The 72,089-nt window shown below is 39.3% G+C and overlaps 2 protein-coding genes across 3 annotated transcripts; one reads left to right on the plus strand and one right to left on the minus strand.

Annotated features, from left to right (window-relative positions):
- Positions 1-25,929: 25,929 nt before the first annotated feature.
- On the plus strand, positions 25,930-29,133 carry LOC140866814 (serine/threonine-protein kinase SRK2A). 2 transcript variants are annotated; one of them, XM_073271867.1, is made up of 10 exons: positions 25,930-26,034; positions 26,285-26,608; positions 26,851-26,925; positions 27,021-27,122; positions 27,247-27,306; positions 27,398-27,490; positions 27,600-27,692; positions 27,925-28,029; positions 28,140-28,238; positions 28,531-29,133. In XM_073271867.1, exons 2-10 carry the CDS (start codon positions 26,489-26,491, stop codon positions 28,861-28,863), a joined length of 1,080 nt encoding a protein of 359 aa, XP_073127968.1. In that variant the 5' UTR covers positions 25,930-26,034; positions 26,285-26,488; the 3' UTR covers positions 28,864-29,133. The 2 variants fall into 2 exon arrangements, with proteins under 2 accessions (XP_073127968.1, XP_073127969.1); XM_073271868.1 differs by having other exon boundaries at positions 27,247-27,300.
- Positions 29,134-29,467: 334 nt separating this feature from the next.
- LOC140861781 (thiamine biosynthetic bifunctional enzyme TH1, chloroplastic) lies at positions 29,468-35,105 on the minus strand. Its single transcript, XM_073264790.1, has 9 exons — positions 34,690-35,105; positions 34,337-34,411; positions 34,166-34,241; positions 34,003-34,078; positions 33,049-33,183; positions 32,036-32,100; positions 31,809-31,936; positions 30,923-31,179; positions 29,468-30,134 (listed from the first exon to the last, which is right to left on the minus strand). Exons 1-9 carry the CDS (start codon positions 34,981-34,983, stop codon positions 29,603-29,605), a joined length of 1,638 nt encoding a protein of 545 aa, XP_073120891.1. The 5' UTR covers positions 34,984-35,105; the 3' UTR covers positions 29,468-29,602.
- Between the last annotated feature and the right edge of the window lie 36,984 nt (positions 35,106-72,089).

Below are 72,089 nucleotides of genomic sequence, written 5' to 3' on the forward strand. Positions count from 1 at the left end.
TTGGCATGAAATCGGCAATGTAAAAATATTTAGGACTGAACCGGAAACTTTTGGGAAACATTTAGGACCAAACCGGAAACGTATAAATATTTAGGACTGAACCGAGAACTTTTGAGAAACATTTAGGACCAAATCGGGAACGTCCAAATATTTAGGACTGAACCGGGAATGTATCCAAACATTTAGGACTGAACCGGGATTTTGCCCCCTATCGACCTCTTTTGCAAGTGGTCGGGTTGGCGGGTCAACTCCAGCATTCAGCCCGGCCTGATCAAATTATCTTTTGACCAGATCTGTCGATTCCAGTACATGGTCACTGTCCATGTGTTGCATCCAACGGCTCTTGTTTTTTTCATTTGAGATGTTCAGATGTGAAAAATGGACCGTTAAACCCCCAATGGGGCAGCATGGACAAAACCGCTTCGACCGGACTGGGGAATTCCGATTGTTTTCAATCCAATGTTGATAATTCGATTGACGACGACTATAATATTGCGTTTACCCACATCCAATTGTTAAATCAAAGTACATCGAGTTTTTTTTTTTCCAGTAATCATTTATAAGTTGGTCGAAAATGTACGTGTATGCATGTGTGACATAATAAATAAATATTTTTATAGATTTTTGAATTTCAAAGTGGTAAAACTCGGTTCAGTCCCAAATGTTTGGACTCTTTCCCGGTTCAGTCCCAAAAATTTTGACTTACCCAATTTAGTCCTAAATATTTCAAAATTTTAACCAATTTAATCATTTAAGTCAAAAAGTTTTCAAAAATTCCCTAAATACCCTTGATATATATATATATATATATATATATATATATTCAAATATTAAGAAATTTTCCATGAAAATGGTATAAGACCCAAGGTAATTTTATTCAGACATATGAAATTATTATTATTCTGTAACTGACTTGACAGAGGAGTATATTTCCTCTCAAATAATGGATCTGAACATATGTTCGAGATTTTGTATTTGCAGGAATTATTCCAATATTTTGGAATATTTTAAACAAGAAGATCTAACTAAGGTTAGATATCAAGAAAGATTGGAAGTCAATCTGGATAATAAGGTAAATTATGATTCAAAGTCATAAATTCTTAGAAATTATGACGGATTCAACAGTACAAAATCAGGTTCATATCAACTATATTATGTACCAAAACAAATTGAAGGTATAATTAAAAGCTAAGAAGAAATTCTGTAAACTTTAAAGTATATCCAAACAAGAATCCGAAACTTAGAACAACAACTTAGTTGTGAGACCTCGATTCTAAACATCTAATCAAGAATAATCCATCAATAACATACGAGAGCCAAGATAGAAAAAATAGTAAGTAAAAAAAAATTCCTTTTGAACATTGCCTCGCTCGAGCGGTGCAAAACACTCGCTCGAGCGAGCAAAACTCTGTCCGTCTTCCTGAAAAACTCTCGCTCGAGCGGTAAGAAACGTCCGCTCGAGCGAGCAAAATTTTTCCTCAAAAAAAAGAGGCCCCTCGCTCGAGCGAGAATAAACCTCCGCTCGAGCGAGACCTGCTCTGAACCAAAAACCTGGAATTAAACTCATTCAATACTCCAACTTTAAATCAAACATAAACATGCCGAGATACAAATACATGCGACATCAACATTCAAACTTCAATATTCTATCATTCGATACAATGAGTTCCAAACAAAGTCAATTTCTAACATGCTTTCAAAACAACAAAAGTTCGACATGCTAATAGATCCTAAACTGAAGTCACACATCTATTCCTCGATCTCGATGCTAACCAAGTCTCATCTGACTCGATCCTGCCCCATCTGTCGCCAAGTACACATACAAAACAAAGCAATATCCGGATAACTCTGGTGAGAATGATATTCCCAGTAAAAGCAACATAACATGCAATAACAAGTAATATATCAATAACATGAAATAAAGACAGCATATTCAATGTTAATACGAATGAAATGCATGTCTTTAAAACCGGGATATCAACTCTGATAATCAAAGAAATTTCTGCTATTCTTTTGGGATCCCGAGGATGAGATCACATAACAACTCACCGACTCTCCCAATCGAGGTGGTGCCACGTATCTCCATCCTCTAGACTTTGGTGCGACGATAAGGAGTATGGTGAAACTAGGTGAACTTCTACAACCCAGACCACTCGAATATAGCCCTCAAAAAGTCTAAACTAAAAGGGTCGTGCTGCCCGCTAAAATCAAAGATTTAGGCTCAAGATGAATGCATATAAAAATCTCAAAGCATTAAATCATAATTCAAGTAATAGCATAAATTCAAACACAATACAAGTTCCCACTCTAGAACAAGTAGTCATGCAAGTAAATGATTTAGGGAAACTCAAGAATCAATCTATCTTGAGTGTTCTATCCCTTATAACCGATGTCTGCTTATACCTTTTCGATTCAAAAGCTACAACTCTGGATAAGCTACAATAAGATATTTATATCAAAATCTATCAACCAATGGCAATAATTCAAACGATCAAGGTAAAACTCTTTACCGCTCTTCAACTAACTTTTCGACGATTCGAATTCTGCTAAATCTAGGCTCAACAATCTTCAAACCAATCTGTATGGAGGCAAAAGAGGATCAATAATGACAATCAAACCCAAACTAACACGGTTCAATCAATTCAAATCAAACGATACCACAAAACTCAAACCAGCGGCATAACGACTATATTTTGATCAACCAATATCACAAACAACAGTATAATATCGAAACCAACTCAATACAACCCCAAAATCAACACAAAGACTCAAAACCAACAAATCTCAAAACTCCATTTTTGAACAACACTTCAAAAATTCATAACAATTCCGAACAACACTCTTTTTCCAATCCGACTGAGAATAAACGATAAGAGCTAGCTCAAGAAAATCATATCCGAAACTCATTCAATTCTAATAACATCCGAAAAAATGAATATAATTGATCGGAGAAAAACTTACGATATAACGAAGCTCTCGTTTCCGGGATCGCCAAACTAACTTTGGCTTTAAATTCTACCAGACGGATCGAGCGGAAACCAAAAATCAAAAGCTTGAAGATCTCGTTTGGGCGGCTTCCATGGAGGGAATCGGTATAGAGGAGGAAGAAGAGGATGAAATGAAGACTTGGTCAACTCCTCAATCCAAGATAATATATAAAAACCCTATTTTGCACTTTAGTCCTTGTAAATATCAAAATTTTCAAAATAGTCCCTGATCAGTAACAAATTGGCCCTCGAATTCTATAATCTTCGATTAACTCAAATAAACTTAATTAAGATAAATTTGGGGCTTAACACTAGTTCTATTCATAGGGTCACGGGAGGGAGGTTACCACCGTCTTTTGGTACAGAACCTCTGTTACATCAGAGAAGGAAAGCTAAAGTGGTAAAAAAAACCTCTAACCAATGAAGAAAAGTTGATAAATCTTATCAAAACTGTCTCAAAGAAGAAAACATGATGACATCTATAGAAATGATTGGTCTTGAGGATTTACAAGACTTTGCAGAATCATTTGTGAATCTCAAAGTTGTAGTTCTTAAAATGAACACGACTGGAATGTTTGGATTCAACAACACTTAATAGACAACGGTGTTTCAAAAAACCATTGTATTTTTCCCTATAATAATGGATTTATTCATAATCGTTGCCATAAGTCCAAAAAACCGGCTCATAGACAAAATTTTTTAAAAAACCGTTGTCTTTTATAGGTCAAAGACAACGGTTTTTTATAACGTTGTCTATGAGCGGGTTTTTATGGTCTACGAAAACGGTTTTTTATGGTCTACGACACGGTTTTTAAAACCGTGTCTATGTGCATTCTTTTAAGATATAAGACAACAGTTTTTTATGGTATATGACAACGGTTTTTTTAGCCGTTGTTTTTTTTATTATTATTATTTTTCAATGGGTCTTTTTTGTTGTTTTATGGAGTATTGGACAACATTATCCTTTCTTTAATTTTTTTCTTTATTTTTTTAAGGAACTTACGCATTTCTTTCGTTCTCCACTCGCAGATTCCTCTCAAGATTCCCCCCCAAAAACCCAACCCTAGCTGCCCATTTTTTGTTGTCGATCCGCTCCCACCGACTGTGGGAAATCCGTTATTGGAGCTAGAATTCGTTTAGATATCATCGTAAGCTTTGTTTTCATGCCAATATAACATGGAATCGCGACATGAAGCTTTGAAGCCATCGCCCTGTTCGACCATAGTTGCGCAAGTAGTAGTTTTTCCCATTTTCTTTTCATTTATCCTTTTCGGTTCTAAGTAAATTGGCTACATACGTGTGTGAAATCTATTTTATTTATTTTTTTCGTTGTGTCCAGCCTGTGATTTTGTTGTGGTATCCATGTTTGTCTTTCGTAGATTTGTGGGGCATGGATTCGATCTACATAGCTGGAGCCTGGCTATCCTCTCATCATCGGTGGTATCGATATTCCTCAAGATCGAGGCTGCGAAGCTCACTCCGACGGTGTCAATAAATACGCGTTTGACATTTTTGTTTCTCTATATAGGCTATTTTAGATGGTTTGTTTCGTAAGAAAATTGGAATTTTTCCAAACTTAAAATAAAATTTATTTATTTCAGTTCATGATCATCCCCACTTCTGCTGCATCCTTCCTTGTGTATGTGTTGCTTGCTTACTGATTTTGTTATGTTTTGAAGGCATTCATTTTATTCAATCTCACAATTTCATGTTAAGTTTAGATAGCTGAATGGTAAAAGCCTGTATTTTTTGAAACTGATTTTGTTTGGTTAAATTACATAAACAATTGAGATTCTCTATTCGATTTTTAACTATTATGTTGCAAGTGTTAAGCCCAATATTAATTGTGATCAAATTCCGAGATTTTGTTTTTTCTGGCACGTGAAACCTTTGTATTTAATTATTTATACTTCTATGAATTAAAGGATTCATAAATTCATGGTACAACCACGCAGTAACCTTTTATTTCCAGTTTTACAGCTCTGGAGCCTTACCTTTGCAGCACTGCTGCGTATGGAAATATTTTACCATTTATGGGTTAGTGAAACAATTCAATTTAAAAATAAAGTGTTTGAACAGGAAAATTGATGCTTCCTCAATTTATGACATGTTTGGCATTGATTGGAAGGTATTCAATCCAGTAATGTAATTATATTTATCTCTGCCTAATTCTTCCTTTAGTGGAATGTTTTGCTAAAGTTAATGTCGAAATGACGAGATATGCAACCTTTAGATGTGAGGTAGATGATGTGATGATAAAAGCATGAGCCTAATTCTTATTCGCTCTTTTCTGGCACTTGTGCAGGGCTATGGAATTGAAGATGGAGCATTTCTTCCACCCAGACAAACACATGATGGTGACTCGAATCTCTACTCTGTTGACGTTTGGTATTTTGTTGTATTTAATTTTCTTCATTTTCTCGATATAAATTTCATTATTCTGTTTCTTATGATATGATTTTGTTCAAGGATTACAACATAGATGGATCACTGCTACTTCCTTATATGCTTCTGTTCGAGGAATTGGAATCACCATATGGTTTAAATGCGTTTTTTGCAAAGCTATTTGTTTTCTCTATGTGCTTCACATTTATGTTTTCTAACTGTTCTTTGAGATTCCTTTAATTTCCAGTAAATTGTGATTGTATTATGAACTGTCTAGACAACCTCGAGTACCATGTAAGGGAGGAACTCAAGACGACACCTTGATCCATGGTGGATAGATCAAAATATATGGTTTTCTTAATGAGAGAAGGTCTGCGTAGATCATCACTCCATTTGGATCTGAATGCATTTTGTTGAATGATCGAGTGTTTGAATTTGTTGAATGCTCTCTTCTTATCAAAGTTAAATAATCCTGTTAATTTGGATTTCACTTTCTCTGCTTCATGAGAAATCTACTGTAGATAAGAGCTTTTAGTTGTGTTTTATATTCTGCTCATGCTTTTACTTAGATTTTAGAATGACCATGGGAACTGGAATGATATGGGATGACGCAAGATCCCTGAATTTCATTGACTTGCGTATGTTATCTTGGCAGGTTTCCATATCTATTGCTCTCCTTCTAGGTGATGGCCTCAACAATTTCGTCAAGATTTTACGTGTTACGATGTTTAATTTTTATAGCAAGCTTAAAACAGGAAGTCTTAACTCAGGTAATTAATTCTTAAAAATATGTTTTTGGACAAATTAAAGACCTTCAAATTGTCTCAAAACATATGCATGCAAGCTTCACATTTATATTTTCTATTAATTTCAGTACTTATTAATTTACATTTGATAGATATAACAAAGTGTGTTTTTCTGTTGCAGTATGAGAAGTTAATGAAGACAAGGTCTTATCTTCTCTAAAGCAAGATGAGATGTTCATTGGAGAAAAGAAATTATTCAAAGTGTATTTTCTATTATGAATTGAATTATAATTCTAATTTTGAGTGATTTGTAATCGTGAAAAATTGTATATTAAATTTAATTTTCCAAAATTAAATTTTGATTGATTTATAATATTGAAAATTTATATATTATATATTTTTTGTTTTTTAAATTAAAAAAGACAACGGTTTTTCTCCGTTGTTCTATGTCGTTTAAAACTGTTGTTAAAGGTTCAGTTATTAAAAAGACATGCTCAAAGTGTGACGCCTAAAATTCAATCTATTAAATCGCATGAATTAATTTAATAAATATGGGGATTATTATTATTTTAAGTTTAATTGATTTAAATTCTTTATGTGAATTATGTGTTAATAAATATTTTTAATATTTAGTCAAATGATTTTATTTTACTAACTATTTAATTAATATTTTTAATTGTTTAGATTTATCTGTCCAAATGATTTTATTGTGAAATTTAAATTGTTTTAAATATTTTAAAGGTTTAAACTTTCATATTTAAATGATTTTAATTGTTTAGTTTATTCATTTAAATTATTTTAACTGTTTAGCTTATTTATTTAAATACTTTTGATTGCCCAACTTATTTATTTTAAATAACTTAAGTTTAGCGGTTAGTTATTTTAAATTATTTTAAATATCTAGCTTATTTATTTTAAATGCTTTTAACTGTCCAAGTCGTTTTAAATGTTTTTATTCTGTTTGTGTATTTATTTAAATTACTTTTAAACGTTCGTCTAGTTAGTTTAAATTATTTTAATCGCTCTGTTTATTATTTAAAAATCTTATTTATCGTTGCGATATCAAAATATTTAAAGTGCTGATTATAATTCCTAAGTTAGTGCTTAAATTCCTTCAGATGTTATTTGTTTAATTATTAAGTTAATTATTCCTGAGATTCTTGAGTTCGGTGACTTCTGGTTCCGGAATACGGCGATGGTGGATTTCGGCGATAAATTCCTAGATTTTATTTCAAGAATTTTAAGTTGGGATAAATGAGGAAAATAGATGAGATTTTGAAAGTTAGAAGTTTTCGGGTATCAGAAATCATTTTTTTTATTATTGCAATATTGGGCTTATTCTTTAATTTTTTTTCAAAAGTTAGAATTTTCATAAACCCGGATTAGTAAAACCCGATATAATATTTTTAATTTGGGGTTTTAAAACTTAGGAATTTTATAAGTGTAAGTTAGTAGGCAAAAATTGTAGTACTTTAAAGTTGTACTTTTAAAACAACACTCACACCTACTTTTAAATACTTACACCTATGCTTACACACATGTACACACTACACACTCAAACTTTTAAAACACACTTAAATCAATTTATTTGCAAACCCTAGTCACTCAAACCCTTAGTAGCCGCCCCACTCTCTCATTTCTCCCCTCCCCTTCGGCCGTTCCCTTTCTTGCAAGTTCCAGTCGCCGCCGCCGCCTTCCACCACCGCTGCCGTTGCCGGAGGACCACCAAGGGAGGTGTAGCTCGTGTTTGTTCTAGTGTTCCAGCCCCTTTCCCCTTCCTTGGTTTGATTTCTTTGTAGTTAAGAGTGAAGACAAGTATATGTATTTCCTTGGGCATTCAAGCTAGCTAACTATGTTCTTGAGCTATATTCTTTGCAAAATTTTGAATTGCACATGACTTTCAACATGTAGGGTTCGGTTTTACTGGAATTTTCAGTAGGGTGTTTGGTGATTTTCGAAATTTGTTTGAGCATGGAGTCTAAAGTGTTGCATGGTGATTTGTGATAGGAGGCATGAGGTGTTTTGAATGCTTAATGACATTTTCGAAAATTTCAGAAGATACATGCCCTATATTTCGAAACTTTTCATGGGTTAGGGCTGATATTGAAGTGTGTTTGAAGCATTTTGATAGTTTGCATTGGGCTTGATTGAATTCCCATGAGTTTGATGCATTTTGGTGTATGTTCAAGTTTTTATTTTGAAATGTGGTGTTGAAAGGTGGTGAGGGCTGCCTAGGTGGGTGGGGTAAGTCCTAAGAGGTGTTAATAAGTGTGTTTGGTGGTTTGGAAGGAGGTACAAGAAAGGATAAGGGGCTTGGAGGTGTTTCCTCAAGGTAAAAGTGTTGTGGAGTGATGTGTGCTTGGGGCAGGGGCTACTGATTTTGGAGCAGGGGAGGTACCAATTCTGGTCTGGTCATGTCATGGGCTGATCCTAGGTCAAAGTTATGATGTTGTGGTCGCATCGGTATAAATTGAGCTCGTTTCGGTTAAGATTTAGATAGGTTAAGGGTCATTTAAGTTGAAGGATCGGAACAGAAATTTTAAGAGCAAAGTGTGAGCTGTTTAGTGATTGAATAAACTGAACGTGTTGAGCAACAATGGATGGGTGAGGGCCGGTCCTAAGTCAAATTTAGTAATTAGTGGTCGTGTCGGTTCATTTTGGGAGCGAATCGAGTTAGTATTGGTCAAGTTAGGAATTTCTCAAGTTGAGGTGTCTAGTGCAGAATTTTTGACAAGTTTAAGGGGCTGTCCGGAAATGGTTTTTGTTTGGATTGCTTGGGCTGTCAAATGAAGTCACAACCAGTTTTTTAAAAGGCGTAGCGTTAGCCTGTAGCGTTTTTGTCCTGTGAGAGCGTAGCGTAAATAGCGCAGCGCATTGCGTAAGCTATTCGTGCACACCAATTATTTTATTAAAAAAATAAAAAATATACTTATATAAGTAAATAAGTGAGATAATTAAATAAGAAACCATAATAATTTAAAAATTCTTACAACTAAATCAACATAATCTATCCAACTCTACGTCACTATCTTCATCAAGACTATCTATGGTTGGAAATTTTCTTCTATCAAAGTTTGTTGAAGCCACTACAGTCTACACAATGAATTTCAGGATCAATATAGTTCTCTTCCTCATCAATACAACTCAATCCTGCTTATTTTTGTGGACAGAAAATCCTTCCTTACCTTCGACCCTCTTACTGCTCTGCCTTGAAATCATCTAGGGTTCATCTTCACCTCTGAAATCAGCTCTAGAAAGTTTCGATTCTGAATTGACTCTAAGTTTTCTTCGCGTGAGGAATTCTGAATTAGCTCTAGGGCCTGGAATCGATTTGTACGTATAAGTTGTAGGTCAATTAAAGAATTCATGGGCTTTTTTCTTTTGGCCCAAAAAGTGTGCGCTATTCACAAAAAAGCGTAATAGCGCACGCTATTTGGGCCAAGTCGTGATTCTCTGTCAAATAGCGTGAGCTATTTGTGTAAACTGCTATGGATTGAGCGCTATGTAGCACTGGGCATAAACATTGCGCTATAGCGCGCCATGTAGCGCACTATAGCGCGCTTTTTAAAACACTGGTCACAACCTGGTCCTATGGTTATTTTGTAGTGTTTGGAGAGTGTCGGTTCAAACGAGGTCGAATTCGGTTAAGGTAAGATCGAGTTAAGGGCCTTTCGGTTTGTTTGCTCAGGTTATGCCTTGTTTGTAAGAATTGGAGTTAAAGTTGGGTATTTCACCTAGGGGCAGCCACTCACTCACCTAATACCCATATTTTTGTGTTAAGTTTCATTTCCCATAGTTGCATACATGTGTGCTTGAGTCTCGTCTTTGAGCCGAGCGAAATGTTGCAAAGGAAGTCGCATTTATTCATGCATGCTAAGTATTTTGAGCCGAGTCAAAGAAGGAAAAAGAAAATATTTTTTTTGAACGAAGTGATTTGATTGTGACGAGAAAGGGTATTGATGGGTGGGGGATGCCTCACTCACTTGCCAAATAGACGGGTAGATCGAGATCGGGAGACATCCCGGGATCCCTGCCAAAATAGACGGATAGTGTGAGATCGGGAGAAATTTCGGGATCCCTACCAAATGACAGATAAAGGGTAAGTCGCGTCGGGATAAATCTCGGAGTCTTGCCGGCATAGTGCACTGCAGCCATTGATCAATCAAAACAGAGGGTCACAATTCAAGGATCTAAGTTTACAGTTTCAGTTTTAGTATCAGTTTGACTCGTCTTAATGTATTCAGTTATCAGTCATGCATGAGTTTCAGTTAAGTTAAGAAAGTTCAAGAGTTTCATAGCGTGAGTTGGCGTGTGTTCATCGTTTACATGTTGTCTCATTCTCTTGTAGTATGCGCATTCTTATAGCTTATGTTTCAAGTATATTATGTACAGTATTTTGAGTATTACTGCAGTTATTTTAAACCACCCTTGTTATTACACTGTTTATACTTTCTGGGTCATTAGACTCACTATGCTTGTTTGTTTGTCAGGTGAGGAGGAGTACCTAGGGATCGAGGGGCAGGATCCTCGAGGTTGAGATCACTGGCGGTGCAGGGCCCTATGACCGTTGCTGTTTTTATTTTAAGTTCCGCATAAGACTTGTTTTGAAATAAAGAATTTTACTATGAATACTTTCAGTATTAGCCAAGATGTGTTTTCCCTGTTCTTGAATTTTTATGATTTGAAGTTTGTTATCGCTATTATTGCAACCGTGTGGTGTTGCCTTTATTTTCGAAGTTTATGATTATGGCAGTTTGGATTTCTTTTGTCTCTTTTACTTCTTTATGTTAGAATTGCTGCGTGTGACAGGGTGGTTTGTTTACTTTCAAACAAGTCATGGCAAATTTTTTTAAAAAAATTCGTATTTTCTTTTTTATTTATATAGAGAGTAGAGTTTAGGGTTGTTTCACAAAGAAAACGTTTAAAAACCGTTGTCTTTGAGAGAGAAGACAAAGGTTTTTCACCTTTGTAAAACCATTGTATTTTCTAGAAAAGACAACAGTTTTTAACTATTGTCTTTGAGCGTCCCTTTTAACAAAACCACCTTGAACAACAGCTTTAAACTACCTACGACAACGATTTTTCACCGTTTTTGTTAGCCTTTTTTCTTGTAGTGTACATGCGCGCCCGCGCTTGTTGTTACGCGCGCTCGCGTTGTTGGGAAAAACACACACTCGGCATATTTGTGTGTGTGTGGGATTTTTTAGTATTTTATCTATTTTGGAGTATTTTAAGCCTATTAGGAAACTTTTATATGATATCTCTTGATATCTTTTGTATTATTTTGTGTTATCTCTTATTATTTGAGTTGTAATATAAAAATAACATCTACATTCACTATTGATAATTAAGAATTCATTATTGATTTTTATCAGTATAAAATTCTTTCAAGAATTTTATTGAAGCTTTGGATTTGTTCAAATCAAACTTATCAAAGTTTTCAACTTTGTGGAGTTTTTCAATTGTTTTTCGTTGAAGATTGTCAGATACAATTTATCTGAAGGTCTCTTTGAAAATCAATTGTTTCGTAATTTTCGTTGTTAATAGTTTATCGATTAAAAGTGAAAATATAAAATCTATCTTTTTGTTTTCTGTCTTAAAAAGATCGAAAACTACAATTGAGTCGTTTTCTTAATTGATATGAGGGCACGATTTGGGTTATTTTTTTTTTTTTTCCATTAATCAATCAGGTTCATATCATTTGGCATCAGAGACAAAGTTCTTTGAGACAAGTAAGTATTTTTTCAACAATATTTAGTTTTATCTGTTCTTCGTTCTTCATCTAAATCTATTATTCGTTAAGTCTTCGTTATTTCTATCTTGTTGCCCAAGTTTCCTGTCTTATGCTACAAGCTATCTAAAAAAAAAAAAAAAGTTTTCGGTCAAAAAACAAAATAGAGGAACCAAAAATTGCATCAAATATATATATATATATATATATATATATATATAATATATATATATATATATAAGAGACATATATAGAAGAGACATATCTTGTGGCAAAATTCCATTCTTGTGTCTTAGTTCATCCTTGGGTGCAAGTCTAGTTGTCACACCCCGAGCCCAGACCCATGCCTGCGCGACTGCACAATGGGCCCCTATAACAACAACTTCGTATTCGTCCTCGCTTTACGAAAATTATTAACTCAAGTTGATATAGAAGTCCACTGTAGCCTATTTTAAACTCATTTTAAACATTTCATTTTTTCCATGTGGGACAGGGGTCTCACAATCACCCCTCCTTCAGAACGCGACATCCTAGTCGCGACCTGAACTCTCGATCCACCAGTAGCGAGAATATATATAGGTGGCTCCTACAGGTTCAAGAGGTAGCTCCCGTCATGTAGCACTTTGCCCGCAGGTTCATGAGGTGGCTCCCACGCACGTAGCACTTTGCCACGCATAACACTTATTTTCCGGGGTCTGACCGTATCTGATACCAATCTGTCACGCCCCGAGCCCAGGCCCGTGCCTGCGCGACTGCACAATAGGCCCTGTAGCGACCCAACCCGAATCCACTACTAATCAGAGAATTAGAGCATAATTAAGCATGCAATTAATACTAATCAGAATAAACTGCGGAAAGCTTAAATAAATGCTGACCGGAAAAATAAAACCGATTAAATAAATTCTATATACAACCCAATCAAATAAATCTTAACAACAAAACCTATAGCTAATCCTGTTGTCCTCTCGGTCATCGACTACTCCAAGTCACTGGGCGCACTGCCTGCATCTGTACCTGCCTCGTCGAATGGGGTGTCCAGACATACATAAATACTGGACATGAGTGACTACACTCAGTACGAAAGTAATGATATATAAAATATATGCAACACATAAATGCCTTTAAAACCCTGGTAAAATAGTCTGTTCAGAAGTGCCATGAATACACAGTACCGTGCAAGATAGCTAGTCCGCGGGGTACTCGTATATTCCCCTATCACTATAGCGTCTACTCCACCGTCATGGTCGCTCCTAGTGAAAACAAAAATGGGGACTGAGCCTCCCTAGACACGAATCCATAAAGAGTAACTCATCACCGATGAAAACTTTCATGACTCACATCTCACGGGATGCACTCCATTATGTATAAAAACATGCATGTGCTAAAGCAGTAAAACATGGTAAAACACATAACAAATACTCATGCAAAACATATATCATATATCATGTTGGCCATCTCATTCAGTACTTACGTACCTCACTAAAGGCAGTCCTAAAAGTCCCACTCTAGGTTACAAGTCTATCATCAGCTCTACAATGCAAAATACTCATGCATCATTATTTAATCTCTAAATGCCTTAACTAAGCTATAACATACTCCTAAATATTTTTAAGAAGCCAAATCTATACCTTCATCCGTCGTCAGCCCGCTGATGGCGATAGTCCCAAAACTTAGGCAAAGCTCCGCTACTAGTCCCGTAGCGCCTAACCACTTCCGGATTTCCAAGGATGCCTAGAAAGCCCCTAAAAAGCTAAAATACTAACTAGAAGAAGAGAGGAGAAAGAGGAAAGGTGCACCTTCAAATGAGCTTGGCACCCCTATTTATAGACAGCGATCGGAGCATCTGATCTCACGTTAGGAGCCTCCGATCCTGATCGGAGTGTCCCATCCCTGCGTCCGAACTCTCTCCACCAACAACATGTCTAGCTTCTAGAGGACGCCTGCCGATATTTGTTCGGAGCCTCTGATCCACCTTCGGAGCGTCCGAAGTCCCCTCAGTGACGTCATTGATGACGTAATATTTCCAACAGTTGGCCCTAAACGATCGGAGCCTCCGATCTGAGTTCGTAGCCTCCAAACTCATAAGAGCTTCCGATCTTGGATCTTGGCTCCGATCCTAGTTCGGACCCTCTGATCCCTCCGAGGACTCGGAACCTTCTCGGATATTTCAAGTGCTCAAAATCCATCTTTAAACAACTTAGACTTGTCTGTACTTTTTTTAATCATGTTTTACTTAATCTAAACATGATCACATGATTAATTACCACTTAATCATTAATTCGGGATACGGGTCACTACATTCTCCCCCTCTTAAAATATTTCGTCCTCGAAATCTAGGGTAAATCCCGAGAACATACTATAGACCCTTCTTGAATGTTTGGTCAAATGGCTTTCGACAACTCCAACTCTTGTAATAATTTCGCAAATCTATTAATATTGAACCACATCAACATTCACCAAATTTCTCAATTTGGCTCTCGCAGAAACTAGAAACTATTGTGTTACTTGAAAGTAGAACTTACAGGATCACTACATCTATTTGGTGCAGGTTAATTTATTGTAGAGATCGAGGGGTAAGATTATCGAGTGAACTGCGATGCGAGCACGACACATCCCTCCGACCTATGCTAGTCTTCCGCAAAAGCTTACTTTAGAAAGTTTAAAGTCTTTCATTTTGCTGTTTGGATAAATGTTATTGTAAAGATTTCTAGAATTATTTGTGGGTGTGTAAATATGTAATTGCTTAATCTTTTGACGTTTGGAATGTCGAAACTTTTTCTCCGGTTCTCGTTCAATTCTCGGTCTAGTTTATTCAGTATTGTTGGTGGTATTTTTAGTTGATGTCTGTGACAGGCGAATTTAAATATAAATAGAAAGGTCCTGCTGAAATTTTTTGAAAAATCCTTATCTTATATAGTTTAATTTAAAGTAAAATTAGGGCCGTTTCAATTACAGTGATAGTCAGGTACTCATCAGCTTCGTCATGACTTGGTTGAACACATTTGGAAAACATGTCGTTGTGATTAGTGAAGAATTAATTTATTAAATTATTTTAATTTCTAATTTCTCAAGAATTCGTATTGTTGTATTACCATTTGTTGGTGAATAAAATTTTAAAATTAAATTAATTATCTTATCTAATTTTCAAACCTTTGTGTTACTATATATTATATTGTACCATATATTTAATAAAACTTTTTATATTTTATTAAAATAAATTTAACCTTTTAAATTAATTGTACTTGTCGTTACGAAATAGACATTATAAAATTAAATTATTAAATTATTTTATTTAAATGAAAAATAAATGGATAGTAATAAAATAATAGTGAAGTCAACAAATATTTTGTTTATGAGATATTGATTATTTGTAAGATATTTGAAGGGTGAGATGTTGGATATATGATGTGGAATGACGAACCCACAAATGTTTGGGAGAAATGTCATGCTTGTTGTGGATTCTCTAATTGGTCATGTTTTCGATTTGAATTGTCTAGCATCATTTGTCATTCTTGGTATATATAACTCCTTTTTTTTTTTTTTTTTTTTTTTGTATTTTTCGACTCCATTTTGGTTCCAAGATCAACTATTGTTCATCTTGGTTGATTCGAAAATATTTCCTACAATTTTTTGTGATTTAAAAACTTTCTTAGAGCATAGTTATAAATTGTCTGTTTTTTTCGTGTTTCTTGTTAACTATGACCCAATTTGGATACAGAAGGTGTGACTTAAAAATACTTAAATAATCTCAGTTTTTAAGTGCTTTTATTTATATATAAAAAAACAGAAGCACTTTTGGCGTTTGAATACATGTTGAAAATTACTTTTATTTAAATTTTTAAATAGAAGTAGAAGTAGAAACCAAGAAATAAGAAATTCTAGCTTTTAAGTGCCTTTTTAAAACATGTTTTTTTTAACCAAACACTTCATTTTTTTTAGAAAAACACTTTTTTGTTGGCTTTTTTAACCAACCGCACTGTATGACATAATGTGTTTAGTATCAACAATTTCACATATGTTTTATTAATTTTATATAAAACGTTTTTCGAATGTGTTGGTTAAAAAAGTTGAATTTGAACAAATCCTACATTACCCACTGATATGAATCTTATTGAACATGAAAAGCAAACACGATAAATTGATGTAATCGTGCCCTCAATCCAATATAACAAAAGATCCAAGTGTTTTTTTCGATCTTTGAAACAAGTAAACTTTTTGTATATTCACCTCATATTGATAAACAACTAGTAATAAATAATCACGAAAATAATTGTGATTCAAAGAGACCTTCAAATAACTTGTATTTGACAATCTACGATGAAGAACAATCGATAAACGTCACAAAGTTAATAAACTTTGATAAGTTTGATTCGAAGAACAAAGCAAAGTTTTGGCAAAATTTTAGAGAGAATTTTAATTTGATAAAATCAATAATAATCTGAAATCTACTATGCATTTTTCTCTGTTTGAGATTGTGCATGATTTTAATCCACTAACCCCTTTGGATCTAATGTCTTTGCTAATGAGTGAGAGGATAAATATGGATGGTAAGAAAAAGATGGAGTTTGTTAAGAATTTGCATGAAAAAGTACGAGCAAACATTGAGAAGAAAAACTTGCAATACACAAAGCAAGCTAATAAAGAAGGTTGTGTTTGAACCCGGTGATTGGGTGTGGTTGCATTTGAGAAAAGAAAGATTTTCGGAAAAGAGACGTTCAAAACTCCTACCTAGGGGTGACGGACCATTTCAAGTTCTTAAAATGATTAATGACAATGCCTAAAAATTGGATCTTCCAGGTGAGTACAATGTAATACTAATTTTAATGTTTCTGATCTGTATTTGTTTGATGTAGGTGATGACAAGATTTGAGGACAAATCCTTTACAAGAAAGGGAGGGTGATGCGATCTTGGATGGTTCGTATGATGATCAAGTTTTCAAGTTTGTTAAAGATCCGTTGGAGTTACTACGAGGACCAAAAACTAGGGGTCGAAGCAAATGATTCAAGAAAGCGCTTCTGTAGTGACCCTTTATGGAATCACCTACTAACTGGCAACTAATAACATGCATTAAACTTAATACAGAAAAATACTTAACAGAGTAAAAATGTGCGGAAACAAAACCATAATTTTCATATCAGCTTAGTAACATAATCCAGGCTTAAATCTGTAGTGATACAACCAAATCGAAATCTTAAACAGTAAACATTATACAGCTAAAACAAATCCTGCTGTATAAATTCCCCTGAAAAGATCCGGCTCCCTAGTCCTGCCTCGAACTACCGGCTCCGTCCATCCTGCGACCTGCCCCATGGAATAGGGTGTCCAAGATAACAACTACGACGTGAGCGCTAACGCCCAGTACATAGACATGAGTAAACATATGTATATAATGCATGCAACATGATGACTGGTACAGGGTCATCTGAAAAGTCATGCTCAGAACCGGCGCCATATGAGTGCTGCCACCGCACGGATCAACCTCTGGGTGCAACCACACTCGTCTAGTACACCAGAGTAGACAGACATAAATGCCCCCGCCGTCGCGGTACTCTCAGTGACAGACTATCGAGTATAGAGCTGAGCGGCTCTATAGTCAGGTATAACAAGGTATAGGCTCAACGTGTATATGCACATGACATATGAATATAGAAAGCGGTAAATCATATATCATGCCATATAATAATGCCAAATAAATGCAACATATAAACATGTATACTCGCTGGCAATCTCAGTCAATGTGTACGTACCTCTAGGCTAGTTCAAATATAATAAGATCCTAGGTTCCAAGCCTATATTCAAAAGTTTACCGTATCACTACATAAATTCTATAAGCCTTAACTAAGCTAATAAGTACTCCCAAAACTTAAATAGATTCCCGGACCATACCTTCGTCCGTAGTTAGCCCTTTGAAGTCGCTAGTCCCGGATGACTATAAACACATCTTGGTTATTTCAGAACCTCTATTATAACCGATAGGGCCCTCAAGTGTATATCTCACACTATATAACTGAAGAAGGAAACTCGAGAATTCGTATTTCAAAATGAAATCGAACGAGCCCTATTTATAGGCGAAATTCTCGGCCAGGATCGGAACTTCTGATTTCAGGATCAGAGCTTCCGATCCAGCTCATTGTGTGCATGCAGGACACGCCAGGATCGAAACTTTCGATCCGACGATCGGAGCTTCCGATCTCACCCCCGATCAACACTTGTCAAAACTCGCGGCTGATTCATCGGGCAAAGCTGGCAGCCGGAGATCGAAACTTCCATTCCTGGATCGGAGCTTCCGATCTCGTGCTTCCGCTGAGCTTCCGAAGTGGCTGGGATCGGAGCTTCCGATCTGAGTTTGGAGCTTCCGATCCGGCCCAAAGTCAAAAGCCCAAATTCTATTCCGAAGTCCAATAACACTCCGAAATTGATTAATTATCAACCCTTAATCATGTTTAACATATTATTATCTTAAAATAAGTTCTGGGTTACTACATTCTCCCCACCTTTAGATATTTTGTCCGCGAAATAACATCTAAAGACAAATTAAGATAACAATATGAAACATCAAACCATGTTTTATTACAACAACTGTAATTACATCTTACATGGTAAATCAAAAGTACAAAGCAAACAACTCAGGATATTCTGCTTGCATACGACTCTCAGTTTCCCAAGTTGCTTTCTCAATGCCTCGGCGCTGCCACTGTACCATCACAAGTGGTATAGTCTTGTTCCGAAGAACTTTCTCCTTCCTGTCTAGGATACGGATTGGTCGTTCAACAAAAGACAGATCTGGCTCTAGCTGAATATCAGTAGACTAAATCACATGAGATTCATCAGCTATATACTGTCGAAGTAACGACACATGAAAAACATTATGTATACTGGAAAGATTTGGCGGTAAAGCCAAACGATATGCAACATTTTTGATCTTTTCCAGTATCTGGAAAGGCCCAATAAAACAAGGAGACAACTTGCCTTTCACGCCGAACCTCATCACCTTCCTGAAAGGTGATACTCGAAGAAACACATATTCACCAGGCTCAAAATGAAGTGGCCTGCGATGAATATTAGCATAACTGGCTTGTCTATCTTGAGCAACTTTGATCCTATGCTTGATCAAATCTACCTTGTCTACAATTTGCTGCACCAACTCTGGACCCTCGACTTGTCGTTCCCCGACTTCATCCCAGAATAACGGAGTACGACACCGTCGACCGTACAATGCCTCGAAAGGTGCCATATCGATACTACGATGATAACTATTATTGTAGGCAAATTCGATCAAAGGTAACTGATCCTGCCAAGATAAGCCAAAATCCATGACAGAAGAACGTAGCATATCCTCCAGCGTACGAATCGTCCGTTCTGACTGCCCGTCAGTCTCCGGATGATATGCAGTGCTCAAAATCAGAGTGGTACCCAACGTCTCCTGAAAACTACCCCAAAAACATGAGGTAAATCGCGGGTCTCTATCACTGACTATGCTCACTGGAATTCCATGCAATCGCACTATCTCCTGGATATATAAGCGTGCCATGCGATCATAAGAATACTCTCGATTGTAAGGAATAAAGTGTGCTGATTTCGTCAAACGATCAACGACAACCCAAATAGCATCACACTGACGTGATGTCATAGGCAAGTGGGTAACAAAGTCCATAGTCACGTGCTCCCACTTCCATTCGGGAATCTCAAGATTCTGTAGTAATCCACCTGATCGTCGATGTTCAGCCTTGACCTGTTGACAAACCAAACATCTCGAAACAAATTGATACAAACTCCTCTTCATCTCTTTCCACCAGAATCTAGTTCGCAAGTCCTTATACATTTTCATGCTACCAGGATGAACTGATAATCGACTCCTGTGAGCTTGAGATAGAATATCATTCCTGAGCTCCGCATCATTAGGTACAACAACTCGATTAGATAGGCACAATAAACCATCTGCCTGAAAATGGAATCCAGATGTATTAACTCCATTGGCCAGACGTGCCAAACGCTGAGTCTTAACATCAGATATCTGAGCATCTCTGATCCGAGAATACAATGCTGGCTCAGATAGAATAGTATACAATCGAATCCCATTTCTCCCTTTCTTGTGCTTGAGTGTAAAACTCAATGAACAACACTCTTGAATCATATGAGATACTTCACTAGTCTGAAGTGCAGAAAGTCTTACCTGCCGATTCAAGGCATCAGCAGTAAGATTAACAGAACCTGGATGATATTTGATTTCACAATCATAATCCTTCAGAAGATCCATCCAGCGTCTCTGTCGCATATTCAACTCCGCCTGAGTGAATAAATATTTCAGACTCTTGTGATCCGTGAATATCTCAAATTTCTCGCCATAAAGATAATGCCTCCAAATCTTGAGCGCAAATACAATGGCGGCTAACTCGAGATCATGTACTGGATAATTACTCTCATGCGTCTTCAACTGTCGAGAAGCATAGGCAATAACATGTCCATGCTATGTCAAAACACATCCTAACCCCTGACCAGAGGTATCAGTATAGACAACATAACCTCCTGATCAAGAAGGTAGAGCTAGCACAGGTGCAGTAGTAAGATGTCTACGCAGCTCGTGAAATGACTCCTCACAATCCGAGGACCATATGAAGGCAACATCTGTGTCAAAGGCCTTGCCAACTGTGCAAAATTCTCGATGAACCGACGGTAATATCCAGCTAGACCCAAGAAACTACAAATCTCAGCAACCGTCGTCGGACGAGACCAGTTCAGCACTGCCTCTATCTTACTAGGATCAACAGATATCCCTTCATTAGAAATCACATGACCGAGAAAGACTACCCGATCAAGCCAGAATTCACACTTGCTCAATTTCGCATACAGCTGCTTATCTCGTAACGTCTGTAAAACAATCCTTAGATGATGTGCATGCTCATCCTTGTCATGAGAATAGACAAGAATATCATCAATGAAGATGATGACAAATCTATCCAGATACTCTCGAAATATCTGATTCATCAGATTCATAAAGACTGTCGGTGCATTCGTTAAACCGAATGGCATCACCAAAAATTCATAATGCCCGTATCTGGTTCTGAAAGCAGTCGTAGATATATCTGAGTCTCGTACCCGCATCTGATGGTAACCAGATCTCAGATCTATATTCGAGTAAACAGAAGTACCCTGTAATTGATCGAACAGATCATCAATCCGCGGCAAAGGATACTTATTCTTGATGGTGACATGATTCAACTGCCTGTAATCAATACATAATCGCATCGATCCATCCTTCTTCTTCACAAACAAAACAGGTGCTCCCCATGGAGAAACACTCGGACGAATATATACCTTATCAAGCAGAACCTGTAACTGCTGTTTCAATTCCCTCATCTCTGACGGTGCCAGACGATAAGGTGCTTGGGATATAGGCGTAGTTCCTGGTACTAAATCAATACCAAATTCAACCTCTCGCATCGGAGAAAAACCAGGAATCTCATCAGGGAATACATCAGGAAACTCGCTGACAACTGGTAACTGATCAATACCCGTACTACTCATGGACATATCAACTGCATAGATGAGGTAGCCCTCCCCACCTGACTCCAAGACATGACATGCCTTCAGAGCCAAAACAAGTGGCATCGGAGGTCGCGCACCCTCACCATAAAAATACCAGCTATCACCCTCATCCGGATGAAACTGTACCAGACACTGATAACAATCCACAGTAGCGTGATACAAAGTTAGCATATCTATTCCCAAGATACAATCAAAATCTGTCATCGCTAATATCATCAAATTAGCTATTAACACATTACCCTCAAACTCCAAAAGGCAACCCATCACTAGACGCTTAGTTACTATCTCTTGCTCCAACGGAGTAGATACAACTAAATCCATATCTAATGATACATAAGGTAATTTATGTCTCTTAACAAAGCGACTAGAAATAAAGGAATGCGATGCTCTAGTATCAATTAAGACAAGTGCAGGAATACCACATAACAGAAAGGTACCTGCCAACATGCGATCGCTTCCCTCTGTAGCCTGCTCCTGAGACAGAGCAAACACCTGCCCTTGAGTCTGGGGACGATAACCAGAAGAACTCTGTGGTGCTGGCTGCTGACGTGGAACAATAGAAGCCTGAGATCCAACCTGTGATCCCGATCCACTAACAGAACCCATGCGCTGAGGACAATCTCTCCGCAGATGTCCCTGCTGACCGCAAATATAACAAGCACCAGTAGCTCTCCGACATGAAGCTGCAGGATGCTTCCCTCCACAATGGCTACAAAATTCCTCCTTCTTCTTCTTCTTCCCAAAACGGAACATACCTCGTGAACCACGAGATCCAGATGAAGTAGTAGGAGTAGAAGAAGACGTAGGTCCAGATTGCACAACAGATTGAGCTCGAGGCTCAAAAGATCCACTAGGCTGTCCTGGCATCATCAATTGTGCCCGCCTGTTGCTAGTCTCCACAAGACGGCAACGGTTCACCAAAGTCTCAAAAGATACCGGGTCATCACAAACGACAACCTGAGAGTAGATATCTTGGTTCAAACCTTTTAGAAAGATATCATACTTCGATGCATCACTCTCATTGATATGAGGACTGAAAGGTAGCCGATCAAGAAATCGTTGCTGATATTGATCAATAGTCATTGATCCTTGCCTCAAAGTAAGCAACTCCATAGATCGTGCTTGGCGAACAGCCGGAGAAAAATACAATTTCTGGAACTCCCGACAGAAATCCCCCCAATTCACCTGTCTTCTCTCAGTACGTGCCTGAGCAGCTTTGGCATTCCACCAAAAACGTGCTCGATCCTCTATAACAAATTCTAGAACAATTTTCTGATCCTCAGTACAATCGAAAACACGAAAAGTACTCTCGAGTTTAGACATCCAACTCCTCGCCTGTTCAGGATTCTCGCCTCCCACCAAAGGTTTCGGTCCTACTTGCATGAACTTATTGATAGAGTAGCGACGTCTACCCTCATGATGACGATGATGATCATCATGATGATGATGGCGACGATGATGATGACCACCTCCCGGGCCAACACTACCGTGACTCTCGTCAGCCATATCCTGAAAAAAATTGCACATTAAAATCCCAAATGCGCAAGAATTACTCAAGACTAAACTAAATCCCAAGTACTAATCCCAAAATCTAAGCATGCTCTGATACCAAAAATGTAGTGACCCTTCATGGAATCACCTACTAACTGGCAACTAATAGCATGCATTAAACTTAATACAGAAAAATACTTAACAGAGTAAAATGTGCGGAAACAAAACCATAATGTTCATATCAGCTTAGTAACATAATCCAGGCTTAAATCTGTAGTGATACAACCAAATCGAAATCTTAAACAGTAAACATTATACAGCTAAAACAAATCCTGCTGTATAAATTCCCCTGAAAAGATCCGGCTCCCTAGTCCTGCCTCGAACTACCGGCTCTGTCCATCCTGCGACCTGCCCCATAGAATAGGGTGTCCAAGATAACAACTAGGACGTGAGCGCTAATGCCCAGTACATAGACATGAGTAAACATATGTATATAATGCATGCAACATGATGACTGGTACAGGGTCATATGAAAAGTCATGCTCAGAACCGGCGCCACATGAGTGCTGCCACCACACAGATCAACCTCTGGGTGCAACCACACTCGTCTAGTACACCAGAGTAGACAGACATAAATGCCCCCGCCGTCGCGGTACTCTCAGTGACAGACTATCGAGTATAGAGCTGAGCGGCTCTATAGTCAGGTATAACAAGGTATAGGCTCAAAGTGTATATGCACATGACATATGAATATAGAAAGCGGTAAATCATATATCATGCCATATAATAATGCCAAATAAATGCAACATATAAACATGTATACTCGCTGGCAATCTCAGTCAATGTGTACGTACCTCTAGGCTAGTTCAAGTATAATAAGATCCTAGGTTCCAAGCCTATATTCAAAAGTTCACCGTATCACTACATAAATTCTATAAGCCTTAACTAAGCTAATAAGTACTCCAAAAACTTAAATAGATTCCCGGACCATACCTTCGTCCGTAGTTAGCCCTTTGAAGTCGCTAGTCCCGGATGACTATAACCATACCTTGGTTATTCCAGAACCTCTATTATAACCGATAGGGCCCTCAAGTGTATATCTCACACTATATAACTGAAGAAAGAAACTCGAGAATTCGTATTTCAAAATGAAATCGAACGAGCCCTATTTATAGGCGAAATTCCCGGCCAGGATCGGAATTTTCGATTTCAGGATCGGAGCTTCCGATCCAGCTCATTGCGTGCATGCAGGACACGCCAGGATCGGAACTTCCGATCCGATGATCGGAGCTTCCGATCTCACCCTCGATCAACACTTGTCAAAACTCGCGGCTGAGTCATCGGGCAAAGCTGCCAGCCGGAGATCGGAACTTCCGTTCCTGGATCGGAGCTTCCGATCTCATGCTTCCGCTGAGCTTCCGAAGTGGCTGGGATCGGAGCTTCCGATCTGAGTTCGGAGCTTCCGATCCGGCCCAAAGTCAAAAGCTTAAATTCTCTTCCGAAGTCCAATAACACTCCGAAATTGATTAATTACCAACCCTTAATCATGTTTAACATATTATTATCTTAAAATGAGTTCTGGGTTACTACAGCTTCATGGACTCGTGATGAACTTGTATGAATTGCCTACGAGCATGTTTGCCAGGATTGAAGAGTTTGGGGAGCATGGAAATCAAGTTGGAGATCATTTCAATGTGACCGGAGTGCTAAAAGAAAAAGTGGACAGTTCACTAGCGCCCCTGCGCTATAAGCAGTGAACCCGTGTCTATTCACTAGCGCACCCGCGCTATGGTCGTGTTTGAATATTTCCGGGGCAGAATGACCAGTGCACCCGTGCTGATTTGTTGGTGCCCCCGCGCTAGGAGCAGTGCATCTGCGCCTGTTTTCTAGTGCCCCCGCACTGCACGCGCAATTTTTTTTTTATTTCCTATTTTAGAGTCTTGTTTGACATGGAAAATTTTTATTGTTATCTTTTGGCTTTTATAAAGATGTAAACTCGAAAATTTCATAAGAATTCAGATTATTATTGATTTTATCAAATTAAAATTCTCTCTAGAATTTTGCCAAAGCTTTGCTTTGTTCTTCAAATCAACTTATCAAAGTTTATTAACTTTGTGGCGTTTGTCGGTTGTTCTTCATCGTAGATTGTCGAATATAAGTTATTTGAAGGTCTCTTTAAATCATAATTATTTTCGTGATTATTTATTACTAGTTGTTTATCAATTAGGGGTGAATATCCAAAAAGTTTACTTGTTTCAAAGATCGAGAAAAAACACTTGGATCTTTTTTTTTTTTTTTTGGATTGAGGGTACGATTACATCAATTTATCGTGTTTTTTTGTCATGTTCAATAAGATTCATATCACCCACATATGGAAGGAGCGACGCAATATCATAAATTCATTATCGGATTGTTATATGAAGAACAAAAGACAGAGTACACTTTTTTTTCTTTTTAAATGAAATTAGTGATATATAAGCTTTAGAAAAAAATCAATAGTTTAAAATAAGGCCGAAGGATAGCGGGCTAGCGGCAGCGGTTCCCACGTCATTGAAAAAATAGTGTAAAGGAGACTAACTGAGATAATGAGTGCGTTTGGATTAAGAAGCTAGAAGAGAACAAATGTTTTTTTTTTTAAAAAAAAAACATGTTTTTATTGTTTCAAATGTGTTTGAATAGATCTGTAGTTCTTTTAAAAACACTTATTTAAGCCAAAATATAATTTTTTTTTTATTCTTTCAAATGTGTTTGGATAGATCTGTAGTGCTTTTAAAAACACTTATTTAAGCCAAAATAAGTGTTTGTTGAAAAATCGATATTTATAGTTTTCAAATGTTTTTTATAACTCAACTAAAAAAAAGATTTATCTATTTATCAAAACACAAAATTACTACATATTTTACTTCAAAAAATATTTTTAAAAGTCAACTTAAAAAATATTTTTTTAAGCAAAATACTTCAGTAACCAAACTGACCTAATATCTACTATGAGGGTTTTGGTGATATTAAATATAATTCAAGGGGCAAAAGGCAATTAACCTTATATGCACTTTTGAGATCATTCCCACATTCCTTGCTTTCTGGCTGATGATAAAGACTTGCAATTCTCCAGAATCCAGTAATTCTTCAAATTTCTCCGAATCCCAGGTATAAATTCAATCATTTTCACAATTTCTTTCGAAAACCCATTTCGATTTCTGTAAAGGCTCTACTTTCTCGATCTTCCGGTGTGAGAAAGCCCTAATTTTTCCAATTTTATGCTGCGATTGATGACTTTATTTTCCTTTTCAGCCAGGAGAATTTTATTAAAGAATTTTTTTTCCATAGAGGGGTGAATTATAGTTGATTAAAGCTTAAAGTTGCTTCTTTTTTTCTTTTTTTTTTCTTTTTTTCTCAGCGTTAAGTTTTGGGGGTTTTCTCAATCTTCAAATTATCACATCAAAGTTTGAGCTTCTAAGTAAAGCTTTCAATTTTCGGATCCAAGATTTCTTCTGTTCAGCTGTCGTGGTGTGCGAAGTAAACTTAGATCTTTTGAAATTTGGTGGTTGGAGCTTTGAGTTTAAGAAGGTCGGTGTAGTAGACGGTATATAGTACGAGTAAAATGGAAAATTACGAGCTTGTGAAGGACATAGGGTCCGGAAATTTCGGTGTGGCGAGGCTTATGAGGAAAAAGAATACCAAGGAGCTTGTTGCTATGAAATACATTGAAAGAGGACACAAGGTTTGCATGCTATTTATATTTGTAATAGTAAAAATTTCTTGTGCCAGTTGCTGGTTTTCATATTTGGTTTTTTTGTTTGGTTAATTTTTGTGGATATGAGATTGCTGATTATGAAGTTCAATGTCTTAGCTTGTTCTTATTGTGGTGATACATGTAGTTCATGAAGTTATGAGGTTTAACAAATGGTTTGCATTTCGTCAACATATGTGGAAGCTTGACTGTCATTTATTTTTTTGTTCTAGATCGATGAGAATGTGGCTCGAGAGATCATTAATCATAGATCGCTTCGGCATCCAAACATAATTCGATTCAAGGAGGTAAGGGACTTAAATTTCTATGAATTTTCTAATTTTGTCTTGTCAATGACTTGAAATTTTGTGGTGTTTTCTGGTTTGGGTCTTGGATTTTGCAGCTGGTTTTAACACCCACACATCTAGCTATTGTTATGGAGTATGCTGCGGGTGGTGAGCTCTTTGAGAGAATCTGCAATGCTGGAAGATTCAGTGAAGATGAGGTATGATAATTATGCCAGTTACTGCCCCTTGATCTTTTGAAATTCGATCGGCTGATTAAAAGAAATTGGATTTTGTTTCAATCTCTTGAATTTACGCATGATCTATATTTTCCTACAATTTCAGGCGAGGTATTTCTTTCAGCAACTTATATCTGGAGTCAACTACTGCCACTCTATGGTGAAAGAAACTTTAGATTTGTGCTGGTTCATTTTTGGATGCTTGAATTTACTTTATTTATCTGTGGATTTTAGTTAATTATGTTTCTGATATGCAGCAAATATGCCATCGTGACTTGAAGCTGGAGAATACCCTATTGGATGGAAGCCCAGCCCCACGTCTTAAAATATGCGATTTTGGTTACTCAAAGGTATTGCACAATTGTATACAAAGTTAAAGGTTATTGGTTGTATAACATTTACGTTAAAAGTAGATTTTGTGCATGAGACAGCATTGACATGGTTTGCTGTTTTTTTTAGTCATCTCTGCTTCATTCGAGGCCCAAATCAACTGTTGGTACTCCTGCTTATATTGCTCCAGAGGTGCTATCCAGAAGAGAATATGATGGAAAGGTAAGCATCTTATTGCCATTCTATATTTGGTCCATATTACTATATTAGTACTGTTTGTTGCTGCTGCTTGAATTTAATTTAATTTTTCTATTACTTCTCATGTAAACTTATATCTCAACTGTTTTTATATTTGGTCTCCTCTGTTTGTCAGAGTTCACACATATGTATCATGCATGTATGTAGCATAAATGTTGGTGGAAAATCCGGTTAACTTCGGTTGGTTTCTATCCAGCTGGCTGATGTTTGGTCTTGTGGCGTGACTCTCTATGTCATGCTGGTCGGAGCATATCCTTTTGAAGATCAAGAAGATCCAAAGAACTTCAGGAAAACCATCCAAGTAAGCCTTTTCGTTTTGTTTGTGTGCGTTGTGGCTAGGCTTTGTTTTTTTGTGCAAGTATGTGTTTTAATTGTGTAGCAGTCTTCACAAATTTTGTTCCTTTGAACCAGAGAATCATGGCGATTCAGTACAAAATACCTGAGTATGTTCACATATCTCAAGATTGTAGACACCTCCTTTCTCGCATATTTGTTGCCAATCCATCTAGGGTATGTTCTTCTCTCTTGAGTTCTGATTTACCGAATAACAGACATCATACTTATTTCGGTGGGAACTAGTGCGCTCATAATCAAGATTTACATTATTTCCCTTACACTTTTATGATTGCCCTGTACATATTTTTGGTGATGGGCTATTTGTCTGTGGTGACATTGTACAGCTCGTAACTGTGTAACCTGTTGGCTAATAACCATTTGGAGAATTAACGTAAAGCTTTTGTTCGCTTTTCTTATTATTGTATTTGCCAAATGCGACCTGTTTGATTAGTTAATTTAAATGCAGAGAATTTCGATTAAAGACATCAAGTCGCACCCATGGTTTCTGAAGAATTTACCTAGAGAATTAACAGATGCGGCTCAAAGCGTGTACTACCGTAGAGAAAACCCAACCTTTTCCCTTCAATCCGTGGAGCAGATAATGAAAATTGTGGAAGAGGCTAAAACTCCTCCTCCAGTCTCTCGCTCAGTTGGAGGCTTTGGGTGGGGAGGTGAAGAGGATGAGGATAAAGAAGAAGACGTAGAAGAGGAAGAGGAAGAGGAAGAGGAAGATGAGGAAGATGAATACGATAAGCAAGTGAAGGCCGTGCATGCCAGTGGGGAAGTGCCTCTCGTATGAGGTGTATCGAGCGAGAAAACATGATGCTCGTTCGTGGTCGTAGTATGTAAATTTCTAGTGTTGTCTGCCTGAGTGCAGGTTGATTTCCGAGTTCTTGTTTGCATATACAACGAATATGGTGTGGATTAAATTATGCTTTTGTTGCCATTACGTACTTGAGTTTTGTGGGACGGTCTGTAGTTTGATATGAAGTATTTAAGACCACATGTGAACTTTAAAAAGTTGGTGTTTATAAGTTCGTTTAATACCATATCCCATTCGTTTCTTGCACTTGGTATTTCCCAAAAATGGCCTACTTAGAAATTTTTTCCCCAATATGGTCAATTAAATCCAATCGTTGAATATATACACGATACGTAGATCTTCTCGGAGAATGTCTTCAAGATTGTATATGTGAAGGATAGATCTGATCCATATTTGTCTTTTAAGCATTTCACAAATGTCTTTATTGATTTATGTTTGTGAAAGGTAGATGTGATCTATATCTATATTTGTAATAAGTAATATTTTTAGCCTAAAAAAACGAGTCGAATTGGAGATCCGTGAGAAGATATCAAGTTAGTTTTTGTGAGAAACAATAAAGTTTGAAAGACTCAGAAGTGGATAAAGAAAAAGTTGCAATCCTAATTTCTGCCTTTCATAGCAAGGAATGTGAGAGTAAGAGCATTGAAAACCCAATTTCTGCACCTTAAAATAGTTAATAACTTAAAAGTTCACTTTCTCCTAAGAACAAATCCTTTCATTTCACTGCCCCAACTGAATCCGTTATCACTCTTCTCAACTTCTGAGTCTCGCTTAAAATACATTCCCTGTCAAAAACGGCAGAAACAACAGCAACTCCTTTCAGATTGGGGACGCCCAATTCCATAACAGATCGCACATTTGTAATGCCTATGCCCCCTATGGCAACAACCGGTAACTTGGATGCTAAACATACTCTTGTCAGACCATCTAACCCAACAGTGATATTGTTTTCTTTTGTATTTGTCGGATAAACGCCGCCACAACCTACGTAGTCGGCACCATCAATCCATGCTTTCTCAGCTTGTTGTGGCGTTTTGCATGAGACACCGATGACTTTGTCGGGACCTAGGAGAGTTCGAGCAACACGAGCAGGCATGTCAGACTGACCGATATGAACTCCGTCTGCATCACAAGCAAGGGCAATGTCGATTCTGTCATTGATCAGGAAAGGTACACCATGGTGGCGGCATATTTGTTGGCATGTTTTAGCTGCTTCCAGAAAGTCATTTGTGTCGATATCTTTTTCCCTGCAATGTAACAGGTTTCGATTGGCATCAATAAGAGGAGAACAGAGCAATAAAGATTCATATCCAAGCTTTACAGGAAAATCATTTGAGACAAAGTGTCAAAAAAGGGTTAAGCTTTTCGCTTTCTTCTTTTGGCTCGGGAAGGGTACAGGCTTGCACGTGGTTAATTGCTCCTTGACCAAAGCCTCTTTAAAGCATTTTTTTTTACGATGAAAAACAGTCTCTCCTTTCCCGGCAAAGCCTCGTGCCTCGCCATTCTCGGAGGTATTTCCGAAAGACCGATCAAACAATCAACCAACTTACTCTGTGATTGTAAGATAGCATCATAGCCAAGAATGATAGACTTGATAATATACCCAAAAAATCGCTAAACAAAGATTTCTACCTTAGGAGAGTTTGTCACGTGAATAATGTGACACTGCCCAAATATATATTCAAATGAAAAACATGAAATGGGAAAATTGTTAGGATCCTCAATCCTCATATTTTAGATAAGAAAGCAAAAGAACGAAATGCATACAAATATGAAAAACCCAGAGCAAAGCCTCTGTCGCCCCCTAGCTATGCTAGTCAATTCTCAAATGGAAAATATGCTGAATGAATCCTACAACTATCTCACCCCTTAAAATATATTCCTTCCCTACCTAGCTACTCAGACCCAACTGACTTAAGCCCATAACACTAGAGGTCTAGAGTAAACAATTCTGTTAATGGGCTTCTGTCCAATTCTTCTAAGCCCAAGGTCCGTAACAAAAATAGCTATTTCAAGTCAAATATTTAAAACAGACCTTAACTGAACTATGGTTGCACCTCCTTCTATTGCACCTTTCACAGCATTACTGATTGAATGACCCCACTTTTGGTTCATCCTTGTGTCTGTGACAGCATACAAGAGAAGATCACTTGGATCAAATGGACGGTGCACATGCAGATTCATAGCATTGTTTTTAAGCTTCATTAACTGGTCGAAAGGACCTTGACGGCCTCCACCTATACAAATGTCCCTGCTATAATCCAGGGCTGTTTCAACATATCGTTTAGCTATCTGGAAAACAAATGCAGCAATGAGAAACAGTTTGCATTCACAAACAATAACAGAAGTACAAATCAGGAGCATAGCAAGAACTAGCAATCATACACCAAGACTAGCTGCATCGGCAGTTAAATGACAATTATAGTTCTTTCCCAAATATTTGAACCATTGAAGGGTGAAAAGGAAACGCAGGCAGGAAAAGAAGGCTACCGACTTAATCCCTAAGTTAAACTAGTTCAGATGAAATACTTTCAGCTACTCTATAAAAAATTTTACTATGATTTATTTCTCGATGTAATGTCGTACAGGAACGGAGGTATGTCCACTTGACCACTTCTTAACTTTAATACACCAAGCAAAAGATGTTTTGCTTCCCTACCTAATTTGGTTCTGTGACCAAGTAATACAATAACATTGTTGCAGCAGGAGGCGACTAACAGGAGTACAGGACTTGCCCTAATTGGTTCTTAAAAAATTAATGATCACGCTATATACAATAGAGAGCCAAACGATTTGGTTTTTAGGGAATACTCAAGTGATATGAGTCTGCAAGGCACTAAAGATGTTGAGGCATCTCTAGCCATTGCTTATCATCAAATACGATATAGTCATATGAGCGTGAAAGAAAGAAATTTAATCACCTTAACAGCAGAGAATACAGAAGAACCTCTGGCTATCTCAGCAGCTATACATGATGCCAAAGTACAACCAGTACCATGAGTATTCAAAGTTTTTATCCGGGCAGATCGGAATTCATAGAAGTTCTTACCTACAGATTATATCATACAATTCTTGGAGCAGTGCTTAAGTTAAATAATGGTATAGAATGATAAGTGCTTGAGAATTCCAAGAGATGTGTGAATCATACCATCAAACAGAACATCCACAGCATCTGATGAAGCAGGAAGGTCACCTCCCTTCACAAGTACATTTCTGAAAACAGAAAACTACCCATTTCATACATCTTTTTTTTTTTTAATCCTATATTCGTCAGTCCTTTAATGCAGGTATAATAGAAAAAAAAATGCTGGTAGTTTCATTAGATAATGCAATGAGAAGATTGTGAAAGCAAACAAACACTCCAGGGACAAAATGTGGATTTGAAATAAAAAATCCATCAATTTATGACAGTTATTTAAACCTACCATCTTAGATATTTTTGTAAACTAACAGAAGCTTTAAGCAAAGACATTCTTTATTGGTCAAACCAAAGCATCATTTCCTTGTATACACAAGTGTGCTATAATGAACCCATTGTCATGCACTTTGATTAAAACATGGAAAAAGGAAGGTAATCCAACTTTGCTTTTCTTCGTTTTCTTTCTTTATATTTTTGTTTTCTTCTTCTCGTTTGTTAAAATGATTTTTTAACAATAAACTCATCCTGCACTAAACATAAATTTGAGCCATCCAAACCATCTGAACACAATAAAAACTCCCAGCTCAAGCTGCTAATGCCTTGGTTTCAAAAGATAATTTGTCTTTTGAGCATCGTAGCTTTCTTTACTATGAAATAATAGAGTCAACATACTCAAACCTAACTATAAATGTTAATGTGGCCGGTGTCTAGATAATTCTCTTTTCAGCATCCTACTTGGATGCACTAGCATCCTGATCAAAGTACGCTCAAGCAGTCTAAATTGTCTCAGCATTATACATCACTACAGTCCTCATCATACAACAGTACTAGAGACTGGATTTTTTAACTATATAACATGAGAAAGATAAATCATATATTTATACAATTCATTCTACTTTTAAAAAACTGCATTTTACTTTTTCTTATAATGGCAGACACCAGTCAAATAATTTAGGAAGGGGGTTAGTTACATAAACACGACAATAACATCTACAACGCTTCTTAGCTTTTGAAGAGCGGACCTAGGGCCAATATCATGAATAGATTTTGCAGCAGACCGCATGTCAGCAACTGTTTCCAGTGGTAAGCCTCCAAGTAAAGTCGATGCCTCTCTTAAGTTTGGAGTTACTATATCAGCCAACGGAAGAAGTTCCTCCCTACATTGAGAAAAAGGAAATCCAAGTGGGTAATACAAACAGATATAATAAAAGATATAACTTTCATCACGATTAGCATCGCAATAACTGAATGCTGCAAGACAGGATTTCTAACAAATCCGCAAATAATACAAGTTTAACTCTCAGAACAGCATATAGATTTTTTATTTTTTATTTTATTTTTTGACCTTGATTAACATTGGTATTTGAAAATTGAAACAGAAAGGTTGGGAATTATTTGTGGTGGCCAGCCTCATTACTTTGAGATCTACATCCCATGCACATGATTTTCAACATATCTCTTTCCAATAGAATGCTCCCAATACCAAATAAGAGGCAAGTTAAATTGTTAGAGTTCCTAGATCTCTTACTATCACGGTTCTCTGCATGAACTGAACAGTTATAAATGCATCTAATATCTATTAAACAAATTTATAAATCATTAAATCCAGGTAAATGCCATGACAAAAACTAGACCAAAAAAAATAAACTGAAAATAAAAAGTATTCTTTAAGCTTCATCATTACTTGGCTATCTTAATTTTTAGCATATCCGATTAAATTCTGATTAAGTTCTAGGTTAGCAAATGGTGAATGAAGATTAACTATAACCATTTTCAGGATTTAAAAAATGTTAGCAGTTGCATAAATCGATGCAATGAAAAATATCATATATGAACCCACTACCCAGTGGAAAACATGTATGCAGCATTCAACCCTAGATAATAAGGCAGTAACTTATCTTGAACAAATGGAGGCACAGAGAATTCAGTTGCCAACAACAGAAGGGTTTTACCGGCTGTAAGTTTTAAAAAAGTACCTGAAGCTCGCTAGAACCGAGGAACTTGCCAGTACATGACCACTAGTAGACACCATGACAGGATCAACCACCAAAGCTTTCTTCACAAAACTAGTATATAGTCAACAACCCACTGCATTCCTAGCAAAATATAAAATCAGAATACCAAAATACTGCTAAATACCTCTGACTTGAAATTCCTCAAGGCTTTGTCTTAGGATCTTGATTATCCCGGGAGAAGGAAGCATGCCTGTTTTCACCTAAGTTTCAGTAAAACAAAACAGCATGAGCAACGCTAGCAGCTAAACAGAGACTAACCCCAACAAAAAAGATTCAATAGTTTACATAGACTCACAACATCAGGGCACATATCAGAAAGCACCGACTTCAATTGCTCGGCAACAAATTCCTCGTCCACAAGACTCACTCCCTAATGAACCAAATGCAAATATACGAAAATAAGGAAAATATATAAAAACATTGATCCGTTCAAACGACATTTAGTTAATCATCCAAAATTAAATCCCAAGCCATCTAGAATGAAACCGTCAACACTTCTTTCTCTAATCGTTTCATCATGGACACATATCCGTGCAGAACAAGATCTCACACCAATTCAACAACCGAGTTAAAAAAGAAAAAAAGAAAATCAATAGCCACAGCCAAAAGATTCTACAATTTCCTCCTTAATATGAAAAGCGACTAGACCTGGACTCCCACGGTGTTCTGCGCAGTGACAGCGGTGATGACAGTGGAGCAATAGACTCCACGCGCGGCGCAAGCCTTCAAGTCGGCTTGGATTCCTGCTCCAGCGCCGGAATCGGAACCGGCGACAGTCAAAACGTGCGGAACTCGAAATTGGTCATCTTCAGCGGACGGATCATGCATTGAGTTCAGGATCAAAGCCCTAGAAGTCCGAAATGGTCGCACAGAAGAGTGGCGGATGGAACGATGGATGGAGGAAGGAAGGGGATTGGCCTTGAGTACTTGGATTGCGCTCATGGTCACCCAATTTTATCACTATCGGTTGGGGCGATGCTGGCTTTCCGGTAATATCCTGAAACCAGCATTAATGACTACGATCAACTTTGCAGGTCAAATGAAATTCGGGTCTTCATATCCTATTCGGGAGGGTTCATTTGGCATTATCGATGATAGATCTAATGATCTTAATTTTTCTATATATATGCGGGGTTTACTAAAAAATAATCTCACATTTATTGATAAATGCTTATCGTTAGATTTACCTCAAGGTAGTATTTAGGTGGGATAGCATCGACCAACTCCACTCTATCATGCAATTTAAATTTAAATTTAAAGTGGAGAAATATGTCTATTGGATCATAGAATTACCCCTTTTTGATCGGTTGTTGATGCAACGATACACATTAATTTTAAGTTGGTGTCATGTCATAGTGAGAAAAATTATTAAAATTGTCAAAAAAATAAATTAATAAAAAATTCATTTATCCAATTTTGTTTTAGAATTCAATCCCTCTCAAATATAATTTAGAAATAGTTAACTGACAATTACCCAAATATAGTTTTAACTCTCTACACAATGAAATTTAGGTTTTTACTCTTAAAATTATTTACATAAATATATAAATCTGTATCCATCCAACCAAACTCATCACCCCACTTAGTTTCTCTTCCCTCCACCAAATCCATCGGCCCCTCCCAAGCAACCTCATTCTGTGGCTCGATCTATCACCCTCTCTTATAGCTTAAGAAAAGTGATTGAAGGTGAAACTCATTAGTAGTGTATTAATGACATTGTCCTTACGTTGTATTAATTTCGACAATCAAGTTTAAATGTATAAGAAATTCAATTTTTAGCAAAATGACATTCTTATTTTTTTTTTGCTTTTCGTATTTATCTATGATTAATGAATGTGAGATTATTATTGTTTAACATTCCTATTTTATTTAGAATTCTTGAGATATTTGTGTTCAATATTAGGGTTGAGATACCGAACCAAAATACCGACTTTTCGGGATACCGTACCGAAATTATTTCGACATATAGATATTTTTTTGGTATATTGAATTTTTTTTGGGTATCTATACGGTATTAGTATGAATTTTTTCAATACCAAAATTTCAGAATTTTGATATCGGTATCGGTATGAATTTTTTTCATACCAATATTTTTGATACGGTATACCGAAAACCCACCTCTATTCAATATATATGATGAAGCAAGCCGATATGTGTTTCATGAATATGAGCCTAGTTTTGGACACATGTCATGCATTTTATGTGTTTGATGAATTATTTTAGTTGTGACAAACAAATCAACTGATTTGTGTTTTAGCGATTATGTGTTTGTTTCGAGTAAGTACTCACTTTGACTTAGAAAGTATCTGATTTTAGTTTTTAGATACTTGCTTTTGTCCTTTGAATAATCAAATATGTATGAAAATACTTGATTTTTTAGTAGTCACAAAAAATTCAGTCATGGTTGGAAGTGGTCGCCATACAGCTTTTAATTGATTATGAAATTTTTTTATCTTGAGTAAATTTGAACAATTTTATGCTTTTATTTTTAATTCTTCTCAATTGATTTCTTCTCTTCATAAATTTTTGTGACTTCACTTTCCTTTTAAAAAAAATTGAAAATAATTGCTGAAATATTTGGATGATTTGCAGTAAACAATTTCTCAAATCCATACCAAAATGTTTCTATGATTTTATTGAAATATCATGTGCATAATTTGAGTTTTTGCTTCAATATTGGCTAAGCACAAATGATGATTTGTTTCGGTTGTAAGTTTACTTTATGTAATCCAATTGTCTCAATCATTTGAGTTATTATTCCTTGCCCAAGGAGGGTTTGTAGATGCGTTTTGAATCATATTTTAGGAATTCATGCCTCTAAACATGAATAATATTGTCCCAAAAATATGACATTGAATACAAATAAAAAAAATTATAGACTCTTTTTGGATGTCCATCGTTATTGACCATGCATAAATCGATGAAATTATTTTTTGATTTTTTAGATATTTCACAGTCATTTTATTGATTGAAGCCGAATCTGAAAGCGTTATTTTCTCATTTTTTGGAAGTTGCCGCTACATCAATGGTCTTTATTTGATTTCAATTCCTAATGGCGTCACTCTATTATAGATATTCCAGAGTTTAGGACAAAAATGTGATTCTATTAATCCTGAATTGATGATGTTTCAATCCATAGCACCCCATGAGAAGATTGCAGTAACCTTGAACGAAGATGATGACGTCCGAAACATGATAAATATTCATAGTTGTTTGAAATTAAATTTAATCAAATTGAGAGCAGTTCGAAATGATGATCAGAGTCAGGGTAACATAAATATTGAAAAGTAATTTATTTTTTATTTTTTGCAAGTTTCAGAATTTGCATAGTTGATAAAATCTTCTGTACTTATTTTTTTTAATTATTGTGCATCACGTATATTAACTATTATTGCAACACAAAGTTGATAATTTTTTTTGTACTTTTCAGAAGTTGCAAGTTGATTAAATATTAATTTTATTATTCATTGTGTATATTAGTTAATTAATGATATGTAGAATATGTTATAGTTTATAGTTAAAATTAAATTGTCATTAAACGAATATTGATTCGGTTTCTCATGTATTCCATTGATTTGTATTCAAAAGGTAAGTTTGATTTCGATGATGAAGTTTGTTCGAACAGAGGCCACGAACTTGAAGTTGGCACTTTAAGCAATTCTTGATTCTTGGATTCATTGCATGAGTGGTGTTGGTCAAACATTTACAAATGCTACAGAATTCAGGATTTTTCTTAAAAACTATGTTGTTGCCACTAGAAGATATTTTATTTACAAGAAAAATGATACTGTAAGATCTCAGTTGTTTGCAGCGAAAAGAATTGTAAGTAGAAAATTTATGCCTCCAGACATAAATCGGACAATTCATTCGGCATAAGAAAGTGCAACCTAAGCCATAGTTGTGGAGATGACAATTTGCGTACTAGGGGTCACCCTAAAGCTGATTCATCCTGGGTAGCTAATGTTGTGAAGTAGAAGTTAAGAGGAGAGCCATCATATCACTCATGTACAATTATGAAGGATATTCAAAGAGAATACGGAGTAGAACTTGAGTATCATAAAGTTTGGGTGGGCAAAGAGATGACAATGCATGATATTCATGAAACTGATAAGGGATCGTATGATAAGTTGCGATGGTATTGTCATGCTGTTAAAGAAACAAATCCTGATAGTTTTGTTGAATATGAAATTGATCGGATGACAAACAAATTTAGATGATTATTCATATGTTTTCATGCATGTCTTGTTTGTTTTATTAGTGGTTGTCGGTCATTAATATTTTTGGATGAAACTCACATTAAGAACAAATACAAGGGATGTTTATTAGTCATTATGGCCAAAGATGCGAATGATGATATTTTTACACTAGCATATGCAGTTGTGGAATCAGAAAATGATTGTAATTGAGAATGGTTTTGCTACCAGTTAAAACATGTCTTGGCATCCCAATACATCATGATATTTCGTAGCTACACTTTTTTGTCTTATAGACATCTAGGATTTATCAAGGCTATTCAATATGTGTTCCCAGGTAGTTATCATTCTTATTGTTTGAGACATCTGGTCGATAACTTTGTCAAGCAGGTTTGTCGTATGTTGATTTTTCAATATTCTAGTCATTTTTTTTGTCAATTGGTTATTATCTTTATTGTTTTAAAATTTATTCTTGTAGGTCTTGCGTAGGTATCCTCTCCATAACAAAAAACACTGGTCTTCTATTTTGAAGAAAACAACGTACACCCCATCAAGACATGAGTTTGCTCAATATATAAAAAGTATAACTGTAATACCTAGAAAATTCATAAGTCCATTCACGCTTTATTTAATAAATTTTAATAGATTTAAGTTATTTATTGTATTATTCATGATTTCCAAAGGAATTTTAAATGAGCTTTATTCTATTCCATTTGATTGATTATGATTTAAATGCTTTTGTCATTTAAATATTTTTATTGTGTTAAATGATTTTTTTTAAGTTATTTAATTTTATTATTGTAGTAGCCCGTAACCAAAATCAGTAATTAAGGAATTAATCATTATTCTTGGGAAGAGTTCTGTAGCGACCCAAACCGGATCCACTACCTAATCAGAGTTTAGGAGCATAATTAAACATGCATTAAATAAATCGCTGTGGAAGACTTAAATTAAAACAGACCGGCAGAATACAACCGGATAAATAAATTCGATTTATACAACCCAATCGAAATAAATAACCCTAAAGGCAAAACCTACAGCTAAATCCTGCTGTCTTCACTGGTCACTGGCTACTCCAAGCTCCTGGTGCCCAACCATGCACCTATAACTGCCCCATCGAATGGGGTGTCCAGACATACAGAAACACTGGACGTGAGCTCTAAGCTCAATACGAAAGCAATTATATATATAATATATGCAACACATAAATGACTTTAAAATCAGGGTTAAATCACTTTCTCTGGGCGCCTGGAATACACAGTACCGGGCTAGAGAGCGACTCCGCGTGGTACTCGTATATTCCCAAGACACGAATCCTCAGGAAGAATCGCCTCGGCTGATGGAAACTGTCATGACTCACATCATCCTGATGCAGTCTCCGTAAAAACATATGCATGTGCTAAAGCCGTAAAACATGGTAAAACATATAGCACATACTCATGCAACACATATAATATATATCATGCTGTCCATCTCAGTCAGTACTTACGTACCTCACTACAGGCAAATCCTAGCAGTCACACTCTAGGTTCCAAGCCTATCATCTGAAAGAGTGGGTGCCCAGTGAGCCAACTTGTGGCTATGGGCTTTGATGACTCTTTGTAAAAACAATCTTTTGTTTAATGTAATTTACACTTTTATTAATGACAATGACTTTATATTACTTCATATTGTTATATTGTGATATACTATTGTTGTTTTAATAAAGACCTTGAATATACCATAGTGTATGTAAGATGTGGTAGAACATGGAGATGTCTATCATGAAATACATCTTATAGTCACTGTATATTCTAAACTGTTCCTAGTCGATTGAGCCGTCCGATAATAAGGATAAGGATCGCTCGAGTTTGAGACTAGCATTTGCGATGCGGAGTACCACGTTTCATTGGTAGGGAACATGGAGATGTTCGAAGCATGCAAATGGATATTCATAGGATGAATAATCGAACTACCCTATCCGGACTTTCCAAGTGGTTATCACTTATCGAGTGGATAAAGTCCGCGGTTTTGGTTGTACACCATTAGTCCTTACGACTTGAAACATCATGGAGACTCTATATGCTAGTGCTGTGCTTTGACTCGTTTACCGACTCTATGGGGGTCATCATGTGTCGAGATTGGGTACAGTTACGACACATATAGGAGTCGATGCATTGTTGTCAAGGATTCACCACATACTTGCGAGTGTGGATATCCTATGCGATCTGAGGAGATATTAGTGTGACAAATCTCTGGCCAGAGTATTTGATGTGATTTAAGAAATGGTTTCTTAGTAGCACATGCGATGTCACTAATTTGATCTTCAAGATGTATTGCATAGTTATCGAATCTTGAGCGACTCTCGATATACCAATGGTTGTTGATTCGATCGGGATATTTGGATGAAGGGACCGTACTGTACGCTAACCAAAATCTACTGGTTCTTGTAGGCACTATCAGTGATACCTAGGGAATCATGGGGCGATGTTGCTAGGCGCTTTACCATGATTCGTTGGGCAAGTCGGAAAGTGTTGTTCCGAGTCACAAGGAGTTGTGAGCCCACGGCTAGCTGTATCCCTGAACCATTGAGGGTCACACAGTGTAATGGAGTTTTAATCCCCGTTGAGACAGTTAAATTTAAAGAGTTAAATTTAATGAATAAAGAAGTTGGACTTCTTAATTAAGAGTAAGGGAGTAGGATTTCCTAAAATGACATAGGGATGGGCATTTTTGGAAACCACTGAATTCGGATTCAGGAAAATTTATTTTGACTTTAAAATGTGCAGAAATGGTTTCTGTGCACATTGGTGAAATCGGTTCATCAATCGGAGTCACGATGAATTTTATATTAATTTCTGAACGTGCGGGCTTTGCTTGTCGGGCCCTAACTTATGACTAATGGGCCCTAAGGTGTTAGTGGCCTGCATTATAAATAAGTTATTGCAGTACAGAAATTACACACAATAGGTCATAATTTTGAGAGACAAAATTTCGAAAACCCTAGCCCCTATTTCTCTCTCAATTCGGCCGATCACCCTCCCACTCTGTCAGAGAAATTTCGGTCTGTGATTTTGAATCGCAGTCAGGAATAACGAATCAGATTCGTTTAATCTCTTCGCAGAAAACTTCTGACAGATTTTCTAGTGCAATCTGTCAGAGGGATTTAAACCTCATTCGTGGACCTGATTGAAGGAGTTCATCAGTTCCTGGGAGATACAAGAAGCGCAGAGAAATCTGTGTGGTGTCCATTAATCTCGCTTCGAGATTGAAGGTAAAATTTAATTAATTGTTATTTGAATTTTACACACTTATAATTTAATCGTTGAACGGTTGATACCCACACTATGGAATTGTTCCATAACAAAATTTTAAACTTCCGCTGCACCGGGTATCATCGTGATTGATCTGACCGCCAGTTTTCCAACAGTGGTATCAAAGCCAGGTTGCTCAGATCAAACGATTAAATTAATCGATTGTACAAAATTTTTGAATCTCGGTTTTTTGAAAACAAAATAAATGTTTTTAAATAAAAAAAATTTTTTCGGGGCAAAACCCGGGCAGCGATTGGATCGCTGCCCGGTGGGGCAGCAATCGTTGCTGCCCCGGGCGGCGCACGGCGCCGCCCAGGGCAGCGCTGGGCGCTGCCCTAAGGGGGCAGCCGGGCTGCCCCGGCCCGCGCCCCGGGTGCGGGCCGGCCCGGGAGTGTCCCGGGCGGCCCGCGGGAAAAATTTAATTTTATTTAAAATTAATTTTAATGTGTTAAAATTTTATTTTTGGTCCGGTCAAAAATTGTTTTTGATTGGTTCACGAGATTTCGGATCGAATTGTTCGAGTCCGTAAATTTTGAAATTGATTTTTGGATAAATTTGAATTTTTGGAAAATTTTAATATTTTATCCTTAAATTGAATTTTGAAATCAATTATTTTTGGTACAATTGATGATAAGATATGATCTTATAATATATTAAGTAAAATATGATTTTATCTGTAAAATTGGATTTTATAGATAAAATATGATTTTATTTGATATAGAGATAAAATATGATTTTATGTGTAAAATATGATTTTATATATAAAATATGATATTATCTTGTTTAAATTTGAATTGCCACTGCATGTTATCCAATAAATTAATTTTGAATTAAATGTTATTGGATAAGGATGATCGATTGCCATGACCAATTTTGTAGGTGTATGTTAGGAATTTACATTTTGTTTTATTGTTGTTGGTTTTATTAATGGGCCTGGTTTATGGCCCGATATGAATGTCATATGTAATAAAAGTGGGCTTGGTTTATGGCCCGTTCCCACCCCTAAAAATGTATCCCCTACTTGTCATTGTTATTTATTGTAAATACATTAGATTTAGTGGGAGATCAAGATTTGAAGACGGTGGGCCCAGCAGACAATAAAGACTGAAGAAATGTAAATTGGAAGCATATGTAATAGGATTGCATTGCATACTGCATATTACCTAGGATTGGACTAAGACTCGTGATTGGCAACCACAGGTCAATTAGAAATGGAATCGATCATCCTATATAATATATGATATTATGATTGTATGCATGTTTTAGACATAATTGCGTGAATCCGGCAAGCATGCAATAATTTGAAAAATTGATGAGACAAATTTTTATAATTAAAAATCCCTCATTTTAAATATGATTTAAAATTGATATCAAGATAAATAAAGGAAATTTAAATTTGTTTAAATGTTCCTACCTTCCATCAACGGTCAATGTATGTGATGCTACCCGCGGATACGGTCCGGCTCATATTATTGGGGGGCCCGTCCGTCGGAAAGCTGTACATTGGATCGACACATGTTGTAAGTTGGGTGGAACTCCCATGGGATCGGCTCATATTATTGGGGGATCCACATGGCGACCGTCCATCACAACTTAATATTGATGGGTCATCTTGACATGTCACTTTAAAAGGCGTCATATTATTGGGCCCTTATTGGACATGAGGTAAATACATGGGGGTTGCTTTGGAAGCAATTGGGCTCTACCTTTTGAGAATTATGGTTGGCTGATATTATTCGGGACCATAAGTTTGTCAATTGGACTCCATGTTCTCACTAAGGAAAAAGTTTCCCGTTTTCACTAGAGGGTGGTGAAATCGTTAAAATAGTGGGAGTGAGATTCATAAAATAAAATTCGCCAATTTTATGTCTTAGTAAATTGCTTAAACAATCATTGATATATGTCTGTTTTTCTTTTCAGTATTTCATACGATGAATTCGCGTAATCCTTTATTCTCGATCCTCGAACAAAACAAGTTGACTGGCGCCAACTATACGGAATGGTTCCGGAAGTTGAAGATTGTCTTAACTTCGGAGAAAATGCTCTACGTGTTAGAGAAAGCACCTCCAAAGGAAGCACCAGCTGATGTAAGTCCGGAGGAATTGGCCAAGCTTGATGCATGGTGGGACCATGACATCAAGACCAAATGCTATATGCAAGCCTCGATGTCTGATGAACTCCAGAGGCGATTTGAGGACACGGTGAATGCTGCTGACATTCACGCGCAACTCAAGGAACTTTTTGGGGCTCAATCGAGGGCTGAAAGGTTCGCAACTGTTAAGGAGTTGATGACGTGCCGCATGCGTGAAGGGACTTCGGTCCGTGATCATGGGGTACGAATGATTTGGCTCATACAAAAGTTGGCGACCCTTGATTTGGTGTTGGAGCATGAACTCAATGTGGATTTACTGCTTCTGTCTCTTCCTTCTTCATTTGATGGATTTGTGATAAATTTTAATATGAACAAGATAGAGGCCACCCTTGAAGAGATGGTCAATATGCTCGTTACATATGAATCCACACTTAAGAAGGATAAGCCCGTTTTCTTGGTGGGCTCCTCATCTTCTGCTAAGAAGGGGCCAAGTATGAAGGGCAAGAAACGTTCTGCCCCACCCAAGAAAGTCGAGCCCGAGAAGAAGCAAAAGACAAAGGCTTCAAACAATGGAAAATCCAAGGATGTTTGCCATTACTGCAAGAAGCCGGGACATTGGAAGCGTAACTGCAAGGAATATCTAGAGCAGTTGCGAACTGCAAAGGGTATGTTCTATATTGAAATTAACGTTTCGCTTAACACTACTTCTTGGGTATTGGATACCGGATGTGGATCTCACATTTGCAATGATTTGCAGGTGATGACAAGAAGTCGGAGGCTTAGAATGGGTGAGACCCAGCTGAGGCTCTGGAATGGTTCCAGAGTTGAAGCTACAGCCGTAGGAGACGTTTGTTTAATTTTGCAGAACGGTTTTAAGTTATTATTAAGAGATGTTTTATTTGTTCCAGATTTAATTAAAAACATTATTTCTATTTCTATGCTTGATAGAGATGGTTATTCTTGCAATTTTGTGAATGAGATTTGCAATATTTACAAGAATGAATGTTTGATTGGAAATGGACAACTTGAAAATGATCTATACAACTTAAAACTAAAAGACGTTCCAATAAATTATATTGATAAACCGGCGACAACAAACAAAAGGAAAATCGATAGTCAAAACCCGGCAAACCTTTGGCACGCTAGACTAGGTCATATTTCCTCAAGGAGGATGAACAAGCTAGTGGGAGAGGGCATGTTTGATATGTCTGATATTAACTCTCTACCTACTTGTGAATCCTGCCTAAAAGGGAAAATGACTAAATCTCCTTTTAAGGGGAAACTTGAGCGTAGTCAAAATCTGTTGGATTTGATCCATACAGATGTTTGTGGTCCATTTAGAGTTGGGACTCAACATGGCCACACCTACTTCATTACCTTTACTGATGATTATTCAAGGTATGGGTATTTATATTTAATGAAATATAAGTCTGAAGCATTTGAAAAGTTCAAAGGATTCAAGGCTGAAGTAGAAAACAAGCTAGGTAAAAGTATTAAGGCACTTCGATCGGATCGAGGTGGAGAATACTTGAGTACCGAGTTTTTGGACTATCTGAAAGAGAATGGGATTCTCTCTCAGTGGACTCCTCCTATGACACCACAGCTGAATGGTGTATCGGAGCGTCGTAATCGAACTTTGTTGGACATGGTTCGATCCATGATGAGCTTCACTGAGCTTCCACCTTCGTTTTGGGGCTATGCGCTTGAAATGGCGGTATTGTTGTTGAACAACGTCCACACTAAAGAAGTGGACAAAACACCATACGAGTTATGGAATGGCAAAGCTCCTAAGTATTCGTACTTGAGGATTTGGGGATGTCCTGCTTACGTGAAGCGGACAGTGGGAGATAAGTTGGATAGTCGATCCAGCTTATGTTATTTTGTAGGGTATCCGAAGAATTCAATCGGATATTATTTCTATTATCCTGCTGAAACAAAGGTGTTTGTTTCTAGGAATGCCACCTTCTTGGAGAAGGAGTTCTTATTGGATAAGAAAGGCGAGATGATGGAACTCGAAGAAGTTCGAGAAGAACCCGAAATACAAAATAACGATCCTACACCTCAGGAACCATTTCTGGACACGTCTGAATCTAGAAGATCAGAGAGGACTTCTAGACCTCCAGTTCGATATGGTCTTCTTCTTGAAGGGGGTCAAGATGAACCCGACATTGGATGTGATCCAAGAAACTTCAAGGAAGCAATTTCTGATGCGGATTCGAATTTATGGCTTGAAGCTATGCAGTCAGAATTGGATTCGATGCATACAAACCAAGTTTGGTCTTTAGTAGATCCTCCTGATGGAATTGTTCCAATAGGGTGTAAATGGATCTACAAAAGAAAGCTTGGGCCTGATGGTAAGGTATTGACCTACAAGGCGCGATTGGTGGCGAAAAGTTACACTCAAAGACAAGGAGTTGACTATGATGAAACCTTTTCACCAGTTGCAATGTTCAAGTCCATAAGAATCCTTATTGCCATAGCTGCATGGTATGACTATGAGATATGGCAAATGGATGTGAAGACTGCTTTTCTTAATGGAGACATTAAGGAAGAAATCTATATGAAGCAGCCAGAGGGGTTCACATCCATGGGAAGCGAGCATAAGGTATGCAAGCTTCAGAGATCAATTTATGGTCTAAAACAAGCATCAAGAAGTTGGAACCAGAAATTTGATGAAACAATAAAAGATTTTGGTTTCATCAAGAACCCGGAGGAACCGTGCGTGTACAAGAAAGTAGTTAAGGATGCTGTGACATTCTTAGTACTTTATGTTGATGACATCCTACTCATTGGGAATGATGTAGGGATGTTGCAGTCAACAAAGATATGGTTATCAGGTAGATTCTCGATGAAGGATTTGGGTGAGGCATCCTACATTCTTGGGATACAGATCTATAGAGATAGATCTAAGAGAATGATAGGACTCACTCAATCAACCTACATCGACACCATATTGAAACGGTTTTCAATGGATGGGTCCAAGAGAGGACATCTACCCATGTGTCATGGAGTTTCTCTATCCAAGTCTATGTGTCCCAAGACTGATGCAGAGATAGAGAATATGACACATGTACCATATGCGTCAGCTATAGGTAGTATCATGTATGGGATGATATCTACCAGACCGGATGTAGCATTTGCTCTGAGTGTCACGAGCAGATATCAGTCTAATCCTGGTCAAATGCATTGGAAAGCCGTGAAGGACATTCTTAAGTACTTACGAAGGACTAAGAATATGTTCATGGTCTATGGAGGACGAGAACTCAAATTGGAAGGCTATACCGACTCTAGCTTCCAAAGTGACGTGGATGACTCGAAGTCAACCTCTGGATTTGTATTCATGCTCAATGGCGGTGCTATCTCTTGGAAGAGTTCCAAGCAGGACACCACAGCGGATTCCACCACTGAGGCTGAATACATTGCAGCATCAGCTGCTGCTAAAGAGGCCGTTTGGATGAGGAATTTCGTCCAAGAGTTGGGCGTCATTCCTGAATTTGTTGGTCCAGTCCCGGTGTACTGCGACAACACGGGTGCCGTTGCTCAAGCAAAGGAACCAAGGTCTCATCAAAGATCCAAACACGTACTGAGGAAATACCACATCATCCGGGAGATTGTGGAAAGAGGAGACATCACTGTCGAACGAGTGGCCTCTGCAGACAATATCGCTGATCCGCTTACTAAGCCCTTGCCAGGACCATTGTTTGACAAACATCGCGAAGCAATGGGTCTACGTAGTATGACTAGTTGGCTATAGGGCAAGTGGGAGATTGAAAGAGTGGGTGCCCAGTGAGCCAACTTGTGGCTATGGGCTTTGATGACTCTTTGTAAAAACAATCTTTTGTTTAATGTAATTTACACTTTTATTAATGGCAATGACTTTATATTACTTCATATTGTTATATTATGATATACTATTGTTGTTTTAATAAAGACCTTGAATATACCATAGTGTATGTAAGATGTGGTAGAACATGGAGATGTCTATCATGAAATACATCTTATAGTCACTGTATATTCTAAACTGTTCCTAGTCGATTGAGCCGTCCGATAATAAGGATAAGGATCGCTCGAGTTTGAGACTAGCATTTGCGATGCGGAGTACCACGTTTCATTGGTAGGGAACATGGAGATGTTCGAAGCATGCAAATGGATATTCATAGGATGAATAATCGAACTACCCTATCCGGACTTTCCAAGTGGTTATCACTTATCGAGTGGATAAAGTCCGCGGTTTTGGTTGTACACCATTAGTCCTTACGACTTGAAACATCATGGAGACTCTATATGCTAGTGCTGTGCTTTGACTCGTTTACCGACTCTATGGGGGTCATCAGGTGTCGAGATTGGGTACAGTTACGACACATATAGGAGTCGATGCATTGTTGTCAAGGATTCACCACATACTTGCGAGTGTGGATATCCTATGCGATCTGAGGAGATATTAGTGTGACAAATCTCTGGCCAGAGTACTTGATGTGATTTAAGAAATGGTTTCTTAGTAGCACATGCGATGTCACTAATTTGATCTTCAAGATGTATTGCATAGTTATCGAATCTTGAGCGACTCTCGATATACCAATGGTTGTTGATTCGATCGGGATATTTGGATGAAGGGACCGTACTGTACGCTAACCAAAATCTACTGGTTCTTGTAGGCACTATCAGTGATACCTAGGGAATCATGGGGAGATGTTGCTAGGCGCTTTACCATGATTCGTTGGGCAAGTCGGAAAGTGTTGTTCCGAGTCACAAGGAGTTGTGAGCCCACGGCTAGCTGTATCCCTGAACCATTGAGGGTCACACAGTGTAATGGAGTTTTAATCCCCGTTGAGATAGTTAAATTTAAAGAGTTAAATTTAATGAATAAAGAAGTTGGACTTCTTAATTAAGAGTAAGGGAGTAGGATTTCCTAAAATGACATAGGGATGGGCATTTTTGGAAACCACTGAATTCGGATTCAGGAAAATTTATTTTGACTTTAAAATGTACAGAAATGGTTTCTGTGCACATTGGTGAAATCGGTTCATCAATCGGAGTCACGATGAATTTTATATTAATTTCTGAACGTGCGGGCTTTGCTTGTCGGGCCCTAACTTATGACTAATGGGCCCTAAGGTGTTAGTGGCCTGCATTATAAATAAGTTATTGCAGTACAGAAATTACACACAATAGGTCATAATTTTGAGAGACAAAATTTCGAAAACCCTAGCCCCTATTTCTCTCTCAATTCGGCCGATCACCCTCCCACTCTGTCAGAGAAATTTCGGTCTGTGATTTTGAATCGCAGTCAGGAATAACGAATCAGATTCGTTTAATCTCTTCGCAGAAAACTTCTGACAGATTTTCTAGTGCAATCTGTCAGAGGGATTTAAACCTCATTCGTGGACCTGATTGAAGGAGTTCATCAGTTCCTGGGAGATACAAGAAGCGCAGAGAAATCTGTGTGGTGTCCATTAATCTCGCTTCGAGATTGAAGGTAAAATTTAATTAATTGTTATTTGAATTTTACACACTTATAATTTAATCGTTGAACGGTTGATACCCACACTATGGAATTGTTCCATAACAAAATTTTAAACTTCCGCTGCACCGGGTATCAATCGTGATTGATCTGACCGCCAGTTTTCCAACATCATCAACTCTACAATGCAAATATCCATGCATCATTCAATAAGCTCTAAAAGCCTTAACTAAGCTATTGCATACTCCTAAATAATTTAAGGAGATCCTAGCTATACCTGCGTCCGTTGTCATCCCACTGATGGCGACTATCCCGCAACTAGGGGCACACCCCTGCTGCAGCTCCACAGCTTCGAGCACTGCTCCGCTACACGAGCACTACCCTGCTACTATGTCAGACACTGTCTGACTATACTAAAATATATTTTCTACTCCAACTCTAAAATAAGAGTACCCAAAGCCCAAAATAGAGCTACTAGGGCGAAGGAGAAGAATTCGGAATTGGCAAGAAATGAGGAGCTCGGACCCTATATTTATAGACGTCGATCGGAAGTTCCGTTCCTCGATCAGACGTTCCGTTCTGGCAGATCGGAAGCTCCGTTCCTCGATCGGACGCTCCGTTCGCCACGTGTCAATTCGGTCCACATGCAATCACACACCTGTCACCGACAGCCATCGGAAGCTCCGTTCTTGATCGGACATTCCGATCGTCGATCGGACGCTCCGATTCTAGATCGTTGCTTCCGATCCCACTCGAGTCTTGGAACCCTCTAAACCGATTTCGAGTGTCTTGGATCCATTTTTGGGCTCCGTTAATCCTCCTAGAATTTCCTTAATCATGTTTTACTTAACCCAAATATGATTACATGATTAATTACTCATTAATCATTAATCACGGATACGGGTCACTACATTCTCCCCCCCTTAAAAGATTTCGTCCTCGAAATCTAAGGTAAAACCTCGAGAACATATAAAAGACCCTTGCTTGAGTGCCTGGTCGAAATAGCTTCCGACATACTCAGACTCTTGTCGAATTATATGCAAACTGCATAAATGCTAAATCACAATAGAATTCTCCGAGCTGGAAACCACTGCATTACTTGATGACAATTAACCTTGCTTGACACTAACGTGCCACAGCACTGATACGTCCTTCGTCACAATCACGATCTTACTGATCACGAAGGATACAACAATCCACTTGATCAAGATTATCATCCCAAGTAAAATCTATAACTGACTAAAACCAAGTCATAACCTGACTGGCTTACGATATTCTTCCAATCACTAAACAATTCTAACCATCCACTGGTCCCCAAAAGTTCTCAATGCCCAACACCTCTAGTTAGGAAACACTAATCCCAACACTGTGCTGACACAACAAATCTCTAATTCTCTTCAAGAGAATCTAATTGACACAGGGTCATACTACAATATAACTGCTTAACATGATTTCATAGACTGATTATCCTCCCCATGCCTCACCGAAGCAAAACAGCTTCCCAAGGGCAACACTGGGAACTCAGACCATCCAGTCTAGTACAAATCACAGTTCATGTTTCTTAGTATAACTCAGCCATAGGTTATTCACCCAAGAATTCCCAATCAATAGACATTCTCCCGATAGTTATACTTACTCGCAATCACTGTATACAAATCAAGACTAAGGCAAGCTCCCACCAATAAGTTCGACTGGGACATTCCACCGTACACAGACATATGGAAACGCTTCCTATACCGTCTCGAAACTCAACAGTTGAAAGCGTCTGGTATAACTCAACTCGGAGTCTTTGATGAAGCCATCATCGCATACCAACCTCCCAAGATTAAACACACTGATCCTGGGACTAAATCTCAACGGATTCTCAATAGTCAAATAGCTTCCCTTGCTGAACTCATCAGCCACAGCAATGAAAAGACTAATTCGTCAATTCCCTAGCCGATCTTGGGAAACACTTGTCCTCTAATAGCTGGTCATACAACGCTTCTGACTGTCGTCATAGCTGAAACGTAAAATCTCTGACAAACAGTCAGCACGGATGTGATTTACTGACTGGAAAGAACAAAGTTGCTGCATCGCTGTCTTGCAAAGTCTTCAATTCTCACAACAATCTTATTGACCACTAAGCCGATCAACGACTTCTTCGATCATTTCCATGATCTCACGCACCACATGCTAAAATTTAGTGACACCCCTTGCTGGATCTCAAAAATAGACCCTAGCTAATGTCACACCTCGCGATCATACAACTGATGTCCATATGAGTATCCAATCCTCGTTGGATCCCAAACTCCAATGGTACACTTAAGACATCATCACAAAAGCACTATCCTGGAAGTTACCAATTCCTTCACTTGTGTCTCCTGTCAAGTTAACCCTTAACTTGACCCTTCAAGTCAATTGAAACTCTTTGGTGAATTCATCTCCGGCAACCTAGAGATTTCAAAGCACCACCTGCTCCGAGATTGTACCAAGTACTCATCTCTTAAGCATTTGATCGACAAAATACTATCCCAAGTATTTCTCGATTGCTACATCCAAATCATCACCGATTGGACTTACTAATCGACCTCGTCAATTTACTGATTGATACTCACACTTATCAAATCAGATAACCACTGATCGTCAACACCTAAGTGGCTCGATCAATTACTCTTGACTCGACTGTCCCAAGTCTACTATTCCAAACACTGGATTACTCAAAACTCTCTGGTTTCAACAAACCCACGCTTGGTAACCGAACCATAGCTATTAGTAACCTAATGACACATCCTCGTGTCTTACTACTGACAGCTGCCTCGTACACTGACTTAACCAATCTAACCCTGACAGAGTTAATCAATATCCACTAGTAGTCATTAGCACAAATCCTGCGCCGTCTCAGCACTACTATTCGTTGTCTTGTTCACTCGAGATGAACATCAAGACAAACTAAGTCCAAGAAGCATAACTAACGAATACCAAAGATTTCCACAATCTTCGAATGCACTCCTGATCATATTCCTTGCTAAGACTGTACGACAATTCAAGACTTAGGATAGCTTACCACGATATCCCACCTGGACAATCACCAAGGCTTCACGGGTATAGGCCATGCTTCCCTCAGATCTCAATAATCCTTGTACAATACTTATCATATGATCCAACACTTGATGAAATCAATCATCATGAAGTAATTCTTGTATTCGAGTCGAAGTCTCGAAACTACATCCCATCCTGGATCCTGAATAATTCCTATCACAAGGAAACTTTATCCATAACTCTGATGACAACCACAAGTCATTGTTGGTAGAATTCCATCCACCTACTAGATCCACACATCTAGAAGTAATCCAAAGGTCAAACTTATCTACTCATAGCACACACTCGTCAAGAAAATCCCTCCAAGACTGGTTCCTATAGCAGAACACTATTACTGATATCTCTGACACACCAGACGATATCGAACCATCAATATCAAACCTGATATCTAATCCAAGGTCATACCCTGTCGTGACTGTCACCAAATCCCTAGACTGAGTAGCCTTCCCACCGCCGTCTCCTGAAGCACAAGGGCTCCCAGGTAACCTCTGAAGTAAAAAGACTCCCAGAGTAACACTGGCATAGGGTCGCGCCCCATCACGTCTAGTCATGGTCATAGTCCACAACTCTTGGTATATACTCGACCTGTCATCCTGATGAAATCCCATCATCACAAGTCTCAACCTAACAAAGGTCAAACAATACATTGTTCTAAGGAAACAACCTAGAACAAAGCCCAATGTCCGAAAACGAACAATATTCCCATGCCTCTAGATGAGTCCACCCATCGCTGGCACTATTTTAGTCCACTGACTAACTAGGTCAATCCTAGGAAAACACTTAGACTAACCACAAGTCAAATAGTCACAGTCGGCCCACTCAAATCCCATGAGCTACTATAGTTGAACGTAAATCAACTAAACCCAATCCAAACTTCTGCACAATCATGCAATCATCCACGAATTGTTGGATAAATAAAACATGTATCATTGCTTCAAGTTATGTACAATTTCTTGATTAAAATCCCTATGTAATACAATTGCAGTATTCCGAAAATACAAAATGTACAATCAATAACTTGAATGATACAACCGAATTTGATGATTTATTACAACTGAAACACTGTTTACAACTACAACAATACAGTATTTAAATCATCGTACTAGTCTTCGTTCCTTGAGTATGAAGCTTCTAATTGACATACGCATCGATACAAGCCCGTCCAAGTCTCTCTACATGTCCTCCCGCAAAGAAATCCGGAGAAATGGCACGTGTTAGCTAACCAGCTATGCTCTGCATCAGTGCATGTCAATCGACCTCTTATGTTCACGATCTACCGTTAGCTTTCTTCTTGTAACTAAATCATGCTTTTGAACATGAAATTTCCCGTACGCGTACCAAAAGCATCGATACACGCACACCGGCAAAACCATGTTCTGCATGATAATCTCTCCAACTACGAGTGGAGAATCTCTTCGGACTGGAACCACATGGGTTATTACACACCGTTCGTTCCAAAAAGCCCTCAGAGATATCTGACGTGATATTATCTTTCTTCTCTCCCAGTCTTTTCCTGCTGGAAGCCATATGTTCTTCGATCAGCATCCCAATGCATCAAATGATGAACTGTAGTCAGCACATTCATGCTACTACCGGTGTTCTCATCACTGTTGCCTTCCTTATAGCGAAGACTTATGCCGCAAACCTTGGCAATGAAGAACCAAATAATCCTTAGGTCTCACCAATCCTACAAGGATAATCCAAAGTCTCAGTACTATATCCCAAGTCTCTTGCATGTATATGCTCTGATACCAATAAATGTAGCGACCCAAACCGGATCCACTACCTAATCAGAGTTTAGGAGCATAATTAAACATGCATTAAATAAATCGCTGTGGAAGACTTAAATTAAAACATACCGGCAGAATACAACTGGATAAATAAATTCAATTTATACAACCCAATCGAAATAAATAACCCTAAAGGCAAAACCTACAGCTAAATCCTGCTGTCTTCACTGGTCAGTGGCTACTCCAAGCTCCTGGTGCCCAACCATGCATCTATAACTGCCCCGTTGAATGGGGTGTCCAGACATACAGAAACACTGGACGTGAGCTCTAAGCTCAATACGAAAGCAATGATATATATAATATATGCAACACATAAATGACTTTAAAATCAGGGTTAAATCACTTTCTCTGGGCGCCTGGAATACACAGTACCGGGCTAGAGAGCGACTCCGCGTGGTACTCGTATATTCCCAAGACACGAATCCTCAGGAAGAATCACCTCGACTGATGGAAACTGTCATGACTCACATCATCCCGATGCAGTCTCCGTAAAAACATATGCATGTGCTAAAGCCATAAAACATGGTAAAACATATAGCACATACTCATGCAACACATATAATATATATCATGCTGGCCATCTCAGTCAGTACTTACGTACCTCACTACAGGCAAATCCTAGCAGTCCCACTCTAGGTTCCAAGCCTATCATCAACTCTACAATGCAAATATCCATGCATCATTCAATAAGCTCTAAAAGCCTTAACTAAGCTATTGCATAATCCTAAATAATTTAAGGAGACCATAGCTATACCTGCGTCCATTGTCAGCCCACTGATGGCGACTATCCTGCAACTAGGGGCACACCCCTGCTGCAGCTCCACAGCTTCGAGCACTGCTCCGCTACACGAGCACTGCCCTGCTACTATGTCAGACACTGTCTGACTATACTAAAGTATATTTCCTACTCCAACTCTAAAATAAGAGTACCCAAAGCCCAAAATAGAGCTACTAGGGCGAAGGAGAGGAATTCGGAATTGGCAAGAAATGAGGAGCTCGGACCCTATATTTATAGACGTCGATCGGAAGTTCCGTTCCTCGATCGGACGTTCCGTTCTGGCAGATCGGAAGCTCCGTTCCTCGATCGGACGCTCCGTTCGCCACATGTCAATTCGGTCCACATGCAACCACACACCTGTCACCGACAGCCATCGGAAGCTCCGTTCTTAATCGGACGTTCCGATCGTCGATCGGACGCTCCGATCCTAGATCGTTGCTTCCGATCCCACTTGAGTCTTGGAACCCTCTAAACCGATTTTGAGTGTCCTGGATCCATTTTGGGCTCCGTTAATCCTCCTAGAATTTCCTTAATCATGTTTTACTTAACCCAAACATGATTACATGATTAATTACTCATTAATAGTTAATCACGGATATGGGTCACTACAAGTTCGGAAGCTACGAAGGTGAGTTTGGAAGCTCCGAACAGGATCGGAAGCTCCGATGCAGGATCGAAAGCTCCGATGGTATTACATCAGGCATGACGTGTGGTTGGATCGGAAGCTCCGATCAGGATCGGAAGCTCCGATCACCAATATCCGAAGTCAACAAGTGATATTTTGACACGTGGCAGATCAGGATCTTCGAAAGCTTCGATGGCAGGATCGGACGTTCCGATCGAGGATCGGAGGCTCCGATCGTTGTCTATAAATAGAAGGCCGAGAATTCATTTTCAATTGCCAATTCCGGATTTCCTCTCTACTCTAGTCGTATTCGAGTTGTTCTAGCCTTCCTAAGATTGACCCGGGAGTCGTCGAGGCATTCGATAGTCGTAGCGGAGTTGTGCACAAGTTCTGGAGGCATCGACATCAAAGGGCTAACGACGGAAGAAGGTATAGCTTTTTGCTTCCTATAAATATTTAGGAGTATGCAATAGCTTAGTTAAGGCTTTTAGAGCGCTTTAATGATAGTAGTATCATTTGGCAGTGTAGAGCAGACTATAGGCATGGACCTAGAGTTGGTAGAGCTTGCACTGATTTGAGGTACAAAAGTACTGTTCGAGATATCCTGACTGAGTATGCATGTATTATGTGACTGCATGGTTTATATGTCATTGATTTATGTTGCATTCATTTGCATACTGAGCTATCTCCTTCGAGATGTCTGTTAGTAGGGTTTTTCCCTATCCTATTAGTGGTTGGACTTCCATCGATTTGGGTCCGGCATATCCACTTGTATTATGGTATGGGAGCCACCTCCTGAAGCGACGGCACAGCGTGCTACATACTAGGGCCCGGTATGCCTTTGTTATCTGATCCTTGACCTCGAGTTTATAGGGAGTTCACTTTGCATGCATGTATACTCATACTCTCGTGCTGAGCGTTTTATGCTCATGTCTCGTACTCTGTGTTTCTGGACGCCCTATTCCATGGGGCAGGTTTGCGATTGGATGAGGCGAGTGGTTCCAAGAGGGGCTAGACAGTGGTTGGCTAGCTGGAAGCTTCGTCTAGGTTTATTTCTGTTGTTTTGGATTGATACAGCTTTCGATTTGGTTGTATAATTTATTTTGGATATTTACAAATTCCTTGCCTTGGGATTGTAATCTTAGTAATGTTTCCGCAGTTTATTCTGTTATCTGTTTATTAAGTTATTTGCATGCCTAAGTTCTGTTTAGTAGGTGATCCAGGTAAGGGTCACTACATTTATGGTATCAGAGCATGCATAGTATTCTTGGGATTTAGACTCTGCATAAAGGTAACCGTGAGGTGCTTTTGTAGATGGCGAACTACGATGACCAGAGTAGCCATGGTAGTAGAGGTGGACGCTGGGGAGATGACGATCGTGAGCGTCGTCGGGACCGTCATCATCGTCGTCGTGATGAGGATCGTTTCACTATACGGAGATTTCTGCAGATGGGTCCTAAGCCCCTTGTTGGAGGTGACTCTCCAGAGGATGCGGAGAACTGGTTAGACCGTATGGAGACAACTTTTCAGACTTACCACTGCACCGAGGAGCAGAAGATGGAGACCCTTGGCTATCTTCTGGATGGACGTGCGCGCAGGTGGTGGAGGTTTACTTTTGCACCTTTTGTTGCGACGAGAGGAGTGGCCACCTGGGCCGAGTTCCGCACAGCTTTTCAGAAGCTGTATTTTCCTCCTGCACTCCGTCAGTAGAAGGCAGGCGAGCTTCTGAGTCTGCGACAAGGAGCCATGTCTATTGATGAGAATCAACAGAAGTTCTTTGATCTGCTATCCTATTGCCCCGAGATTGCTGACAGCTCTGGGATGAAGTATAATCTGTTCCTTCAGGGCCTTAACCCTGAGATCCATGACAGTGTGGCGGTTGGCGACGACATGTCCTACAAGGGTTTGGTGAGCCGTTGTCACCAGGCGGAGGACAACATTCGGCGGAACAGGTCTTTCCCTCAGTCGAGGCCTGCTAGTTCTTTGGGTCCCCGTGCCCAATCTTTTAAGAAGTCTTGTAGTAGCCCGTGCCCTAATTGAGTAATTAAAGGATTAATGCTAATTAATTGAATTAGGTATCGGACGGATCGGAAGCTCCGAAGGCACGATCGGAAGCTCCGAACAGGATCGGAAGCTCCGATGAGCGATCGGAGGCACCGATGTTATTACGTCAGGCATGACGTGTGGTTGGATCGGAAGCTCCGATCAGGACCGGAAGCTCCGATCACCCCTATCCGGAGTCAACACGTGATATTTTGACACGTGGCAGATCAGGATCTTCGGAAGCTCCGATGGCAGGATCGGACGTTCCGATCGAGGTTCGGACGTTCCGATCAAGGATCGGAAGTTCCGATCGTTGTCTATAAATAGAAGGCCGAGGCTTCACTTTCATTTGCCAATTCCGAGTTCTCCTTTCCTTTCTAGTCCTTTTGGAGCTGTTCTAGTCTTCTTAGGCTTGGTCCGGAGGTCGGAGAGGCGTTCGGTAGTCGTAGCGGAGTTGTGCCCAAGTTCTGGAGGCATCGACATCAAAGGGCTAACGACGGACGAAGGTATAGCTTTGCTCCCTATAAATATTTAGGAGTATGCAATAGCTTAGTTAAGGCTTTTAGAGCACTTTAATGATAGTAGTATCATTTGGCAGTGTAGAGCAGACTATAGGCGTGGACCTAGAGTTGGTAGAGCTTTCACTGTTTTGAGGTACGAAAGTACTGTTCGAGATATCCTGACTGAGTATGCATGTATTATGTGACTGCATGATTTATATGCCATGATATTATGCTGCATTCATTTGCATCTTGCTGTATCTCTTTCGAGATGTCTGTTAGTAGGGTTGTACCCTATCCTGTTAGTGGATGGACTTCCATCGATTTGGGTCCGGCGTATCCACGGTTATCTCGGTATGGGAGCCACCTCCTGAAGCGACGGCACAACGTGCTACATACCAGGGCCCGGTCTGTCTCTGTTATCTGATCCTTGACCTCGAGTCTATAGGGAGTTCACTTTGCATGCATGTATACTCATACTCTCGCACTGAGCGTTTTATGCTCACGTCTCGTACTCTGTATTTTCTGGACACCCTATTCCATGGGGCAGGTTTGCGATTGGACGAGGAGGGTGGATCCAGGAGGGGCTAGTCAGTGGTTGGCCAGCTGGAGCTTTGTCTAGGTTTTATTACTGTTGTTTGGGTTTATACAGCTATTCGATTTGGTTGTATATTATTGGATAAATTACAGATTCCTATTCTTGGGATTGTATAATGTTTATGTTTTCCGCAGTTTTATTCTGATATCTATTTTATTAAGTTAATTGCATGCATAAGTTCTGTTTAGTAGGTGATCCGGGTAAGGGTCACTACATTTATGGTATCAGAGCATGCAAAAGAATTCTTGGGATTTAGTCTCATTTTGAGGTATTTTTGTAGATGTCAAATCGTGACGACCAGAGTTCTCATGGCAGTGTTGGTGGGCGTTGGGGTGATGCCGACCGGGAGCCTCGTCGAGAACGGCGTCATCGTCATCATGACGACGAGCGTTTCACTGTGCGTCGATTCTTAGCTATGGGTCCTAAGCCCTTAGTTGGAGGTGAGTCTCCGGAGGATGCGGAGAACTGGTTAGACCGCATGGAGACGACTTTTCAGACTTTCCAATGCACCGAGGAACAGAAGGTGGAGACCCTTGGCTATCTTCTGGATGGGCGGGCGCGCAGGTGGTGGAGGTTTACTTCTGCACCTTTTGTTGCGGCGAGAGGAGTGGCCACCTGGGCCGAGTTCCGCACAGCTTTCCAAAAGCGGTATTTTCCTCCTGCACTCCGTCAGTCGAAGGCAGGCGAGCTACTGAGTCTGCGACAGGGAACCATGTCTATCGATGAGTATCAGCAGAGGTTCTTTGATCTGCTATCCTATTGCCCCGAGATTGCTGATAGCTCAGAGATGAAGTATAATCTGTTCCTTCAGGGCCTTAACCCTGAGATCCATGACCGTGTGGCGGTTGGTGACGACATGTCCTATGAGGGTTTGGTGAGCCGTTGTCATCAGGCAGAGGACAGCATTCGGCGGAACAGGTCTTTCCCTCAGTCGAGGCCTGCTAGTTCTTTGGGTCCCCGTGCCCAAACTTTCAAGAAGTCTGGATCTTCTTCTTCCTCTAGTTCTGGAGGTATTGTCCGTTATGGTAAGAAGGACAAGTGTGATCACTGTGGAAAGAACCATCCATCCGACAAGTGCCGTAGAGCTTCTGGAGCTTGTTTCCGTTGTGGAGAGACTGGTCATATCCGGAGGGATTGTCCACTGTCTGAGGGAGGTGGTTCTGGTTCTGGTACAGGATCGGGCTCTCAGGCTACCGTACAGCAGAGGTCGCAGGGACAGTCTGCTGGGAGTTCTCATATGAGGCCACGAGCTTCTGGCCAGGTGTTTGCCCTGAGACATGATCAGGCTGTGGAGGAGAATGAGAAAGTCATCGCAGGTAAATTTATGCTTTATGGTATACCTGCTCTTGTACTTATTGACACTGGTGCATCTCATTCCTTCATTTCTGCACGTTTTGTTAAGAGGCATAAGTTACCATGCATTGCACTAGACGTAGTGATGTCTGTTTCTACTCCGACGGGCCAATCTGCTTTGGCTAAGCGTCTAGTGATGGGTTGCCCTTTAGAGTTCGAAGGGAACATTCTGTTAGCGAATCTCATGGTCCTGGCGATGGACGACTTTGATTGCATTCTGGGGATATATATGTTGACTACCTATCGAGCTTCAGTGGACTGCTATCAGAGATTAGTACGCTTTCATCCGGAAGGGAGTGAGAGTTGGTTTTTCTATGGTGAGGGAGCGCGACCCCCGATGCCTTTGGTATCAGCTTTGAGAGCCTGTCGAGCTCTAGAGTCTGGCGGGGAAGGCTACCTTATCTATGCAGTTGATTTGTCCGCTGAGAGTATTGGGATAGAGAGCATTCCTGTTGTGGATGAATTTCCAGATGTGTTTCCTGATGAGATTCCGGGTTTTCCTCCTGCTAGGGAAGTCGAGTTTGGCATAGAGTTGATGCCGGGTACTTCGCCTATTTCTAGAGCACCGTATCGTCTGGCTCCGTCAGAGATGCGTGAGTTAAAGAATCAGCTACAGGATCTTTTGGACAAGGGATACATTCGTCCTAGTGTATCTCCTTGGGGAGCTCCTGTTCTCTTCGTGAAGAAGAAGAATGGGTCGATGCGGCTGTGCATTGACTATCGGCAGCTGAATCGAGTGACTGTGAAGAACAAGTATCCGTTGCCTCGTGTTGATGACTTGTTTGACCAGCTGCAGGGCACATCAATTTACTCCAAGATTGACTTGAGATCTGGGTATCATCAGTTGAGAGTCCGTGATCAGGACGTAGCCAAGACTGTATTCCGTACTCGCTATGGGCATTACGAGTTCCTAGTGATGCCATTTGGTTTGACTAATGCGCCGGCTATATTCATGGATCTGATGAACCGTGTCTTCAGGGAGTATTTGGACAAGTTTGTCGTGGTCTTCATTGACGACATCCTGGTTTATTCGCGTAATACGGAAGAGCATGTTTCTCACTTGCGGTTGGTACTGCAGACTCTTCGGGATGAGCAGTTGTACGCCAAACTGAGCAAGTGTGAGTTCTGGATGGATAGAGTGGTCTTCCTTGGCCATATCATATCCAGGGAGGGGATTTTTGTGGATCCAAGCAAGATTGAAGTGGTACTTAATTGGTCGCGTCCGACGACAGTTGCTGAGATCCGTAGTTTTCTGGGTCTAGCAGGGTATTATCGTCGCTTCATTCTGAACTTCTCTCAGTTAGCTCGACCGTTGACGCAACTTACCCGCAAGGGTGTGGATTTTGAGTGGTCCTCCGAGTGTGAGGAGAATTTCCGTGAGCTTCGACGGCGGTTGACTTCTGCGCCGGTATTAGCATTACCGTCAGGATCTGGAGGGTATGTAGTTTACACGGATGCTTCTCTTCAGGGGTTAGGTTGTGTCCTGACTCAGAATGGGCATGTGATCGCATACGCTTCTAGACAGCTGAAGCTTCACGAGGACAACTACCCAGTCCATGATTTGGAATTGGCAGCCATTGTGTTCGCTTTGAAGATCTGGCGTCATTATCTGTATGGCGAGAAATTTGAGATCTTCACCGACCATAAGAGTCTCAAGTATTTGTTCACTCAGGCGGAGTTGAACATGAGGCAGAGACGTTGGATGGACTTGCTTAAGGACTATGATTGCGAGATTAAGTACCATCCGGGAGCTGCTAATCTCACCGCTGATGCTTTGAGTCGCAAGGTGCGACTATCCGCACTTCAGACTTGTTCGATGTCTAGTGCGATTAGGGACTATTGTACTTCAGGTTTTACCTTCAAGCATAAGAAAGGTATGCAGAGTATCCAGATGTTTGCGATATTATCTGAGCCAGCCTTGTACTCGCGGATCCGAGATGCTCAGATGTCTGATTCGAAGACCCAGCGTTTAGCTCGTCTAGCTAAAGAGGGTAGCTCGTCTGGATTTCATTATCAGTCAGATGGCTTTCTGTGTTTGTCTGGTAGGCTTGTGATTCCACAGGATGAAGAGTTGCGAGAGGAGATTTTATCTCAGGCACATCGCACTAAGTTGAGTATTCATCCTGGGAGCAACAAGATGTACAAGGACCTACGTACTCGTTTCTGGTGGAAGGGAATGAAACGCAGTGTTTATCAGTTTGTTTCAAGATGTTTGGTGTGTCAACAGGTCAAGGCAGAGCACCGACGACCTAGAGGATTGCTTCACAATCTGCCTATTCCTGAATGGAAATGGGAGTTTATCACTATGGACTTTGTGACCCATTTGCCGGTATCCCCGAGGAACTGTGATGCTATCTGGGTTGTGGTGGACCGACTCACCAAGTCAGCGCATTTCATTGCCTATAGCCGAGAGTACTCTGTGGATCGCATGGCACGGATGTACATTCAGGAGATCGTCCGACTTCATGGAGTGCCTGTGAGCATTGTCAGCGATCGGGACCCCAGGTTTACTTCTAGATTCTGGGGGAGTGTTCAGCGTGCGATGGGTACTACTCTCAGTTTGAGTACAGCCTATCATCCGGAGACTGATGGTCAGTCAGAGCGCACTATCCGTACGTTAGAGGATATGCTTAGAGCGTGCGTCATGGATTTTGGTTCAGCCTGGCAGGATCATTTGCCGTTGATCGAGTTCGCTTACAACAACAGCTATCACACTAGTATTGGGATGGCACCTTTTGAGGCGTTGTATGGGCGACATTGTCGTACTCCACTCTTCTGGGAAGAAGTGGGGGAGAGACAGGCTGAGGGACCGGAGTTTATCCAGCAGGCGTTAGATATTGTTGATCAAATCAAGAAACGGATTAAGACTGCACAGGATCGTCAGGCCAGCTATGCTAATATCAAGCGTAGGCCATTGCAGTTCGAGGTCGGGGAGAAAGTGTTTCTGAGAGTGTCACCTTTCCGCAAGATTCTCAGATTTGGCCTTAAGGGCAAGTTGTCTCCCAGATTTATCGGTCCGTTTGAAATCTTGGAGAGCATTGGTGATTTGGCTTATCGACTAGCTTTGCCACCGCATCTGTCCAGTATTCACGACGTGTTCCACGTATCTCTGTTGCGACGGTATGTGGCGGATGAATCTCATATTCTGCAGCGGTCTGAGGTTCAGGTAGACAAGGATTTGACTTATGTTGAGAAACCTTTTCGTATCCTGGATTATAAGGATAAGGTTTTACGGAACAAAGTCATTCCTTTGGTTTTAGTTCAGTGGCAGCGCCGAGGCACTGAGGAAGCTACTTGGGAGCTTGAGGGCAGGATGCGTAAAGACCATCCTGAGTTGTTTTGATGTCATTCTTTAAGTTGTATTCAGTTGCAAACTCTGTAAACGTTTGATTTGAATAAAGAATGTTTCTGATTTCTGTATTTGCATTCGGTACTTAAGATCTGATTTCGGGGACGAAATATCTTAAGTGGGGGAGAATGTAGTAGCCCGTGCCCTAATTGAGTAATTAAAGGATTAATGCTAATTAATTGAATTAGGTATCGGACGGATCGGAAGCTCCGAAGGCACGATCGGAAGCTCCGAACAGGATCGGAAGCTCCGATGAGCGATCGGAGGCACCGATGTTATTACGTCAGGCATGACGTGTGGTTGGATCGGAAGCTCCGATCAGGACCGGAAGCTCCGATCACCCCTATCCGGAGTCAACAAGTGATATTTTGACACGTGGCAGATTAGGATCTTCGGAAGCTCCGATGGCAGGATCGGACGTTCCGATCGAGGTTCGGACGTTCCGATCAAGGATCGGAAGTTCCGATCGTTGTCTATAAATAGAAGGCCGAGGCTTCACTTTCATTTGCCAATTCCGAGTTCTCCTTTCCTTTCTAGTACTTTTGGAGCTGTTCTAGTCTTCTTAGGCTTGGTCCGGAGGTCGGAGAGGCGTTCGGTAGTCGTAGCAGAGTTGTGCCCAAGTTCTGGAGGCATCGACATCAAAGGGCTAACGACGGACGAAGGTATAGCTTTGCTCCCTATAAATATTTAGGAGTATGCAATAGCTTAGTTAAGGCTTTTAGAGCACTTTAATGATAGTAGTATCATTTGGCAGTGTAGAGCAGACTATAGGCGTGGACCTAGAGTTGGTAGAGCTTTCACTGTTTTGAGGTACGAAGTACTGTTCGAGATATCCTAACTGAGTATGCATGTATTATGTGACTGCATGATTTATATGCCATGATATTATGCTGCATTCATTTGCATCTTGCTGTATCTCTTTCGAGATGTCTGTTAGTAGGGTTGTACCCTATCCTGTTAGTGGATGGACTTCCATCGATTTGGGTCCGGCGTATCCACGGTTATCTCGGTATGGGAGCCACCTCCTGAAGCGACGACACAGCGTGCTACATACCAGGGCCCGGTCTGTCTCTGTTATCTGATCCTTGACCTCGAGTCTATAGGGAGTTCACTTTGCATGCATGTATACTCATACTCTCGCACTGAGCGTTTTATGCTCACGTCTCGTACTCTGTATTTTCTGGACACCCTATTCCATGGGGCAGGTTTGCGATTGGACGAGGAGGGTGGATCCAGGAGGGGCTAGTCAGTGGTTGGCCAGCTGGAGCTTCGTCTAGGTTTTATTACTGTTGTTTGGGTTTATACAGCTATTCGATTTGGTTGTATATTATTGGATAAATTACAGATTCCTATTCTTGGGATTGTATAATGTTTATGTTTTCCGCAGTTTTATTCTGATATCTGTTTTATTAAGTTAATTGCATGCATAAGTTCTGTTTAGTAGGTGATCCGGGTAAGGGTCACTACAAGTCTGGATCTACTTCTTCCTCTGGTTCTGGCGGTGTTGTCTGTTTCGATAAGAAGGACAAGTGTGATCACTGTGGGAAGAACCATCCATCCGACAAGTGCCGTAGAGCTTCTGGAGCTTGTTTCCGTTGTGGAGAGACTGGTCATATCCGGAGGGATTGTCCACTATCTGGGGGAGGAGGTTCTGGTTCAGGATCTGGTTCTCAGGCTACCGTTCAGCAGAGGACGCAGGGAAAGCCTGCTGGGAGTTCTCATTTGAGGCCACGAGCTTCTGGCCAGGTGTTTGCCCTGAGACATGATCAGGCAGTGGAGGAGAATGAGAAAGTCATCGCAGGTACATTTCTGCTTTATGGTATACCTGCTCTTGTACTTATTGACACTGGTGCATCTCATTCCTTCATTTCTGCACGTTTTGTTAAGAGGCATAAGTTACCATGCATTGCACTAGACATAGTGTGGGGAACCTCGGGTGCTAATCTCATCTTATAGGGCAATTAATAACAAGAAATATTCAACCAGAATATTAGTCTGCTTAAAAATCAAATAAATAATACAGGAAATTTGGCGACGCAAAACCATACATTTGGCGACGCAAAAACACGTCGCAAAAGATCAACAAATTTTTTTTTTTTTTTTTTTAGTAGACCTTGACGCGCGGGCGCGCCTAAGGCTCGGGCCAAGGCACCCAAGGTGCCTTGGTTAGGCGCGGCCGCGCCTCTGGGCTGGGCGGGCGCGCCTGGCCCTCGGATTAGGCTTTCAAATAGCAGAAAAATGAAGGTTTTGCCCCTGTTTTGAATCTCAAACATCCTCTAACTTATTAAGCATGAATTCAACATCAAAATCTAGAAAAAAACATGCAAATCCATGAGCTAATCAAGCAACTAAACATGGAACTTGACATACAACCCATAAGATCTTACATTGTTCTTATTCTTGCCAAACATACAAGTTTTTTTGTGCAAGTGTTTATAACAAACATATACAAGATCTAGATACAAAGTTTGACATCAACTCTACTGCATAAACCCGAGTTCACCACATGCTACTCTTGATCTCGTTCTTCTTACAACCTTCTTTGTCCTGTGCTCGCCCCATCTATTCCCATGCACACATACAAACATAGAAATAGCCGGATATCTCCGGTGAGAATTGAATCCCAGTATAAAACAACTATATCATGCATATCTTATAGTTTAAATAAATACTCATATAAAAATCTCAAAAATCATTAAACAATCTAATGCAATGCATGATTTAAAAATCTGCTAACAAGTTCTATATTGGTTCTTGGGATCCCGGGGAAAAAGAACACAACAAATCTCCCACCTACTCTCCCTTTCGGGGTGGCGTTGAGCTCTTTTCCCAGACTTTGGCATACTATATCAAGTTTCTAACCATAGGAGTTGATCTATCTCCTAGGTTCCTTTATATATATCCAAACGTCCGTATTCTTTTTGCGAATGTGCCATTTCAAATCTCAAAGGGTTTTTGGCTCAAGATGAATGCATCAAAATCTAGAAGCATAAGAGTAAAAGCCAACTAATAACAAGCTAAGTCAAACAAGCAAGTAAATGTGCAAATACAAGATATATAAGCACATAGTATGTGGTTTTGGAAAGGGCATTCAAGCAAAATCTCTTGAATGTACAAGCCCTTATTCAAAGGTTGTCTTATACCTTTCAAACTTGGTTTCAAAGCTCTTCAAATCTGATATAGCTGCACAACAAGAACACAATCAAAATCTGCTCATACTCTTCTCAATCTTCAAGGCTAACAAGTCACAAACCTTTTTCTTCCATCGATCGGTTTCGAATTCGTGATTCTTAACTTGAAGTCCCCTGTTTTCAATCTGAAAATACATTAAACATATCTAAGAACATCAGCAAGAACTCACATAATACTCAGCTCAAACAATCTAGACTCAAACTTGATCATTTTTCAAACCGACGGCGTAACGGTACGGAATCGATAACCAAAACTGAAATCCAACCAATCTATCATTCATATCTACTTCAAATACATGATATACCAGCCAAAATACATCAATATACCAGCATATCAGCAGCTACCATTTCAAAATACATGCTGAAAAATTCATAAGAAATAGAAACGGCATCCAATCTTCGACCCGATTGCGATAACACAACACATAGAATCTCAAGAACATATATCCATACTCAAATTCTGAGTTCTTCAAACACATAATTTCTAAATATACTGAATCTCATCAATACTTACATCAATTCATAGATCTTGACGAGAGGATCGTAGAACTATGCCCGAAATTGAAATCGGCCGGACGGATCTTGAGATATTGAAGTTTTAAGATGAAAAAAATGCCTTGAGTTTCCTTTCTATTCTTCTCTCGGTTCTTGCTCTGTATTTTCTGATGATAATGGTGATAATACACGTGAATATGCATAGTAGACAAGTGTCCCACTCAAAAAGCCATAATTGCACTTTGGCCCCTTATTTCTTCATTATTTGAAAATTGGCCCTTGAAACTTTTTTTCATTCAATTTCAATCCTAAATAATTTAAGAATATTAGAATTTAAATCTAAACTCCAAAAATTCTCAAATTAAATATTCTCGGATAAAAATTAAATAATCTCGGGCCTTACACGTAGTGATGTCTGTTTCTACTCCGACGGGCCAATCTGCTTTGGCTAAGCATCTAGTGATGGGTTGCCCTTTAGAGTTTGAGGGTAACATTCTGTTAGCGAATCTCATGGTCCTGGCGATGGACGACTTTGATTGCATTCTGGGAATAGATATGTTGACTACCTATCGAGCTTCAGTGGACTGCTATCAGAGATTAGTACGCTTTCATTCGGAGGGTGTGAGAGCTGGTTTTTCTATGGAGAGGGAGCGCGACCCCCGATGCCTTTGGTATCAACTTTGAGAGCCTGTCGAGCTCTAGAGTCTGGCAGGGAAGGCTACCTTATCTATGCAGTAGATTTGTCCGCTGAGAGCATTGTGATAGAGAGTATTCTTGTTGTAGATGAATTCCCAGATGTTTTTCCTGATGAGATTCTGGTTTTTCCTCCTGCTAGGGAAGTTGAGTTTGGCATAGAGTTGATGCCGGGTAATTCACCTATTTCTCGAGCACCGTATCGTCTGGCTCCGTCAGAGATGCGTGAATTGAAGAATCAGCTACAGGATCTTTTGGACAAGGGGTACATTCATTCTAGTGTATCTCCTTGGGGAGCTCCTGTTCTTTTTGTAAAGAAGAAGGATGGGTCGATGCGGCTGTGCATTGACTATCGGCAGCTGAATCGAGTCACTGTGAAGAACAAGTATCCGTTGCCTCGTATTGATGACTTGTTTGATCAGCTGCAGGGCACGTCAGTTTACTCCAAGATTGAATTGAGATCTGGGTATCATCAGTTGAGAGTCCGTGATCCGGACGTAGCCAAGACTGCATTCCGTACTCGCTATGGGCATTACGAGTTCCTAGTGATGCCATTTGGTTTGAATAATGCGTCGGCTATGTTCATGGATCTGATGAACCGTGTCTTCAAAGAGTATTTGGACAAGTTTGTCGTGGTCTTCATTAACGACATCTTGGTGTATTCGCGTAATACGGAAGAGCACGTTTCTCACTTGCGGTTGGTACTGCAGACTCTTCGGGATGAGCAGTTGTACGCCAAGCTGAGTAAGTGTGAGTTCTGGATGGATCGAGTGGTCTTTCTTGGCCATATCATATCCAGGGAGGGAATTTCTGTTGATCCAAGCAAGATTGAAGCGGTACTTAATTGGTCGCGTTCGACGACAGTTGCTGAGATCCGTAGTTTTCTGGGTCTAGCAGGGTATTATCGTCACTTCATTCTGAACTTCTCTCAACTAGCTCAAACTTTGACGCAGCTTACCCGCAAGGGTGTGGATTTCGAGTGGTCCTCCGAGTGTGAGGAGAATTTCTGTGAGCTTCGACGGCGGTTGACTTCTGCGCCGGTGTCACCTTTCCGCAAGATTCTCAGATTTGGCCTTAAGGGCAAGTTGTCTCCCAGGTTTATCGGTCCGTTTGAGATCTTGGAGAGCATTGGAGATTTGTCTTATTGACTAGCTTTGCCACCGCATCTTTCCAGTATTCACGACGTGTTCCACATATCTCTGTTGCGACGGTATGTGGCAGATGAGTCTCATATTCTGCAGCGGTCTGAGGTTCAGGTGAGCAAGGATTTGACTTATGTTGAGAAACCTATTCGTATCCTGCATTATAAGGATAAGGTTTTGCGGAACAAATTCATTCCTCTGGTTTTAGTTCAGTGGCAGCGCCGAGGCACTGAGGAAGCAACTTGGGAGCTTGAGGACAGGATGCATGAAGACCATCCTGAGTTGTTTTGATTTCATTCTTAAATTTGTATTCAGTTGCAAACTTTGTAACCTTTGATTTGAATAAAGAATGTTTCTGATTTCTGTATTACATTCAGTACTTAAGATCTGATTTCGAGGATGAAATATCTTAAGTGAGGGAGAATGTAGTAGCCCGTAACCAAAATCAGTAATTAAGGAATTAATCATTATTCTTGGGAAGAGTTCGGAAGCTCCGAAGGTGAGTTCGGAAGCTCCGATGGTATTACATCAGGCATGACGTGTGGTTGGATCGAAAGCTTCGATCAGGATCGGAAGCTCCGATCACCCCTATCCGAAGTCAACAAGTGATATTTTGACACGTGGCAGATCAGGATCTTCGGAAGCTCCGATGGCAGGATCGGACGTTCCGATCGAGGTTCGGACGTTTTGATCGAGGATCGGAGGCTCCGATCGTTGTCTATAAATAGAAGGCCGAGAATTCATTTTCATTTGCCAATTCCAGATTTCCTCTCTACTCTAGTCGTATTCGAGTTGTTCTAGCCTTCCTAGGCTTGAACCGAGAGTCGTCGAGGCGTTCGATAGTCATAGCGGAGTTGTGCCCAAGTTCTGGAGGCATCGACATCAAAGGGCTAACGACGGACGAAGGTATAGCTTTTTGCTTCCTATAAATATTTAGGAGTATGCAATAGCTTAGTTAAGGTGTAACGTCCCAATTTCTCAATCGAAACGTTACTCAAACATACTTACTTAAAGATTTGGTAAAAATAAAAACTTTGCGGAAGCATCATATTATTTATTAAAATAGCGTATAAAATGTGCACAAAATAAAATAGCATCTAAAAATATTTGCCAAAACTTGGCCATCAACTAAAAAAATTTAAACTTGTTTGCCTCTCATCAAATAAAAAGGTTTAAAACATCTTCCATTCTAATGCATTCACACTCATGCATTGCCCGTTGGACCGACCCCTGCCTTTTCTTCATGTCCGCCCACATAATCATCAATAAAAGCATCCACATCATCATTACCTTCACCATTCAAGTATAGTGAGTCGAAAGACTCAACAAGAGCATGCAGAAAAGGATTTTCTAACTTTAAAAGAAAACATTAACTTAAACTCCCATGCAATAAACATAACTTTAATATAGCCATATCATAAAAATATTTGGGGAGATGAAGTATGAGTAGTGTGGTAATCGTCATAACGAGCCATTCATAGTTTCCTGTTGATCAGACAAGCATATGACATTAAGCCCGTAAACTTTCGTTCTTTGGATAGCCGCTTCGGAGCTCAACCCGAAGTTCTTATCCCGTATAACCAACCCGTGAGCCATGTTTGGATAGCCGCTCCGGAGCTCATCCCGAAGTGCATACCCCATATAATTACCACAAGACGCATAAATCATCAAAATATTTTTCATGCATCATATCATTCATCTTATCATATCATTTCATAAATCTCGTACATGTTCATAAAGTTTCCCATGATGCTACATGCTTAAAATCCATCAAAACATTTCATGAGAAATTAACTTTCATGAGAAAATCACATAATCATGCAATACATAACTTGACCGATCCACGTGAGGCATTCCGTCTGTTTCGGACCTTCAAAACTTTAAAATTCTTCATGAAAATTCTTAAAAATAATTAAAATACATTAAAGTATAAAAATCATGATTTTTAGGACTCAAAAACTCATAAAATGGGATGGGAATTTTGAACTTGCGGCGCGGCCACGCGCTCAACCAGCGCGGGCGTGCCGTCCGCTCGCAAAGTGGGCGCGGGCGCGCTGCGTAACAGCGCGGGCACGCCTCCTGCTCGCAGATTTACGCGACGCAGGCGCGGGCGCGCTGCATGGTAGCGTGGGCACGCCGTCGCGTCTCCTTTTCCGAAAACTGATCTTTTCTGCATTTTTTCAAAACCCTCAATGCTTTGGGACGTTTTTCCATTAAAAATACCATTCAACAACATCAAAACTTGAAAATAACTTTTCCCAAAACAACAACCATTTCAAAGATTTTGAATCAAAAACCCTCATTCAACTTTTACCCCAACAATCTGATTTCTTGCCTTCAAATCATTCAAAACTCAATAAACTTGAACCGAAAACATCAGGAATGCTTCTCGTATCACAATCAAGCAACATACTCATAAAAGTTTCAAGAAAACATTCATAGATCATCAATCAAACACCTATGGCTTTATCTTGAAAATAACTATATTCTTGAATGGGTTTAAAAACAGTAAAAACTTGTCTGGATCGTCTGATTGGGATTAACCTGGTCTGCAGAACGATCTAGCCTTGAGAAGCCTGAAGAACCCTAGCTTGGAGATTGCAGTGTTTGAGAGAGATTTTGAGAAAGAAGAGTAAGCGTTCAAATGAGAGTTCAGAAAACTTCTGAACGCTTTTCCTCTGTGACTAATGGGCTCCAACACGGCCCATTAGTTACACTTAAAATTCTTTAAAATTTTTACTCTCTCAATAAAATACTTCTGCATCTACTAACTTTACTTAAAATATTTTTCTTAACTCGTTTCAAGGCTAGGCTCGTCCCTACCACCCAAAATTAAATCCAACCTAAAACTTTTTTTTTAAAAAATAATATAACACATAATTCATATAGCAATTAATATTATAAATAACATGCATTAAATCATATAATTAAATCAATTAATCGTGATTAAGCTAGTGGACTTTTTGGACCTTACATAAGGCTTTTAGAGCGCTTTAATGATAGTAGTATCATTTGGCAGTGTAGAGCAGACTATAGGCGTGGACCTAGAGTTGGTAGAGCTTGCACTGATTTGAGGTACGAAAGTACTGTTCGAGATATCCTGACTGAGTATGCATATATTATGTGACTGCATGGTTTATATGTCATTGATTTATGCTGCATTTATTTGCATACTGAGCTATCTCCTTCGAGATGTCTGTTAGTAGGGGTTTTTTCCTATCCTGTTAGTGGTTGGACTTCCATCGATTTGGGTCCGGCATATCCACTTGTATTATGGTATGGGAGCCACCTCCTGAAGAGATGGCACAGCGTGCTACATACCAGGGTCCGGTCTGTCTTTGTTATCTGATCCTTGACCTCGAGTTTATAGG

This window comes from Henckelia pumila, chromosome 4, assembly GCF_033568475.1.
Source record: "Henckelia pumila isolate YLH828 chromosome 4, ASM3356847v2, whole genome shotgun sequence".
NCBI lineage: Eukaryota > Viridiplantae > Streptophyta > Magnoliopsida > Lamiales > Gesneriaceae > Henckelia > Henckelia pumila.

What these genes read in the sequence shown, in the direction of transcription:
- LOC140866814 (XM_073271867.1), top strand. Translation starts at nt 26,489, where the DNA reads ATGGAAAATTACGAGCTTGTGAAGGACATAGGGTCCGGAAATTTCGGT. An exon ending in ACATTGAAAGAGGACACAAG is followed by an intron (nt 26,609 to 26,850) that starts GTTTGCATGCTA and finishes TTTTTGTTCTAG; the next exon opens with ATCGATGAGAATGTGGCTCG. An exon ending in GCGATTTTGGTTACTCAAAG is followed by an intron (nt 27,491 to 27,599) that starts GTATTGCACAAT and finishes TGTTTTTTTTAG; the next exon opens with TCATCTCTGCTTCATTCGAG.
- LOC140861781 (XM_073264790.1), bottom strand. Translation starts at nt 34,983, where the DNA reads ATGAGCGCAATCCAAGTACTCAAGGCCAATCCCCTTCCTTCCTCCATC. An exon ending in TCGGTTCTAGCGAGCTTCAG is followed by an intron (nt 33,184 to 34,002) that starts GTACTTTTTTAA and finishes TTCTCAATGTAG; the next exon opens with GGAGGAACTTCTTCCGTTGG. An exon ending in GCAACCATAGTTCAGTTAAG is followed by an intron (nt 30,135 to 30,922) that starts GTCTGTTTTAAA and finishes GTTACATTGCAG; the next exon opens with GGAAAAAGATATCGACACAA.